The following is a 64,856-nucleotide window of genomic DNA, read 5'->3' on the forward strand; positions in this document are numbered from 1 at the left end:
CATTTCCTATTGTTAATTATCCATTTGTAGATGGTGACGTTCCATTGTCATCATCTTATGGTGTTTATATATCTCAACTTGTACGATTCTCTCGTGTATGTAACAACGTATTAGATTTTAGCGAGAGAACTTTATGTATTACTAAAAAATTATTACACCAGGGTTTTCGATATCACAAACTGGTCAAAACATTTACTAAATTTTATCATCGGTATAAGGTAATAATTCGTAAATATAACTCAACATGCAGACATCTTATACGTTCAGGTTTTTCACATCCAATTTTTTTATGTAAGTATTCTATATAAAGAACAAAAATGTCAGTATTCTCCTCAGAAACTAACAAAACCTTTAAATAGACTTATTAAAAAGGGATATAGTTACGATACCGTTGTCAGGTCATTAAAGATTGCATATTTTGGCTTTAATATTGATTCACTGATAGAGTCTTTGAATCGGAACTAAACACATCTATTTCTAAAAAACAGTTGTTGGCATGACACGGGTTATGTTCTTCTCATATATTTTATGATAGTATGATACTAAACCCCTAACGGGAGGGATTGTGCCTGATATTCATATGATGAACATATAATTTTTCAATCAGTTTAATTGAGGTCTGGAGCTGGCATGTAAGTTAACTGCTAGTAGTCTGTTATTATTTATGTACTATTGTCATTTTATTTATTTTCTTTTGTTACATCTTTTGACATCGGACTCGGACTTCTCTTGAACTGAATTATAATGTGCGTATTGTTATGCTTTTACTTTTCTACACTGGCTAGATGTATAGGGGGAGGGTTGAGATCTCATAAACATGTTTAACCCCGCTGCAATTTTGCGCATGTCCCAAGTCAGGAGCCTCTGGCCTTTGTTAGGCTTGTATGATTTTAAATTTTAGTTTCTTGTGTATAATTCGGAGTTTAGTATGATAGGCTTGTATGATTTTAAATTTTAGTTTCTTGTGTATAATTCGGAGTTTAGTATGACGTCCATTATCACTGAACTATAATGCATATTTTTAGGGGCCAGCTGAAGGACACCTACAGCTGCGGGAATTCTCGCTACATTGGAGACCCATTGGTTGCCTTCGGCTGTTGTCTGCTCTATGGTCGGATGGTTGTCGCTTTGACATATTCAACATTTCCTTTCTCAATTTTAATAACTATGTTTCTGATCTAATTTTGTATTCTATAAACGGCATCTATATATTTACACTACAAATCTACAACTCTCAGTCTATGGCTACACGTTCTGATTTTATCTATATTCATGCATAATATTCATTAGCTGTGTATGAGTATCAAAATCGTATCATACGCGATGATGACCAGCCAGTACACACTGTAAGGATTTTATTCACCAGTATTTAAAAAGAGAAACATTGCAGTACGAACAGTAATCTATTTTTTTTCCATTTGACATTACTTTGAAAGTAGCGTAGTTACAAGCACAGGTTATATAGTATATAACTGCTTTTTTAAAATGTTAATTGTCTTAATCAATTTTATTTGAGAGATGTTGGATATTTTCAAGGAAAAACCTCACATCTCCAGTGAACTTTTGTACATGGTCAGATAACCTTAGGTCATCTCTAAATTACTGTGTATTTCCTGTATCTCAGATCATATCTGTGATTGCTCACATGGTGAGGTTACCTCAGGTCACCTCTGTATGATTGAACATTGTTAGGTTACCTAATATTACCTCTGTATTGCTGTACATGGTGAGGTTACTCTGTATTACTGCACATACTCGTACTACCACACTTTGTATAAACTTTACAAAACACTATTTTTTAGTTTTCCTCAGGGCACTTCTGCATTTCTATACATGGCCAAGTGCACATGTTAACTAATGTCATTTCTTAACTACTGTATATAAATATGTAACCTCAGAATACCTCTGTATGTTAGAATATGGTGAGGTTACATAAGGTCACAACTTCATGGTCATTGTACCAGCTGCATGTTACCACAGATAAACTTTGCAAAACGCTAATTTTCTACAAACCTCAGGTTACCACAATTGAATGTGCATAACTCCCTTCGTCAGCTTAGTCAGTCCAGATTACATCTATGTTCTTTTTTTCACGGACAGTTTACCTCAGGTCATCTGTAAATTACTGTACATGACCAAGTTACCTCAGGTCATCTGTAAATTACTGTACATGACAAGGTTACCTCAGGTCATATGTAAATTACTATATATGACCAGGTTACCTTAGGGAACGACTGTACTACTGTGCATGGTAAGGTTACCTCAGGGAACCATGGTACTATTGTGCATAATCGGGTTACTTCAAGGAACCATTGTTCTACTGTGCATGGTCTGGTTACCTCAGGGATCCATTGTACTACTGTGCATGGTCATGTTACCGAGGGAACCATTGCACTACTGTGTATAGTCAGGTTACCTCAGGGAACCATTGTACTACTGTGCATTGTCATGTTCCCTCAGGGAACCTTTGTACTGCTGTGCATGGTCAGGTTTCCCCAGGGAACCATTGTACTATTGACATGGTCAGGTTACTTCAGGGAACCATTGTACTACTGTGCATTGTCATGTCTCCTCAGGGAACCACTCTACTGCTGTGCATTGTCAGGTTACTCAGGGAACCATTATACTAATCTGCAGGGAACAATTGTATTGTGTATGGTCAGGTTTCTTCAGGGAACCATTCTACTACTGTGCATTGCCAGGTTACCTCTTGGAACCATTGCACTACTGTGCATGGTAAGTTTATCTCAGGGAACCATTGTACTACTGTGCATGGTCAGGTTACCTCAGGGAACCATTTTACTACTGTGCATTGTCAGGTTACCTCAGGGAATCATTGTACTTCTGTGTATGGCCATGTTACCTTAGGAAATCATTGTACTACTGTGCATGGTCATGTTACTACAAGGAACCAATGTACTACTGTGCATGGTCATGTTACCTCAGGGAACCACTGGGCATGGTCAGATAACGTCAGGAAAGTATTGTACTACTGTACAGGGAACCTTTGTACTATTGTGCATGGTCAGGTAACCCCAGGGAACCATTATACTAATCTGCAGGGAACAATTGTATTGTGTATGGTCAGGTTTCTTCAGGGATCCATTCTACTACTGTGCATGGTAGGTAACCTCAGGGAATCATTGTACTACTCTGCATGGTCAGGTTACTTCAGGGAACAATTGTACTACTGTGCATGGTAAGTAATTAGGGAATCATTGCACTACCGTGCATGGTCAGGTTACTTTAGAGAACCATTGCACTACTGTGCATCATCAGGTTACTTCAGGGAACCATTGAACTACTGTACATGGTCATGTTACCTCAGGGAACCATTGTAATACTGTGCATGGTCAGTTTAGCTCAGGGAACCATTGTACTAATGTGCATGGTCAGGTTACCGATGGAACCATTGTGCTTCTGTGCATGCTCAGGTTACCTCAGTGAACCATTGTGCTTCTGTGCATTGTCAGGTTTCCTCAGGGAACAATTGTACTACTGTGCATGGTCAGGTTACCTCAGGAAACCATTGTACTACTGTGCATTGTCATGTTACCTCAGGTGACCATTGTAATACTGTGCATTGTCATGTTACCTCAGGTGACCATTGTAATACTGTGCACGGTCAGGTTTCCTAAGGGAATCATTGTACTACTGTACATGGTCAGGTTACTGCAGGGAACCACAGTACTACTGTGCATGGTCAGGTTACCTCAGGGAACCATTGTACTACTGTGCATTGTCATGTTACCTCAGGTGACCATTGTAATACTGTACATGGTCAGGTTTCCTAAGGGAATCATTGTACTACTGTACATGGTCAGGTTACTGCAGGGAACCATTGTACTTCTGTGCATTGTGAGGTTACCTCAGGGAACCATTGTACAACTGTGCATGGTAAGTTTATCTCCGGGAACCATTGTACTACTGTGCCTGGTCAGGTTGCCTCAGGGAACCATTGTACTACTGTGCATTGTCAGGTTTCCTCAGGGAACCATTGCACTACTGTACATGGTCATGTCACCTCAGGGAACCACTGAACTACTGTGCATGGCCAGGTTACCTCAGGGAACCATTGCAATACTGTGTAATGTCATGTTACCTCAGGGAACCATTGTACTACTGTACATGGTCAGGTTTCCCTAGGGAACCATTGTACTACTGTACATGGTCAGATTACTTCAGGGAACCATTGTATTTCTGTGCATGGTCAAGTTTCCTCAGGGAACCATTGTACTTCTGTGCATGGTCAGGTTACCTCAGGGAACAATTGCACTACTGTGCCTGGTCAGATTACTTCAGGAACCATGCATTGCACTACTGTGCATGGTAGGTTTCCTAAGGGAACCATTGTACTAATGTGCATGGTCAGGTTACCTCAGGGAACCACTGTACAACTGTGCATGGTCAGGTAACCCCAGGGAACCATTGTACTCTTGTGCATGGTCAGGTTACCTCAGTGAACCACTGTACAACTGTGCATGGTCAGGTTATTCATAAAGATAGACAAGAATGAGATTTACAGATAATTTAGTAGACTGAATTTTTTTCTGAACTCATTTTTTTTCTGTTTGTTTATAGGTTTATGGTGAATGGAAACATAAATATAGACTTTTTAAAAAATCTTGCATCTTCTGGGAATATCATTCCAGGAAAGTGGAAGGATATCATGTTTACTTGAAGTGGTGAGGTCTAATACAAATAGCAAACAGAAAGTAGAAAAAAATGAGTTGACTTCAGGATTGCGTAACGTTTTATTCTTCGTGGCAAGACCCCCTTTTTTCAATTAAATCACAATTTCACTTTGGAACATCCATGATATGAACATGAATTCAGCTGTTTTGCATGTAAGCCTATGGAGCAGTCAATAACAAGACTGCAACCTTATGTTAATTTGATTTGAATCGATTATATTTGTTGTTATTTTTGGGGTTACCTGAGGTAATCCTGTTATGAAAGAATACTTCGTAGATACTTTGCTGGTATATGCATTTATGCTGTAATTACACAATTTCTTAATTTAAAATGTAGTACTTCATAGATTTGTATTGTTTATGCGATTATATGTAAATGTTACACGAGTTCACGGGAGTTAAATGGGTTGTATTTGGTGTTATAATTGGGGTTACCTTAGGTAACCCTGTCATGAATGAATACTTCGTAGATACTTTGCTAGTCTTTACATTAATTGTAATAAACCAACTTATTTATTTTGAATGTAGGACTTCATTGAAGTTATATTGTTTATGGGATATATATGTGAAGGTGATCTTAAATAACTTCAGTTAAGTGGGTTATATTTGCAATTATATTTGGGGTTACCTCAGGTACCCCTGTTATGAAAGAATGCTTATTAGATAGTTTGCTAGTGTAAACATTTATGTTGTAATCAAACAATTTCTTTATTTTACATGTTGGACTTTACAGATGTAAATTTCTTACGCGATATTTAGAAAATGCGATCTGTCTTAACTCGATTTAAATGGATTAAACTTGTAGCTATTTTATGGGTTACCTGAGGTAACCCTGTCATGACAGAATACTTAGTAGATACTTTGTTAGTATATGTATTTATGGTGTAATAAACCAACTTCTTCATTTTCAATGTAGGAATTCATTGGTTGTAATTGCTGTTATTGCTTGGGTTACCTCAGGTAACCCTGTTATGAAAAAGATATTAGTAGATACTATGCTAGTGTATACATTTGTATTTTAATCACACAATTTCTTAATTTAAAAATGTAGGACTTCATAGATTTGTATTTTTTATTTGATGTTATTGTTATGGTTACCCGACGTTATCCTGTCATGTAAGAATACTTTGTAGATAGTTTTCCAGAATATACATTTAAGTTGTAATAAACGATTTACTTTTTAATAAATTTGAACATTATAGATGTGTATTGTTTATATAATATTTAGGAAAGTCAACTTGAGTTAACTTTATTTGAATTGATTATATTTACTGTTATTTTTGGGGTTACCTGAGGTAACCCTGTCATGAAAGAATACTTCGTAGATACTTTGCTGGTATATGCATTGATGTTGTAATTACTGAATTTCTTAATTTAAAATGTAGGACTTCATAGATTTGTATTGTTTATGCGATGTATAGATATATGTTACCTGAGTAAACTTGAGTTAAAAGGGTTGTCTTTGTTGTTATTATTAGGTTACCTGAGGTAACCCTGTCTCTCAGGTAACCCTGTAATGAATGAATTCTTCGTAGATACTTTGCTAGTGTTTACATTAATTGTAATCAACAAACTTCTTTATTTCAAATGTAGGACTTCATGAAAGTTGTATTGCTTATGTGATGTACATGTAAAAGTGAACTCAGTTAACATAAGTTAAGTGGGTTATATTTGTAATTATGTCTGGGGTTACCTCAGGTACCCATGACATGAAGAATGCTTTTTAGAAAGTTTGCTATTGTGAACATTTATATTTCTTTGTTTTAAATGTAGGACTTCATAAATGTGTATTGTTTGTGTGATATACCGGAAAGGCGACTTAAGTTAACTTGATATGAATGGATAATACTTGTTGCTATTTTATGGGTTACCTGAGGTAACCCTGTCATGACAGAATACTTAGTAGATACTTTGCATTTATGGTGTAATAAACCAACTTCTTCTTTTAAAATGTAGGAATTCATTAAAGTTATATTGTTTATGTGATGTATATGTAAAGGTGATTTGAATTAACTTGAGTTAAATAAGTTTTATGTGTTGTTATTGTATTGGTTACCTCAGGTAACCCTGCTATGAAAGAATTCTTAGTAAATACATTGTAAGTGTATACATTTATTTTTTAATTACACAATTTCTTAATTTAAAAATGTAGGACTTCATAGACTTGTATTGTTTATGTGATGCATATATATTTAAAGGTGATACCTGAGTTAACTTGAGTTATATGGGTTGTATTTGTTGTTATTGTTATGGTTACCTGAGGTAACCCTGTAATGAATGAATTCTTTTTAGATAATTTGCTATTGTTTACATTAATTGTAATAAACAAACTTCTTTATTTCAAATGTAGGACTTCATGAAAGTTTTATTGTTTATGTGATGTATATATATTAAGGTGACCTCAGTTAACTTGAGTTAGATGGGTTATCTTTGTAATTATTGATATGGTTACCTGAGGTAACCCTGTAATGAATGAATCCTTCGTAGACACTTTGCTAGTGTTTTCATTAATTGTTATCAACAAACTTCTTTATTTAAAATGTAGGACTTCATGAAAGTTGTATTGTTTATGTGATGCACATGTAAAGGTGACCTCAGTTAACTTCAGTTATGTGGGTTATATTTGTAATTATGTCTGGGGTTACCTCAGGTACCCATGTTATGAAAAATGCTTTTTAGATAGTTTGCTAGTGTAAACATTTATGTTGTAATCAAACAATTTCTTTATTTTAAATGTAGGACTTCATAGATGGGTATTGTTTATGTGATATATTGGAAAGGCGAGTTAAGTTAACTTGATATGAATGGATAATACTTGTTTCTATTTTATCAGTTACCTGAGGTAACCGTGCATGACAGAATATTTAGTATATGCATTTATGGTGTAATAAACCAACCTCTTAATTTTTAATGTAGGAATTCTTTAAAGTTATATTTTTTATGTGATGTATATGTAAAGGTGATCTGAATTAACTTGAGTTAAATAGCTTGTATTTGCTGTTATTGTTTTGGTTACCTCAGGTAACCCTGCTATGAAAGAATTCTTAGTTGATACTTTGCTAGTGTATACATTCATATTGTTATTCCACAGTTTTTTAATTTGAAATGTAGGACTTCATAGATTTGTATTGTTTATGTGATGTATATATAAAATTACCTCAGTTGACTTGAGTTTAATGCAGGTATTTGTTGTTATAATTGGGGTTACCTCAGGTAACCCTGTCATGAATGAATACTTCAGACATTAATTGAATTTTTATAAAAAAAAAAGTTTATAATTTTACCAGCCATCCCCACCCTACACGTACATACGAAATGAATGATCGGTGAATACAAATAATAAAATCATTTGGGAAGTTTGTTGACATCTTTGGTATTTGGTCACATTAAAATTTGGTATTAAGATCTATCTAAATAAGAACTATATTTTCGTGCGTATTTAATCAATGACGCATTACCACGATTACCTCAGGGCGCCGATTACCTCAGGGCATACAGCAGCGGACCTAACTGCCACCTGCGGGTCGTGTAGAGAGAGTTATCGTTCTTTATTCCAAAACGATGCTTCTACCATAAGTGTCAGCTAAAGCTGGCATATAAATATGAATAAGAAATTACTGATTTTGCAAAATATTTTTTTGTTAACTGGAATGAAACTTGAGAAGTTATCGAATTAAATGTTCTTGTACCACAGGCACACTTTGAAAATGTTTTCTCTTTTAAGCTTAGTAACGGTGTCAAAAATCCAACACAAGTTTTGACATTTTAAATAGTTCCAGTTTTAAAATTCGCTATTTGTCAAGCCTGCAAGTAAAGTGACCAAATCTAGAAATAACAATCCTTCTATGGGGAACGGATTTATATACGTTTTTCTTGTTTCCAAATCCCTACATTTCTATTGTATTATTGCAACATGCATGTGCACTTTTGAAAAATGAAATACTGTTTTTGAACTAAACTATTATCCTTCTCTAGTGTCACAACATTTAGATTTATTCTTCAGTTATTTTCCTATTTAAAACGTCAACATTTTTGTTAAACCTTCACATTATTTATATAACTAACAAACATATCTTCTACACAATTACAGCATGCAGAGAATTTTTTTATTTTTTTTTTCGATATTTTACCGTTATTTTGTCTTGGGTTAAAGTTTCAAATATCAATAACTTTATACAATTTTTTTTAACAGGTACAGAATTTTCCTCATGATTAAAAAAGGCAACTTAAGAAATGAAAAAAAAATGTTTTAATGACCCCGCAACTGAAAGTTGAGAGGGGTCATATTGTTTTACTCCTGGTCCGTAAGTCCTGCTCCCTTCCATCTCACTGTCCGTCTGTCCCTTTATGGGTATATAGCTTTTCCACATAATTTTTATAAATTTGAATGCTAGGAAGTTTTCACTTTACTGGCTGTATGTGCATGAAGATGTTCAAGTGGTCAGGGTTTTGATTTTTGTCGAGCCTGTGGCTTTTGTCGCAGAACGTGATATACGGAGTGATTCTGGTGGCAGCGTAAGTTAACTTCTTAAAAGCTTTACATAATCGAGAGGTCAACTATATTTGTTGTTAGGAATGATTGTGAGGTGTATATATCTGTCTGGCAGCTATCATCTGACCTTGACCTTATTTTTATGGTTCATTGGTCAATTGGTTAAGTTTTCATGGTTAAGTTTTTTTTCTTAGATACATGTACTATAAGCAATAGGTGAACTATATTTAACGCACAGATTGATTGTAAGGTGTGCATGTCTGGTTCATCTGACTTTATTTTCATGATTCAGTTGATAATGTTTAGTTTTCCTGTTTAAGTCTGATTCATAGAAACCATAAGCATTAGGTCAACTATATTTGGTGTATTTAATGAATATAAGCTACATTTATGTATGTGTACATGTATTTTCGGTGTGGTTTGGCTGACCTTGACCTAATTATCTTGGATCATAAATCAATGGTCAGTAAAGAAGTCCAGACATTTATGATTGTGCACTCTTGTTGAAAATAACATAAATGGACTTGAAACAGTATCAACGCATTGTCAAGAACATATTGGACTATATTTACAAATTTTTATCTTATTTTATGCAGATGACACTATCATACTTGCTGAAACAGCAAGTGATATGCAAAATACATTAGATATGTTTGAATTATATTGTACTCAATGGAAACTTTCTGTGAACACAGATAAGACAAAGATTATGATATTTTCAAAAAGAAAAAGCAAAAGAAACCACTTACATGATTTTAAATTATATGGTTCTGATATTGAAATAGTAGATTTTTATCCTTATCTAGGCTTGCTGTTTAATTGTAACGGTAGATTTACAAATGCCAGAAAAAAATTGATAGAACAAGCAGAAAAGGCACTCTATGCTCTCTACAGAAAAATAAGGAATTTAAATATTCCTATTGATTTGCAACTAAAATTGTTTGATTCTTTGGTTGAACCCATACTGATTTACTCTTGTGAAATATGGGGTTTCGAAAACATAGATGCTTTAGAAAGAGTTCATTTAAAATTTTTGAAAAGAATTCTTTCATTAAGAAGCAGTACTCCTAATTATATGGTGTACGGTGAAACTGGCACGTATCCCTTGGAAATTAAAGTACGATTACGAATTTTATCATTCTGGTCAAAATTATTGTTAAACAGCACGAAATTATCAGGATTATTATACCAATTTTTGTATAAGATGCATAATTCTGGAAATATTGTTTCTAAGTGGATTAATTGTATTAGATCTACATTAGACAACACAGGTTTAAGCTATGTATGGAACAATCAATGTATTTTAAGAAATGTTGACATCAAAATATATGTTAAGCAAATTTTACAAGATCAGTTTATTCAAAAGTGGTTTAGTGATGCTGAAAACTCTTCTAGAGGTGGATATTATTTACTGTTTAAACACGCTTTTTGTTTAGAAAATTATTTGGTAAGATTAAAAAAAGAAAATAGAATATATATTACCAAACTTAGATGCTCAAATATCAAAATTCCACTAGAAACTGGTCGATGGCATAATATTCCAAAAGAGGAAAGACTATGTACTTTGTGTAAAAATAATTGTATTGGAAATCAGTTTCATTACTTATTTGTATGTCAAAATGACGAGGTTAAAAAATTAAGACGTGCATATATTCCAAATTACTATATTGTTAACCCCTCAGAATATAAAATGAAAGGTTTGATGTCTTTATGTAATGTAAAAGTGTTAAATAACTTGTCTATTTTTATCAAAAAACTTACGAAATATCTATAATTCTAATATATTATCACTTACATGTAATCGACTGGCGATCTCAGATCCCATTATTATAGCTTTGAATAATTATCACGTGTTATGTATGTGTATACTTGTGTACAGAGAATTAGGTATAATGAACTATGTATGTATATTTCTTTCTATCTTGTTCACCATTGTAAATTATTACTTGTATTACTTGTCTGCCTCTTGTTACAGTGTAAACTGTCTAGAGTGTTAATAAAAGTTGAAGTTGTTATTAGAATTTGCTCTTTTGGGGAATAGTTAAATTTTGTCATTTTTGGAGTATATACTTGCATTAGAGGTGCATTGCGTTCTGGATAACTGCTTCAATAGTGAACCATAGACCTATGTACTCCCATGCTCAGCTTTTTTGTATAAAATTTCAGGTTCATTATAATGAAAATAATAAAATATTCGTAAATATTAAGAGTAGTAATAACTAATATGTTCATACTTTTCAATTTCATTCTTATATTTTATACTTTTTAAACATTATTTAAAATAATATAAAAATAATGTTCACTTATGACAGTCATAAGAGCATCATAGCTATGACTCTCTTAAGACAGCTTTGATTTACATCCTATGACATATCATATATGATAGTCATAAGATGATCATAAAATATGTCCTAAGACATATCTTATGATACTTTCGAAAATCAGGCCCCTGGAACAGATTTCACGCTATAAGTTTCTATACAATAGTGTTCTACAAATTCTGAAATATACACTAATATATTGTTTCTGATTTGATCTATTTGTCTCTATGGTCAGAAGTCTGATAGTAGTCTCAGATTCTAATCTCTACCAGCAGGGAGTCTGATAAGAGGTTGTAATATGTTGAATGGGTTAATTAACATCAAAACATTGTGCAATTTGATATCTCCTAATTTTAGGATGAAATTTGGCGTTTGTCCTATACTGTATACGGATATGGATAGAAAACTACACATTGCTAGAAAACAAAGAAATATCATGTCATCGTCAAATACGTTCATAAAGTAATACAAATAGACAGGAAATACTAAAAAAATTATAAAAAACATTTATTAACAAAATTTTAATCTGCTAACCGAGTCCTAGGATTTATCAGTATACGGATATGGATAGAAAACTACACATTGCTAGAAAACAAAGAAATATCAATGTCATCGTCAACTACGTTAATGTAATACAAATAGACAGGAAATACTAAAAAACATTTATAAAAAACATTGACAAACAAAATTTTAATCTGCTAACCGAGTCCCTGTGCACTCATCATATTATTATACCAGGATTATAATACTCTACGCCAAATCAGTGCGCTTTTCATCTACAAAAAGACTCATCAGTGACGCTAGAATAAAAAAAAAAAAAGTATAATACATGACACATGTTACGAAGTTGCAGAGGATTGGGGACCCAACATTCCAAAGGTATTGGAAAACTAGACCTACTATGACATACTATGTATATTGTATGCACGTCAAAGAAAGCGGTCATCTGGTGACATAGCCTTGGTATTGGCGTTGTCATCAACTAAGCTTTAGTTTTGAATTATATTACATTTGCCGTATATATATATATATATATATATATATGAGTCATGGGCCGGAGTATGCTCATTGTTGTACGTGACCTGCTATTTGCTATAACTTCTACGTCATTTGGTCAGGCTTTGATGGAGACTTGTCTCATTGGCAATTATAGCACATTATTCTCATGTTTACATCCATGCGTTTTACAAGTTACTTTACATGATAGAAACATGGAAAATAAGTGACTGCCATGAAGTAAGGGGATTAAAATTACCTACCGTATTGAAATGCAGCAATCTTAAATTTTCACTTTTTTCTGCTGAAAAATACGGTATCGACAAGCTTCATTCGGAAAATTTACCAAAAACGTTCGCATACATATATAAAAAAAAATGTGGTATGTCAAGTTATAAATGAGACTGATAACTCTCCACAAGAGACCATATGACCGGCACAGAAATTAACAAATATAGGTAATTGTACGACCTTCAACAATGAGTAAAGCCAATACCGCATATCTAGAACTTGAAAATCTGACACATTATAGATTTAAAGAAGGGGTTATCAAAGTAAGTCATCGCCTACTCCAAGTCCGGAGCCCGATTTTCTTTGGTTTTCTTTCTATTAAATCAGGATTTTCATTATTAATCGTTTTGTTATAAATCTGGCCGTTGAGTTTCTCCATTTGAATTGTTTCACATAATGTTATATCTAAACCCCATCCCTGAACTTGTTTGTCATATTTGAGTCTTCATAAAACAGTCTTTAGAACTGAGGGAGTCAGACCCGTGTCAGGCAAGGTTAATATGATGGTGTTTTTTTTACATACATTTATAATTGAACTCTAATGTTCTATTATTCTATATATTGTATTGTATTATTTTGTATTTCATTGTATTGCATTGTATTTCACTTTATTAACCAACTTACTACAATATGTATAGAAATGCCCATGCTTTATAAAGGGAAAATTTCAACATCTGGTCATTATGAACGGAAAAATTGCTACAGCCAGTCATTATGAAATCTCAGTCATGCATTACGAAATATCAGTCATGCATTACGAAATCACACCCGTGCATTACGAAATCACAGTCATGCATTATGAACAGATGAAACGGGACATCGATTAAATCAAAATGTCGTTTATTTCTTTAAATAAGTGTGACATTTTTTTATTTTTTTTAAAACTTAATATCATAAAAACAAGTTTAAATGATGTTCATTCACATTGTTTTGTAACGAGATGAAACGGAAATATTTCACAGCCTTTTTCGAGTACGACTTTCGATTATTATCACTGTTTCATTTCCGTTGTTCAATCCTCAGATTGCAGACTAAAGAATAGTTAAACTGTCTGTCTGATTTATTCTTCCCAGCTACTTTTTATTTGCTAGATGAAATGAATTTTAATAGCATAAAATTAAGTACTTGGATGAGAAATCAGAAATTACATCTGACAGTCACAATGTTGACCAAAATTCCATGCGAAATTGAATGCGAAAAGACAAGTAGAAGTTCAGCTATGAAAAAAATTTCCTGTATCTTCTTCACGGTAAGTTTCCTACTCTTTGTTTAATCGAAGAATTAAAACAATTTAATAAAAATGTTATGAAACGGGCTTTTCTGTATTGGTCCTGTTGTAGTTTGTGGATATCTGTATATTTTGGATCCGAGACTCGAAGACTGTTCTTGAATGAAGATGCCTTTATAGTTGGTTAATAAAAGTATCAATATATGGACTTTTTCATATTGGCCCTGTAACATACCCTTGATATTAATAATGGCCTCGGACAGTTGCAATGGCCCTCGGCGTTGCCTCAGGGCCATTACAACCATCCTTGGCCATTATTAACACCTCGGGCATGTTACAGGGCCAATATGAAAAAGTCCATACATTAATACTATAGTATTGCATTGTATAGTATAAAATTATTGTTTGATTGTATTGCTTGACCCTCATGGGTGTAATTTTGCAATAAAGATTATTATATAATAATTTCTTATTGTTGGTGAGTCTTACATTTGCTTACATACATGTCAATTAAAATAGTTATACAAATGTATATATCTCAATTGAAATCATACACCATCTCTTTATTTGTATAATATACAAAGTTGTATTCGAGCTTCCACCGTTGCAATCGTACCACTATAAAGGATGGATTTAAGCGAGCTATGACTTCTAGTATCGAAACTCCATATAGTAGCGAGTACGATGAATCAATTATCACAAGAACGAATACAATTCTCGAAAAAGTTAGACTTTCATATCCTTAGTTAACTTAATTTTGAGCATTAAATATTATTGGCAAATTAAGATGGACGAATCCTCCCCGTAGTCAACTGTTATATGATGGTTTCTGTGATCGCGACGAATTTTCAGTTTAAAGGGGCACTAGCGGTCAACTTCATGTTCACCGATTTAAGTCAAATTCCATATTTGATTTATAACAATGTAAAAATTAATCCAAATTATAAAAAAAGTCTAAAATGATTAATTTACAGGGCATGCCGGCCTCGATAATATGTGCATGTAGCTTCCTTTCGGGTGTATTTTAGTCTAGACTCTAGACGTCGAGTTGACCTCCGATTTGTTCATTATAAGCGATATAAACATAAACATATTTTTAATATAAATATATTGCGAACTTGTGCAATTAGATTTTGCTAGTTTAATTTCATATCATAAATTAAAATACATGATTGCATGTTAATTTTTCCAGCAGCAACTACTTCATGCTTATGCATAAATGCAGGACGAAAGGTAAATTTCAATTTGACATGAACTCTGATTTGTACTACGCTAAAGCGATATATGCTAGTAAGCAACCTGCTAACGTTCGAGTTCATAAGTTACAGTCAATACATAATATCCACCTTTGACACATGTTTCTTGTAAAGAATGTTTGTTCTTACTGATGTATGTCGTGCCGTGCTTAGTAAAAAGAATCTTTTTATTTTGAAGGCTTTGTTTTAACTCAGCTTTTTGACCTATCACATTGGACCCCTCTGGCATAATACTTACATCTGAAAATAGTTACATATTATTGTAGTCTTAATAACTATATCTATCGCTAATAATATTATACTGAAGGCCAGGAAATATAAGAATCAGTCTGTACATATTTAAATTTGATATTGAAATTCAAACAAAGGCCATGCTCATAACATTTTTAATTAAGGAGTTTCTACCACACAAGCGACAATTTAAACACATTTAGAAGAAGCATACATATTCTATCGTTTTAATGATAATCGCTGTCACACAGAAAAAAGATCACGAAAAACCCTCAAAATTAAAAAAAAAAAAAAAAACCCGTAGTACTACTTAGAGAACTACGTGTTATATAATAATGATAAGTTTCAGAAATGAAGACAAAAACAACAAAGATTTAAAGACGAAATGAGAATTCTGAAAAAAATGAAACAAATATATAGTTATGCTGTGAATAAAAGACAAAGAAGTATGTAGTCAAAAATAAGTCACCGTAAAGAGGCAATCATACAAAAATAAAAGATTAATAAACCAGAATGATAGACACATTGATATCACTGTCTTTTTTTACTTTGTCTTAATTCAGATCTCAATGATATTATATGAATGACATCAAGACTCTACTCAGACGTATATAAATGGTCACTTGGTCTCGCGATTATACAAATTTTGAGTATGATCATTGTTTTCTCAGACGTGTACATCGTCTAATTAAATTGGATTTGGTGTTTCGAATACAAATTTTATACTTCGAGTACTGAGTAAAGTTTTAGGTTTCTCCAATTCAGCAATCTCCCCTGACAAGACAGTCGCCCGGTTAGACTTCTCCAATTCAGCAATCTGCCCTGACAAGACAGTCGACTGTTTAGGCTTCTCCAATTCAGCAGTCTCCCCTGACAAGACAGTCGCCTCTTTAGGCTTCTCCAATTCAACAGTCTCCCCTGAAAAGACAGTCCCCTGTTCAGGCTTCTCCAATTCAGCAGTCTCCACTGACAAGACAGTCGCCCGTTTAGGCTTTGCGGTATGTATAAACATGCTGGCATGTTCGATTAGAATATATATCTAGGGATACATATGTAGAAGCTAATTTCATTTGAATGTGGAAATTTGGTGAAAAATATTTTAGACACAGTTAACATTATAATTGGTTACATAATTGTTGCATACTATTAACAATTGTATTTATTTGAAAGAGTAATCTGTTAGCTATCCAAAACTACCACTTTTATAAATTTTCAAGCATTATTAAGAAAGTTACAGCATTTTAAAACTTGGGAGTTGGAGTAATAAAATCTTTGTATTGTGCTACCTTAAATCCGTTATATTGTGTATAGCAAAAGTTTCACGCTTTCTTTTTTATCAAGGAAAAATCTTTGGGTTGTCCAGTTGAGTTACTTTCTGCAAGGCAACATCAAGACATTTATGCAGCAAACCATCCTTTCTAGTGAGAGTCAAAATTTTACGCCTTTATCTGTGTAGTCCATATTTCATAGCTATACCTAGAATATATTGTTAATTTGTTCTCGCCCTGAATATGCAAAAAAAAAAAAAAAAAAATGCAACGAAACATTAAGCATGTTAAGCAAGCGACAGTATGGATCGATGAAAACTGCATACAAAAATTGCCGAACTGCTCTTTATGTATATAAACATATTAAGTCTAATCAAGAGTCAGCTGGTTCCCTGGCAGTGCAGATATGAAGAAACTCACCAAAATATGCAAATATTTCTCATTTTATAATTATTCACACATTCAGTCATTATTTAATTATTGCACAGTATGCCTAGTTTCATAGTATAAAAAAGATGCATCATATGGAATGAATAAGGTAGACCATTCACAGGTATAGGTTGCACTTTGTAAATATAGCTGTTTCTCAAACCACACCTCTTTTGGGGAGATTTAGAATATTCATAGAAAACTAATTTTGTTTGCATACTGGTTCCCAGTTATGATCTCTGTGTTCCATCTCATAGAGACATAACTTGGGAATGGTACCAGTAAATATGCATGTGCAATTTGTTTATATTGAAATCTGTGGTAACCTTTTATTCGAGGTAGGGGTAGTTAAGAAAATTAGTGTTAGTTTAATCTGTGAGAAGTTCAGGGCATATAAACGTTGAAAATATGCCGCACAGTCCTATATTTTGACATTTGAAAACAATTGTGGTGCATATAAACTTTCAATTCTAGGATAAGATTTTATTCAAAACTTCATAATAAAAGTGGTTCAGTTTTAGCCGTAAAAGAAGTTCCTATGGGAAATTGCATTGTCAATATTTACAGAAATGCAACCCGTATAGGGTGAAAAAAGAGAACATTCTAAAGGAGTAGGTTCAGTAAGACCCCATTTTGGCCCCAAATTATAGCAGTTTTACAAAATTGTGAACTTGAAATCTTTAAGCTATTTATTGGAAAGTAGAATGCTTCTGCTACATAAATATAGGCTGTTTTTAACAAAACAATGTACATTTATCGGATACTAGCATCATTAAGTCATGCTAAATTACTGAAATCTTCACAATTTTAGCATTTCAGTTAAATTTTAGACGGTTTCCGTCTTAAATGAAAGTGGCCGCATTCGTGTTCATTCATAATATTGAAATGTAAGTTGTATTTGATGATAATACATAACGTATATAAAGGTTGAGGATGAACACGGATGCGGCCACTTTCATTTTTGACAAAACAAAAAAACATCTGAAAAGTGACGTTTTTTGGCATATTTCAAATTGATAGATTTTTCATATTTAAGCTTGAATCGGAGTTTTTTTAATGACTAAATCAGTTAAAATCTTTCACTAAAACTAATCAAATCAATTGAAATAGACACTTTAGACTTTAAAAAGTGTCTAAAATCTTTCGTTAGATGAACTTGAAATTTGAGGCCAAAATCGGCTCTTACCGGACCTACTCCTTTGCTTTTATATCTCACAGATTTTAAAGAAATTAACTCGAATATGAAGTTTTATAAATATTTCATAAAGATTGATAGAATCCTGGGCCTTAAATATGATGAATCAGCATAAATTTACAGTTTACAGTATGCATAGTTTACTTAAAGTCCTGAATACAAAATTAATTCATAATATTTGCATATATGTAAGTTAAATTATTAAGAAGTGTTTATATTTACTCTTCGCAGTCAGTGAAACTCATAGATCCTTCCTGAACATTATTTATGGGGTGTTTGTGTCCTGTCGATAACCCAAAAGTGAGCTGTAACACCTAAATCTGCTTTTTTGTCACCACGGCATAAAAAATACAAGCTAGAAATACAAAAGTATCTCAACAAAACTTACAAAAGTGTGTTCTATCCTGAATATGTACTTAATATTCCTAATTGCTAGAAACAGCAGACTAATTTAGGAAACTTCAGGCCCCAAGGTAAAAAAACCCATAGAAATTATTGCCTACCCCCTGGATCATAAAACAAATAATTTAACTTGTAAATGCTATGATTTTATGATTTTAAAGTTCTTGATATAGAAAACAATAACTATGCTTGAGAGTTATGCAAAAATCAGATTTTTAAAAGCAGTCATATCTATTACATTTTAAGTGATTTTAGATCTCAAACTGGTATCTGAATACATACTGTAATATATATAGGGGGTTGAATCCGCGTTTCCGGAAATACTGTTCAGTCCGTATACGATTTTGTTATATACATGTATGTAATTGTAATCACAGGTACTGTCTGTTTTTCGTTTTGCAAGCGCCATTAAAGGATGTAATTTTATGAGTTCCTAATATTTTGCCTCTCGTATCCCCACACAGGATTATTACATGGCGGAGAACCCTAAATATAATTTCAAAGGACTTTATTTGTGTAAAACTGAACTGAAACCATGTGAACTGACATTTTTTCCCCATAATTTTCACTGAAGTGGGAAAACCACGTGGGTTCTTCAAGTTACCTTATGTGGCCCAAGACCACAATTAATGACGAATATAGTTCCCTTTAATTATAGTGTATTTCTTCTTAAATTTTTTTCTTTCCTTTTCTCAAACATTTCTTAGCTTTTATAAGGTGGAAATGAAAGAAGAGAGGTGAAATAAATTTTTAGATGTTTAATTTTAACTGATTTTGATATGGAAAGAGTGATTAGGTCAGGTGCAAAAAGGTGATATTTACAGTTTTCGGAACATCTCTTGACTTGTCCATAGGGGTATGGATGTGTATTGGCTAAATTTGTAAGTTTTATACGTGCAATTTTTCTGAAACTTGGACATATTTTTGGACTTGTACTGTACATTACACACACAAAAAATTAGACAAAAAGAATAGGCAAATTTTTTTTAATGCGACAAAACGTTATAAAGAAATGATAGAGGAATTAATTGTGGTCTCGGGCCTGTTTAATCACATGAATCCCACTTTTCTGTACGTGAGATTCATCTCATTACAGGCGTATTATTTAACATGCGCATTTAATTTTTTTATCTGTACGTGAGATTAATCTCATTACAGTGTTGTTTTTTTTTGTTTTTTTTTTTTTCGTTGATGTCGGCGCCGAAATATAGCAATTTAAATGATATGAGCGATGGCGAGTCTACTTTAAGTTTACATTCATTAGTTGAAACGGACGACGAATTTACCGACGATTCACTTTTAAGTTCATATTTATTGGCACCGAGTAGGCCTTCTCAAAACCAAGAATTAGATCAAAGTTTACATTTATTAGCCCCGACTAGGCCCTCTCAAACCAACACATTATATCGTTCTATGCCAATTTTAACACCACAAATAAGTTTGGTTAACAGATTGCATCAAAATAATTTGACTTCTAACACAAGTGCATGTTACAGTACAAGTACGCCTAGATTAGAACATACAAGTATACCTAGAATAGTACATACAACTATCATGGAAAAGTTAGCTCCGTGTAGGAAATTCGGGGGATATCCCCATGAAAATGGACTTGTTTTCTTGCGTGAATTTGACTCTTTTGCTACACTACATAATATCATGCCTTATGAAAACCAAAAGCGAATAGCAGCTTTTCACCTCCAGTTAACGGGACCGGCCCTCACGTGGTTTAACTCATTAACATTCAATGACAAAAGCTCCTGGGAAAAACTTATTGAACTGTTTAAGAGAAAATATGTTAATCTCGATTGGCAAAGTCTAACAATCATGCTAGAAAATGAGGTTTTTGAACACATAAAGTTGTCACCGGGTCAAGCACTCGAAGATTTTTACTGCCAGCTTGTAGAAAAAGCTCTATTATTACACAAAGCTGATTATGATATTCTCACTAAATTCATCAAGGGTCTTCCCGAAAAGTTAGCTTTCTTTGTAAGGGCAGGTAACCACAAAGACAGTAATAGTGCACTATCAGCTGCCAAAATGGGCGAAGCATACGGGTACAGGTTACATGATGAGATATCTGTGTCTGCCATCAAACAACAAATTACACCTAAAGCTGTTAATTGTTGCCGAACAAAACCCGTCAGTCGTACATGAACTGAAAAAGTGCAATACAAAAACTTTCAGCTCAATCAGAACAGCCCAGACAGCAACCTCAAAATCGCAGGCAAAATTATCAAAATTTCCGTCAGTCTGATTACCCTAAAGAACAGCGGGATTACAATTTGAACAGGCGGCCCGAAAATAGTCCACCCTTTTATTGTCACGCTTGTAAAGGGCCACAACATTTTAGGCGCGATTGTATGTGGGATGGTGAAGGTCAGGCTAACCCAAGTTCACAATGTCAGCTCTTTAGTCAGTATGGGCATTCAGCATCACACTGTTTACGTTTTTCAAGCCAACAGGGAAACCGTCAGAACCCGGGAGACACTGGGCACGCTCCCTCGGGCGACCACCCTTAAGTGCCAGAAGGCGTAGTCGCTCTCCTAGTAGACAACACAACGTACATGTACAATCTTGTAATTATACTTGTGACAATAATGAATCTGACTCATATGATAGTACTTGTTCTGAAATAGAAGGAGAGGAGTCATCTCGTCCCAAATTTTTATATATGCCAGTTACTATAGACAATATAGAGATAGCCGCACTTATGGATAGTGGCAGTTCCATAAATGTAATATCACAACAACTTTTTAATTCGTTGCCAGAACATTACCGTAATTCTTTTAAAAGTGCAAACGAAAAGATACTTTTGGCAAATAACGCGTCAATAAATATTGTTGGTACAGCACGTATAAAGATCAAAGTTCCGACTGGCAAACATCGGTTACATGTGTACATACTATCTCAAACCTCGAATCCGTTGATTTTAGGTACCAATTATTTATTTACTAACAAGATAGACTAAGTGCTTGATTTTGGTAAATTGTATATAAATACTAAGACTGTGAAGGTTAAGTGTCAAAAACGAATTTCTGTCCCTGCAAATTCAGATTTTTTTATGTGGAGTAAACTTGGAAAGAATGTATTATACGGTACGCAGGGCATATGTACTAGTAGTGACTATATGAACAAAATAGGTTTATTAACAGCTAAGGCTGTAGTGTCAGTTGATCAGAAAAACTCAGTGCCGGTAAAACTAATGAACGTTACTAATGAACCTATCACAATTCAAAGAGGGAAAGTTTTAGCAATTTTTAAAGTATTAGATACTGATTATTCAATCACGTCATTAGAACCGGACAATGGTAAAATGCAAAGTGTGCAAAATGTTCAGTTAAGTCATAGAACGGAGAATGAAAGTGATGATAGCAAATTTTTATCTTACTTTGATATACCAAGTCACTTGTCCGATACTGAAAAATCAAAACTTAGTCAGTGTTTGCAGTCAAATAAATGTTAGTTTGTAACGGATGAAAATCCAAATTTAGGATACACGGACATTGTTCATCATAAAATATGCATGAAATCCGACTTTAAACCTAAAAACCAAAGACCTTATAGACTTCCACCTGATAAAAAAGAGGCCTTACGTGAACACCTTGATGAACTCCTTCGTCAAAATTTAATAGCGCCAGTTAGTGAAACTGAGGACGTTCCAATAATCAGTCCTATTGTTTTGGTTTCAAAACAAGATCGAAACAAGAAACAACAAGAAAATTCACAAAAGAGCAGTGCTAAGTACAGATTTTGTTGCGACTTTCGCTATTTAAACTCCCAAGTTCAAGATTTTTCGTATTTTATTCCTGATCTGACCGAACTAACTGAATCATTTTCTGGGAAAACTCCAAATTATCTGGCTTCACTCGACTTAAGCTCAGGATTTTTCAAAAAGGCCTGTAGATGAAGACACCCAAAAGTACACTGCGTTCAATACATGTTTTGGAACTTTCAAATTTCGTCGACTTCCAATGGGGTTAAGTTCTGCGCCTTCATCATTTCAGTTATTGATGGATAAAATTCTACAGGGATTGACATTTAAAGTGTGCTTATGTTACTTGGGTGATATTCTTATAGCATCAGAAACTTTTGACCAACATATCGATGACTTGAACACTGTTTTCGGCCGCTTGAAAGAAGCCGGTCTTAAACTAGGACCCAAGAAATGTAGCTTTGCACAGCAGTCATGCGTTTTTCTGGGGCATTTAATTTCCAGCAAAGGCATTCAGCCCCCACCGGAAAGGTTGCAAGCGATCAAGGATTATCCTTCTCCAAAATCTGTTAAATAACTACGCCGTGTCGTCGGTCTACTAAATTGGTTTAGAAAATACATTCCAAATTTCAGCTCAGAAATAGAACCAATGACAAAATTACTTAGGAAAAATATGAAATTTCGGTGGTCTGCGGAGCAAGAAAATGCCTTTCAAAAACTGAAAAAATTGCTTTTAAATTCATCAGTTCTTGCATTTCCAAATTACAATATACCATTTCATTTGGCTGTTGATACATCCAGTAAAGGCATAGGATACGTTCTTTACCAGATTCATACTGATGAGCATGAAGAGGACATGATCAGAGTGGTCCGTTTTGGGTCAAAATCATTAAGTCGTTGGCAAAGATCTTATGGCCCCACCAAACTTGAATTACTTGGAATGGTGACTGCAATTCTTGATTGTTCTGTATACTTGCGTGGGCGTAGATTTATCGTTGAATGCGATCACCAGGCTTTAAAGCCTTTGTTTCAAAAACAGCTGAAGGGAGCAATTTATGAGCGCTGGATCGCCATACTCCAACAATATAATTTTGATCTTCGCTATAAACCAGCAAGGGATATGCAGGTTGCCGATGCCCTATCGCGTATTCCGCGGCAGGAGATTTCCGATGGATTTATTAGTCCTGATATTGAAGACCCATATTTCCCGTATAAGGAGGAAATCGTAGGTGATATAAACATTGAAGGTGGATACAAATTTCCATCATTTAGACATTCGGATTCTAGTGAAAACGACCAGATAAACAATATTCGAGTTGATCAAAATTTAACATCAAATTTCAATTTATTAAATCCGGATCATCAACACAAACCCGACTTACAAACGACAGCAGAGTATGATGCCGATACGGAAGATGATGTTCCTTGCAAACAAAACAAACTAAAACGCAAAATTGTTTCAAAGAGAAAATTACTTTCCATTCCAAGTATTAGAATAAATCCGTTCGAAAATAATCCAGTTTCAGTAAACAACACAGATATAGAGATCGTTTCCGACAATGATATGAAACAAAATATTGAAATACAAAATCCGACAAATACCGTAGATACCGATATAAGCGTACCATCAACAGATCGTAGTAGTGATGATCAATCAACTGTTTTAAATGAACATGATTCGGATATTTTCAATCTTACAACGGATTACGGATCAGGATAACCAAATGAGACGTCAAGTTGAAATGATAGATCTGTTCGAGAGATCTGACTTTAGTGTAGAAAGTTTAAGCAATCTACAACGGAAAGATTCAGAATACGGAAAATTTGTTTCGTACTTGGATAAGGGAGAACTGCCGAAATCACAAAAAGAGGCCCGAAAACTACTTTTGCAATCGCCTGATTTTATGTTGATAAACGGATTACTTTTTCATTCTCGAATTGCAAAATCAAAGCGCGCTAAAAATCTAAAAAATTACCAACTAGTTTTACCAGCAGTTGTAGTGAAAACCGTTATTTCTATGTATCATGACTCATCTCTTGGCGGACATGGCGGAATACAACATACAATTGACTTAATAAAGGAAAAATATTTCTTTTCAAAATTGGCGCAGAAAATTTCTGACTATATAAAAAGTTGTCCGGCATGTCAAAGAAGGAAATTGACAAAAATCAACACTAAGGCCGGAATTGTCGCATACCGTTCGCCAGATTCGCCGTTTCAAGTGTGGCAAATCGACATTTTTGGACCAATAAATCCAATATCTCCAACAGGAATTCAATATGTTTGCACGGCGATTGACCTTTTTAGTAAGTTTGTATTTGCCGAGGCTATTCCTACCGCCGATACTATTACAGTGTCTGAAGTTTTATTAAGGATGGTTTCGCAGTTGGGTGTATTTGATACTATAATCAGCGATCAAGGCTCCGAATTCATCAGTAAATGTTTCAAAGAAGTTTGCCGGTTACTAGACATAAATCATGAATACACCCCGAGTTTTGCACATCACTGTCTTGGTGCGTGCGAACGTTCGCATAGAACTTTAGCTGAACGCATGACTCCATACATTGCAGATGGTAAGAACTGGCAAGATTTATTACCTTGTATTCTTTTCTCAATGAACAATACCGTTAACGCCAGTCTAGGATATTCTCCATTTGAGATAGTTTACGGCAGGAGGCCTAATTTTCCATTAACCGGACATTTTAGACAGGATATAAACACGCTTCCAAACGATTGTCATGAATATGTTCAAAATTTGTGCGCAAGATTAGAAATCATTCGATCAGAAGTGAAAGAACATGCATTAACTCTCAAATAAAAATGGTGGAACGTGTAAATGACAGTTTGAACCCTCTACAGTACGCAGAACATGATTATGTTTATCTCAGCAAAAATCCTACAGGACAGGGACAAAAACTGAAATACCGTTATGCTGGGCCATATATCATTCATAAAATTCACAGTCCTCATATGGTAGTTTTGAAGGACCCAGATTCACAAAAATGCCTTCCGAATCCTATTCACATTAATCGGATAAAACCGGCGTACGTGCGTCAACCAAATCCTGCACAATACTTCATGGATCAAGTTGAAACAAAAATACATGTAAATACAACCACGGACCAAAATACTGCATCGGACTTCTCTGAAACAAGTTAATTATCGAATACGACAGTGTCACATTCTGAAATAAATGACAATGATTCAAATGATACAGAGAACGACACAGGAAAAATTTTGATGAATAACAATTCAAACAATGCGACAGACGAACAAACAAAAAAGTGCAAAGGGAAAAGTATTCAGTCCCCAATCCGGAAATCAACCCGATTAAAAAAGAAACCAGCTCGGTTTGAAGATGAAAGTTTCACCGATCCAGGAGACAAAACTGTTTCGAGTGATGAAAATCGTTTTTCTAAAGTTAAACGAATACTTGCTAGGAAAATTATGGACGGAACAATGAGTTATTTAGTTCATTTTATTGGAGAACCGGCTCAAAATGCCCGTTGGCTAAAGGAGTCCGATTTTGACAAGAAAGCCCGTGATTTGATAAAACGCCGACTACCTCCACAAATTCTATGAGTCGTTTTGTGTCCGTGAGGTTTACCTCATGATACACCGTTTTTTTATTGTTTTATTCAGTGTTTAATTTTATGGAATGCTCATATTGTACATATTAAACGAATTTTGTTGTAAAATTCAAGACAATTGCCAATTTGAACAATTTATACTTTAATGCTTGACGAGGATGTTTATTTCGAACCTTTTTGTCCTTGAGTTTGATCTCATGACAAGTTACCCGGATGTTTAAAGTGATGCTTTACTGGAACTTTTTGTCCGTGAGATTTATCTCATGACAATTTATTAATCTGTGTACAGCGATACTTTTCTGGAACTTTTTGTCCGTGAGATTTATCTCATGACAATGCCCTATGATGATGGTACAACGACTTTTTCTGGCGAACTTTTCATGTTTTTGTCCGTGAGATTTATCTCATGACAATCCGTTACTATGATGTCAGATGAAATTCAGTACAGAGCGGAGCCCAATTCCAATGTTATTCAATGAGAACTTTTTTTTTAAATATACGGACATTAGTTTGTTTGCATATATAATATACATGTACATGGGAACTGCTTATTAACTGCTAAAGATTTTTTTTATTTTGCATATGTTGATATTACTTATCTTTTTAAAATACGTGAACAATTCGTATTATGTATGTTTGCTTGATTTTTTCTATTATTCTGATGCAAATAATGAACGATTGTTGATATTGCGTATACAGGACATTATGCTAAACACTTGTGCATTTTTATACATGTAGATTTTTTATTTCAATTTCATTTACATACCATAAGTATCAAGTTTGAATTATCTAGTCATTAATATTTGATTTATTTAATTTTGTAACACAATAGCAGAAAGTTGGTACTGCGTTTTCAGATTTGTAATTCAATAATTATTTTCTATGAAGAATGCCGAATGTTGTATGTTTATATTGAACATCGATCTTTACTATTTTTGAAATATGTTGATGACTGAGATCGTATGAATATGGTTCATTTTGTATTTAGTAGATTTTTAAGGAAACATGATAGTGATATACAGTTTCATTAGCGAGCAAATTAAGGAAAATGTAGAGAGAATGTTTTTTTGTTTTTTTTTTTGTTTTTTTGCATGGTATAAAGACGGAAATCTGTAGTTAACGTCCCTTTTGGAACTTTTATGAGGCGTGTATTTACTAGGATCTATGTTAGTGATATCGAGATAATTTCAAAAATAAACCCCGTGAATTGTATCTTTCTGATATGTTTTATCTGTTAGCAATTTTATATTTTTTATGAGAGTGTGTGTGCGTATATGGGTTTGGTTCTGTGAGAGATATTTGATATATTTTTTTGAAACTTGCAACTTATGAAATGTGATCATTATAGGACATTTTTACAATATTGTAAGAGTTAGGGGCTCTGTTGAATTTATTACTCAATGGTACATGTATCACGAAACAATTTCGGATCTGTAAAAATATATTTAACTACTAACTTTCAAAAGTTGAGATTTCGCAACGTCAGATAATTGAAATTTTTCATGCTGTGTTTTGAGATGGTATATAAGTTGGTGCATATATATTGTAAAGCGAATTCAACCCTGAGAAAAATTTACATTTTTCTTTTGTCGGGGGATGTAATATATATAGGGGGTTGAATCCGCGTTTCCGGAAATACTGTTCAGTCCGTATACGATTTTGCGTATATGTATGTAATTGTAATCACAGGTACTGTCTCTTTTTCGTTTTGCAAGCGCCATTAAAGGATGTAATTTTATGAGTTCCTAATATTTTGCCTCTCGTATACCCACACAGGATTATTACAATACAACTATTGCAAATATGGCTTTGTTTGAACTCTTCTAGTATATAGAATGAAATTCAAAACCGTGTGGCTGTGGCTATTGATTGACACATTAAATTCATCCATTGACTGGGACAGTTTAGGTGAACGTTTTATTTAACGACCACTGCTCACTATGTACTTTTTAAAGACACTTAACTATGGGGTCACTAAAGGTTCTCAACACCTTAATAAAGTAATTCGAAAAACGAATAAAAAATAACACGATGTTTTGATTTATATTAATTATATAAATCAAAACATAAAGGTTATTCCTGATTAATTTTTTGAATTATTTTATAATTAAAGGCGTTAATAAACGTTTGGTGACCCCACAGTTTAAATGTCTATCGTAGGTACGGCGTGAACAGTGGTCGTTACATACAAACGTTCACCTAAATTGTCCCAGTCAATGGATGAATTTAATGTGTCAATCAATGGCCACAGCCACACTGTTTTGAATTTCATTCTATATTAGCTAAAATGTGCCAGATATATGGTTACAGATTATACTGTTGTGACAATAATTCTAAATTTGAGGCAGAAAAAGTGAACTTTAATTGACAAATAGGCATACAGTAAGATGTGGACTGGAGACAGATGCAGGATTGGAGATTTATATAATCTTGAATGTTGTAATGATTGACTGCTAAACATTACATTTATAGTATTCTGATATGCTTTCAATATGTTATCAAAACAGTTTAAAACAGATTCTAGGCATTTTCAGAAAATATGCAAATAAGGTAAACTGGAAACAATTTAAGTCTCGTTTTCAAATTTAAAAAAAAAATGAAACAGGGGAGGGGGTATAAAATGTACAGTAAAAAAAACTTCGAATATACACAGTGATTTTGTTAAGGCTATAATTCTGATTAATGAGTATTTATGTGAGAAAAATTGATTTTATAGAGAGTTTTCTATTTGAATAAATGTTTGTTGCATAAGTTTCCAGAGATAGATTTTTTTATACTACATTTTGTATGCTCTTTTCAGTGTCTTTTTGTCACAGTGCTACGAGTCGTTGAAAATTGTCTAAATTTGCTTCGAATGATTATGCAAAAACATATTGTGTGCATAAAAAAATCTATGAGATAGAATTTTGAAATAAATTGGGAGAAGGAAGGTTTTATATGTTTTCAGAAGATAAAAAGAAAATAATATGTCACCGAACTTGTTTTCTTGCTAAAAGTAAAAATTTCTCCATCCAACCAGTATAATTCGTTACTAAAAGAGTTATTTCCCCTTATATGGCTCAGTTAAAAAAAAAAAGATTCGAAAACACAAATGTTTGGTATTTGGTTGAGAATCATATTCAAAACAGTGTAGCTGTGGCCATTGATTGACAACCTTAAATTATCCCATTGACTGGGGCAGATTAGGTGAACGTGTGTCTGTAACGACAACTGCTAACTACTTACTTATTATAGAATTTAAACTGTGGGGTCACCAAAGGTTCTTAACGCCTTTAATATTAAAATAGTTCGATTAATTAATCAGGAATAACTTTATGTTTTGATTTGTATTATTGATATAAATCAAAACATCGTGTTATTCCTGATTAGTTTTTCTAATTTCTTTATTTGGGTGTTGAGAACCTTTTGTGACCCCACAGTTTAAGTGCCTTTAACAAGTACATAGTGAGCAGCGGTTGTTACAGACAAACGTTCACATAATCTGCCCAAGTCAATGGGACAATTTAAGGTTGTCAATCAATTGCCACACTGTTTTGAATATGATTCTAATATTTTGGATAATGCAATAATTCAGCAAGTTTTCTTCATATAAATAAACAGTCTAACCAAACAAATTGCACATCTGTCTACAAATTAGGTTTGGTCATATTACTAGACTGATTGTGTACTGCGATAGAACAATACAAGATGGCGGTATGTATACCATCAATCTACCTTAAACTAGGAATCAGAAGTCGGTTTCACAAAGAAACTTACGACTAAGATTGGTCTTAAGTCAAGAACAAATCAGTATACTTACGATCAATCTTAGTTGTATTTTTTTTTTGTGAAATCGACTCCAGGTGTTCTATACAGTCCTTAACCATCGATTTGAAAGAGTTCTAATTATTTTCACTGGTCATAAATTTCGTGCTCATTCCGGTTAAGTAGTAACCATACTAACTTTAACTTGTGCATCCTTCCATTTTCCCTGATGATCCATATTAAGAACGTGCAATTTTCCAGATTAAAATGGAAAGAGTCATGTTTAGGGAAAAACATTTATGAAGATACCAAGTGTTTTGCTGATTTCATTTGAACAAAAGGGGATGTGGAATATCGATAAGTGAGATACTATTACAACAACCTATAAGACAACAGATCTTCAGGAGCAGACTTTTTTTTTTAAATCTGTCGAGCTATATTATGTTATATGTGTTTTGGGCATGTTGGCTTGCATGGTTTTGATTGATAAAAGTCAAACACACAAACTATTTCAGGAATTTTTATGAAAATAAAAAAAAAAAAGATTTTAAAGAGATATTTTGAAATATTAATTGAAAAAAACCCAACATATTATGAGGATATTAAGTTTGCTTGATTCAGTCGTTGAACAAGAGTAATTTTGATGATATAACTGTGACGGTGTCAAACTGAATTGAACAAATGTTAAGGTTTTCATTAGGTCTAGAATTAAGGAAAATAAGGGGGGGGGGGGTATCTTTCATTTCTTAATTATATTTTAGGTATTTTTTCTGTATACTGTATTTTGCCAATTATTCTCTGTTCTATATATTTTAGCACCCCATTGTTAACTATTCTTTATGTTTAAGCACCCGAATATTTTCTATTCTTTATGTTTTTGCACCCGATTATTTTCTATTCTTTATGTTTTAGCACCCAATTATTCTCGCTTTTTCTTTATGTATCGTTATTCTATGTTTTTTATTTTTCTCCCTTTCTACCTCTATGACATTTATACTGCACATTTTGACTGTTATTTTCTATGATGTAACCCAAGCAAGACCCTCTTTTATCTATCTATGTGTGTTTGTTTTATCTTCCCGGACGAAGGACGAATTAGCAAATAAGACTCTTTGATACAAAAAAAAATAATAAAGAAAATCAGACATTGTCGATCTTTGGAAATAAAATTATTCCTCTAAATTAAAATATCTACCTCTCATGTTTTCCACTGCTAAAATCTACTTTATTTTTGATTTTTTGTTGTTGCTGTTTTATTGACGTCATCCACATCTATTGTTCATTTATACTCTAACTGTAAGTAATATAATTATCAAGATATCATATATACACATAAGTCTACAGTCGTGTATTTAATTTAGCAGAAAATGAGAACGCGCTGATTCGCGAAATAATAATCTTTATATACCTTAAATTACAAACCATACTTTCATAGGAAACATGATATACCGGTATTAAAAAATAATAAAAGACAGGTAAAATCGATCGATTTTAATCAGAGATAGTAGACAATATATACCATATGTAAAATTTTACAGCCACAATTATATCTCTATATCTCTGAAGAGAGTAAGGGTGGGAGAGAAACAACCTTGGTTCCTTATCAAGTTTTGTACATGACATGGCGAACGTTAAGGAAGAAACAGGTAGTTTGGAAAAAATCCCTGATGAGGATGAAACTATTAGTCCAGAAAATGCACCTTCTACGGACGAAACTGTCAATGCCGAAACTGTACCCGATGCAGATGCCGAAAATGACTCGCCATCTAACGAGTGTAAACTTTTGGAAAATGAAAATAGAACTGACGAAAAAACACATGAAGAAAACGATTCAGCATTGAACGGATTAGAAAAGTCGGAAGATCCGGAAAAGTCGGAAGATCCGGATAAGTCAGAAGATCCGGAATCTACGGATACAGTCGTAGAAGTCAGAAAAATACGAAAGGTAAGATTTTTGTTCTTGATAGCGATATATGCAATCCCGATAAATATTGGAAGTATCATGAGGCGGATTTAGGGCCCGCTTTTGTTGGAAAAATAGGTTGATTATACATGGAATCACTGAAGCATGACTTGGGCGGCCCCCTCTGAGGCAACCAGTGGGCCTCACGAATGAACAATACTGGCGCCTCTGGTATAATGTATTCAGCCCCACACATTGTTGGTAATGGCTGTGTATACAAATGTAGAAAAAAAACCAAGTGATTATTCAAGTTTCTGTTTCACTAGAGTATTGTTATTCGAATTTTGGATAGTACTTTTCATGTACACTTTTCTGTTTTGTGTTTTCTCAATTGCCTTCAACTTCCAAAATGGATATGTTGTTAAATTGTAATAAAAATAACATTAACGATAATACGACAATCATGATGAAATGTATAATTATTTTATTGGATTTTTTTCTATATCAACGTTACAAATATTGCAGTTTTATCTTCAATCTAAGCTGACTTTGCTTATTGTTGAAGGCCGTACGGTGACTTACAGTTGTTCGTGTCTGTGTCATTTGGTCTCTTGTGAAGAGTTGTCTCATTGATAATCATACCACATCTATTTTTTTGAAACATACAACTTCGCGATAACCAATGGATCATTTTGACTTAATTCACGACAACTACAGTGCAATTATGACATAATTTGCTACAAAAATGATTAACTTGTGACAAATCATGGACGTACTTCAGCGCGGTCAATATTTAATTAAATAACTTTGCAATAAACGGACTACTAGTACTTGATCGACCTCAACAAACGTTATATTTCTTGCAAGAGGTTCTCGTCAACCAATGTATATAGGAAATTGAAAAGAAACAAAATTATTATTATTTTTGAATATTCAAGAATGATACTGTCAGTATATATCAGAAACACATAACATTCCAATTCGGGGCATAATTATGGAATCACAATGAATATACAAAAAGGCAACAATGCAAATGATGTAATTGAAATATCTGGTATAACTGCACACCAATTTTCAAACAAGTGTCGATGCCTCCATACTCCATTTTGTTTCCGATTAACACCGGACTTGCGCGGGCATCTCCAGTGTATCTTTACATTTTAAATATGGTGGAAATACATCTCGAAGTTATTGTAATGCATATAAGATGGCTGCTTTACTTCCATGGGGGAAAAATGCATATTCAGGATGAGAATTTATTGTTAATGTTAAAGGAATATACCGTATTCTAGACCGATACGCTGAGCTGGATTTTAACCGTGCTAGTAAACAGGACAGCAGTCCACAGACAGACATGTTACCCTTTACGGACACATTGTTCTGATTCCGAGCTGACCAGTCTTTGCTCTTAATCGTAATAACACGTGATAAACAGAGACGCAGCCCAATGTCTCTATCACTCGAAACAAACACCCTACCACGAGACCAACGAGGCGGTTCAGACATATAGATGTAGATCATAATCATTCTTGGCTAACGGGTTCATTAATCGGTTAATCTCAAGCGTACATAAAACAGAAAAGATTGGTCATTATTAATGATGATATCCAATATGTCGTGAATATACGATCTGAACATTACACCCTCATTAACTCTCATGTTAACTCTAATAAATCGATTTTCTTTGTTATATATTCAAGGTAAAGGTAAACCGTAAAGCCTACACCAAAATAATTGCATTTTATTTCTAGAATACTATTATAGCACAATGTGTCGTGAATTTATACTATCTGACAAATCACACCCTTGTTATATAACGTTCATGTTGACTCTAATAATTCTATTCTCTTTATTATATAAGATAAAGCCAATCTCCCAAGCTAGACAAAATAATTGCATTTTATTTCTACAATACTATTACAGTGTAAGGTTGTGAAAACCAATCTAAGCATATTATAACCTTGTTATTGATCAGCACGTGCAAAACTTGAACAAGGGCGGTTATTTATAAAATAATCAGTCTTAGCATAGCTTTGCTTTTAATCGAGTATACCAAAAAATAAATAAATTTTGTGTTTTTACTGTCTTCTGATTGGTTAAAATTATTAGTTTTATTTTCAATGTTGTCAATTTTGATGGCGACACGCCCACTTTGACGCTGTGTATAGTCATACGCCAACATGACAGTGTGTACGTTGTTATTGTTAATATAAATAATATAAAAAGTTCTTTGAGCCTTAGTTTTGATAGAAATTTATTTATAATGAATGGCAATAATTTATTTTGATTTTATTGAACCATAAAACTAATTTTTGACTCTTCACATTTTACATAATCTGCTTCGCGGATTATTCAAAGTGAAGAGTCAAAAATTAGTTTTATGGTTCAATAAATTCAAAATAGATAATAGCCATTCATTAATTGAAACCATTTAATAAAGGAATACGACTGAGTAAATTTTGTATTTTTTTTTTTATTAATATTGCAAAATTTGTTGCTCATATAGACACCAAGAAAATACCCTTGTTCCCATGAGAATTCCGTCAAGTGATTGATGTTCCTATGAAAATGCCGTCAATAGTCCGGTCAAACTAAGTTTTAACCTCAAACTAATTGCAACAGGACATGTTTTAATTCGTATCTATAGGAACAAGTTAAAAAATATTTCTTGCATGGCCTCATTCTGCCACCGTACAAGATATTATCTTGTGGGTACAAGATATTATCTTGTGGGAACAAGATAATTATTATCTTGTGGGTACAAGATATTATCTTGTGGGAACAATACATTATCTTGTGTGAGCAATATACTATCTTGTGAGAACAATTTATTATCTTGTGGGACCAACATTTTATCTTGTGGGAACAAGAACACTTTCTTGTGGGCACAAGATATTATCATGTGGGAACTTCCTTGCAACTGCAAGTATACTATTAAACATGTTTTAATTAATTGTATTGACTTTGCTGACATTCGTAAGAAGCATTTCAATGTCAATAATATGTATGATTTATTCAATAATGTTCCATTTACAAATATTGTTGCATTTTTAAAAGAAATTGGAATTTATTATAGAATATAAAAATGTTATTATATTTAAGTCGTTTTTAATTTTTATCACGTTATTTTACTCATATTGATTTTTATTTGTAAATAATCAATTTGCTTTAGTCTAGAATTTTAGTATATTGAAGGACTTTTTGTCTTATTTTAAAAATATGCTTTAAATTGTAAAAATATTCGAATTAGCTCTCGCCGCGATATAGCCTTTTTGTGTTAATGCGGCGTAAAGCAACCAACAATCAATCAATCAATCTTGTGGGAACAAAATATTATGTTGTGGGAACAAGTTAAAAGATATTTCTTGCATGGCCTAATTCTGCCACCGTAATTAAGCCCTTAATATACACAGAAGAAAGTCCCATAAAATTTAACTTGAGGAAAACTCAAAATCTCCATTTTTAATTTCCTATGGAAATTAGCATATGAAAGGGAGATAACATCGCAAAAATGAGTCTTTTTTGTCAGTTTTTGGTTGATTTTCTCAAAATTTATGTTAAGTATGGTACTTTGATGGGGTAATAAGTTCGTATTTGACTTTATTATATAATCTTCTGTTCATGAAATGGACAAAACCAAAGTGTTATGGGTATTTTTATTTTTTTGGTGCACTTTTCTTTAAAGAAATTGGCTTTATGATCATTTTGAAAAAAATATTATGAAAATTTGGTATTGTTTATATCTGTATATTATACTTGTTCAGCATCTACCTTGTGTAAAGAAACTTTAAACCACAAAAAGAAGAATATATGCTTAGTTGTTTTTATTAAATTTGATATTCTTTACCTTGACATGTTGAAAAATTCAATAAATGGTCAACTTATGAATTAAGAAATTTAGATTGTAGCTTGATAAAAGATATGAAAACACCTTTAGAGTTGTTTGTTATACTCTAAAGACGGCTAAGATGTCAGGAATCAGTACATTCTGTTGAATAGAAACCGTAAAGTTATAATTTTGTATAAATATTTAGTGATATTTCTGCCTTTTTGCAGTTTTATCTCCCTTTGTCAATGCAAATTACTTATTCTCCGTAGGAATTTTAAATCGTGATTTTTTAGTCTTCCTAAAGTAAAATTTTTATGGGACTTTTTTCTGTGTATATCTGGGGTTTAATACTAAAGATTAAAACTTTAAAATCTTCTGTTGCAATTACTTTAAGGTTAGGATCTAATTTATCGTAGATTTACTGGACTACAAGTGACTGGTGTTCCCATGGAAATGCCAGCAAGTGACTGGTGTTCCCATGAGAATGCCGTCAAGTGCCTGGAGTTCCCATGAAAAGGCCATCAAGTGACTGGTGTTCCCATGAGTATGCCGTCAAGTGACTGGTGTTCCCATGAGAATGCCGTCAAGTGTCTGGTGTTCCCATGAGAATTCCGACAAGTGCCTGGTGTTCCCATGAAAATTCCATCAAGTGCCTGGTATTCCCATGGAAATGCCGTCAAGTGGCTGGTGTTGCCATGATAATTCCGTCAATTGAAATGGTGTTCCCATGATAATTTCGTAAAGTGACTGGTGTTCCCATGAGAATGCCGTCAAGTGCCTGGAGTTCCCATGAAAAGGCCATCAAGTGACTGGTGTTCCCATGAGTATGCCGTCAAGTGACTGGTGTTCCCATGAGAATGCCGTCAAGTGTCTGGTGTTCCCATGAGAATTCCGACAAGTGCCTGGTGTTCCCATGAAAATTCCATCAAGTGCCTGGTATTCCCATGGAAATGCCGTCAAGTGGCTGGTGTTGCCATGATAATTCCGTCAATTGAAATGGTGTTCCCATGATAATTTCGTAAAGTGACTGGTGTTCCCATGAGAATTCCGTCAAGTGCCTTGTGTTCCAATGATAATGCCGTCAAGTGATTGGTGTTCCCATGATAATTCCATCAAGTGACTGGTGTTCCCATGATAATTCTGTCAAGTGACTTGTGTTCCCATGATAATTCCGTCAAGTGACTGGTGTTCCCATGATAATTCCGTCAAGAAATTGGTGTTTTTACTTACTTATTCTCCTTTAAATGTATATTTTAAAAAAATACATACTTTAACTGATTAGATAATAATGTGTGGCTAAAGTGAATGAAGACCTATTGAAACACTACTTTATTTAAAAGTACATTCAGGCTTAAAAAGGAAGACTGGATCGGGGTCTCACATTTCTTTGCCGTTTTTTTAAATTCTATAATACCATTTTTTGTCCATTGTACTCTATTCTTTGTATTTTAGCACCCCATTATTATCTGTTCTTTTTATTCACATTCATTCTTTACTTTTTAACAATTATTCTCTATTCTGTATGTTTCAGCACCCTATCATTACATATTCTTTATATTTTAGCATCCAATTATTCTCTATATATATTCTATATCTGTTTTCCGTTTATTCTGTCCCTTTTGCCTATAAATCTACACTCTGTAAACCCCACCCAGGTCCTCATTAAGAGAGTGACACATTTTACATACAATTACTTATTGTTGTTGCCGACTGTATTTCGACCCCTATCTGTTTTTGTTTGATTTAAATTGCTGTCTCATTTGATTACATCGTACATCTTCTGTTAATCATGGGTAAATATGAGCAGCTGGCAAAGACATCATACAATATACAATTCATATAATATTTCATCTTTTTCATCTTTTTCATTATGTATCGACAAAATTGATCCCTGAAGAAGTAGATCATTTGTTTTACGCTGTATCAATGATTATTATATAAATTATTGTGATTTGGAAAAAAGACCATGATTGTTCGGTCATCACCCTGCTAAAGATAACATTAAAAAATCAAATTACTGCGGTAATTATTTTTCTTTTATATAACGGAATCTCTAAGTTCATATAATGGCGCCCGGAATCTCTCAGTTCATATAAGGGATCCTGGAGTCTCTTAGTTCATATAATGGCTCCCGGAATCTCTTAGTTCATATAATGGCCCCCGGAGTCTCAGTTCATATAATAGATCCCGGAGTCTCTTACATGTAGTTCATATAATGGCTCCCGGAGTCTCTTAATTCATATAATGGCTCCCGGAGTCTCTTAGTTCATATAATGGCTCCCGGAGTCTCTTAGTTCATATAATGCCTCCCGGAGTCTCTTATCTCATATAATGAATCCCGGAGTCTCTTAGTTCATATAATGGATCACGGAATCTCTTAGTTCATATAATGGATCACGGCATTTTTAGTTTATATAATGGATCCAGAGTCTCTTAGTTCATATAATGGCTCCCGGAGTCTCTTAGTTTATATAATGGATCACGGAATCTCTTAATTCCTATAATGGATCACGGAATCTCTTAGTTTATATAATGGATCCCGGAGTCTCTTACATGTAGTTTATATAATGGCTCCCGGAGTCTCTTAATTCATATAATGGCTCCGGAGTTTCTTAGTTCATATAATGGATCCTGGAGTCTCTTAGTTCATATAATGGATCCCGGAGTCTCTTAGTTCATATAATGGCTCCCGGAGTCTCTTAGTTCATATAATGGCTCCCGGAGTCTCTTAGTTCATATAATGGCTCCCGGAGTCTCTTAGTTCATATAATGGATCCCGGAGTCTCTTAGTTCATATAATGGATCCCGGAGTCTCTTAGTTCATATAATGAATCTCGGAGTCTCTTAGTTCATTAAATGAATCCCGGATCCTCTTAGTTCATATAATGGATCCCGGAGTCTCTTAGTTCATATAATGGACCCCGGAGTCTCTTAGCGCATTGTTTTATTACTTATGATTTATAGTATGGGTTTGTTTATGTTTGAAGTCCGTACTGTAGCTTGCAGTTGTTTACATGGATAGTCGTGTGATTTGAATAGAATACAATAGACTACAGTGACTCAAGGATCAAAACAATTAAAAGGCTTAATAAAGTACAAAGATAAAGGGCATTGAAGGTAAGACTTTATGAAAGGTTTTCGCCTTCAATGTCCTGCATGTTTGAACTTTATTTTACCTTTAAAACTGTTTCCATCCGACAGTCACTGCAGTAATTTGTAAGCAAAACAGCACTGCTGGCGGCCATAGTTATAATCCTGGTATCTTTGACGAATCTGGTTATACCACATCTTCTTTTTTCTAAATTCATTATATAACGCTTCATAAACATATTTTCAGCATAACACATTTTGTTAAACGTTGTAAACGCTACATTTTGCATCGTGTTAGTGTTAAGTGTTGGGAAAACTGGATCGTGTCAGTCACGAGTGATCAACTAATGGGTGATAGTAGTGTGAAATGAGCGGGCACTTGATTATTTTATTGTAGAGGATTGTATTAAAGGTTTACTACATCTTTAAAGTAGGCAGTAGGCGAACCACAAAGTCATGTAGAGCAAAGGCGGATCCAGGGGGGCCCCCCATTTCGATGGAAAATTTCGGTTGATTATATAGGGAATCACTGAAGCTTGACTGGAGCGGCCCCCCTTAGGTCAGTCAGCGCCCCCCCCCCCTTTAGGAAAAGTTCTGGATCCGCCACTGTAGAGTACTAGTAAGCGAACACTTTTATTCAAATGTATTAGAGTGGAGTAGGCAAATGCTTGGTCGTATTTGTTTTTGATAAGAAAATCATAAAATTAATGAGTTATGAATTGCTTTAACAATGTTTTTAATTTGCTGTTTTTACAATAGTTACATTAGATACATATGTTTCATTATAATACGTTATTCTGATTGGCTACACTGCAATCTCGCGTTATTCCTTTATTAACTTCATTACACAATAAAATTTATTATTCATGATGACACGAGGTCCCACAATAAAGTGCACAGATAAATTAAATAAAAACTTGATAAAAATCGTGTTTTCATAATCCTAGCTAAAAAATGTAATTATAAGTATTGAATGCTTTTTTTGTAACTTCATAGGGTTGTAAAAGCGTTGACCTTGCGCACATGTTTTAGAATGAAGCGCTTCCGCACCTCATACAAATGTACTTCGGTCAACGCTTTTACTCCCCAATGAAGTTACAAAAAGAAGCACCCAATTCTTAAGTGTAGTTGAGCGATGAAGTAACACGGTTGTAAGTTTCAAGCTCTTATTTGATAATTTTGTTAATTTCAAGCGATATCAGGAAAACGTTGGTCCGTGTACTCCGTGAGAATTAAGAAATAATTGATGCAAGCTATACTTTATTGTAGTTTTAACATGGGTAGGCATTATATTCGTGATTATTTTTGCCCGAGTGATAATGAGGGCTAAAATAACACGGATATAATGCCTACCCATGTTAAAACTACAATAAAGTATAGCATACATCAATTATTTCGATTCTGATTAGGACAATTAATATAATTTCTATGTCCGATGTGTATCAGGGTAAAGCGATTGTGTGGGCTCTTCCATAAACCTCCCTTCTTTGTTTGTAAAGAAGCAAACGGCTGGCACTGTGATTTTTCAGAGGGAAGAGTTTTTGAACAGCCAGAATGAACGGTTGTCGTATCTAGGTCAAATATGTCAATTTCGGAATGCAACACATTACAGCCACAATGAATGAATTAGTAACAACAAGTGTATCATTTAAGATTTAGGAAGTGTTTTAAGTAGTCAATATACGCATGTGCAGATTTTTTTTATTGGATTTAGAGCATGGGTTTATCATTCATAAAGCGAAAGAAGCACGTCATTTTAGAATACAACATAAACCATGTCATGCCGATCGTATTGCACGATTTTTTGCGTCAACTGCTAATTTATGCAGACGGCCGGTGACTGTCATGAGTTTTAACATTTGTAACAGTCTAAATTAACGAAAGGGACTCGTTAAGTTTATAGTGTAGTTCATGGTCATACGGACTAGTTTTACTCATAAAATGTCGTGTCGGTTACCATAATTCAAAAGTTTTATTATTACATTAGATGTATGTTTCATTATAATACGCTATTCTGATTGGCTTACTGATATCTCGCGTTATTCCTTAATCAGCTTTATTTCAATTGTAACATTCATGTTGACACGTGCTTCTACAATAAAGTGCACAGGTAAATAAAAGGAAAAAAAACTTGATAGTAATCGTGTTTTCACGATCATAGCGAAAAAATGTAATTATAAGTATTGATTCTTCTTTTAGTAATTACATATGGTTGTAATAAAGCGTTGAATGAAGCACTTCCGCGCTTCATACAAAATGTACTTAAGTCAACGATTTTACACGACCCATTGAATATACAAAAAGGAGCATGCAATTCTTAAATACATAGAAACAGGGTGATATATAAAATATTTCAAAGAAACATAACCACGAAAGTGTTGTTATGTAATGTAGTTGGAGATGAATAACACTTCCTCCTTCATTGTCATAGTAATAGATTAATATTTTTTCTGAGTGATTTTATTTACTTGTTCTTTTGATATTTATTTATTTATTTGTTAGTTTTTTTTATTGATACTTTGTTTTACACCAGTATAAGTGAAGTATGGTTTTACATTGCATATAGTTATCAAAGGTACCAGGATTATAATTTAGTACGCCAGACGCGCGTTTCGTCTACACAAGACTCATCAGTGACGCTCATATCAAAATATTTATAAAGCCAAACTAGTACAAAGTTGAAGAGCATTTAGGATCCAAAATTCCAAAAAGTTGTGCCAAATACGGCTAAGATAATATATGCCTGGGATAAGAAAATCCTTAGTTTTTCAACCCATCTGGATACTAATATTTGTATAAAATATTCAATTGTAGAGTCAAACTAGAAAGAACAAAATGAAAGAAAGAAGCAAAAAGAATAAAAAGAATAAAAATAGCAGCATAGAGGAAAAGCAAAACGGAGAAAACAATTTGTCAGAAAACGAGAGTAAGCCAAGTAAACATTTTAGAAGAAGCACTCGTAAATGTAAATCCATCAATGTGAAATTTTACAAGTGGATCTCTGACTAAATGGTTTGGGTTTTTCTTCATTGTTGAAGGTTGTACGGTTGCCAATAGCTGTTTACACCCATTTCCTTTGAACTTTGATGGATATTTGTCTGGTTGGCAATCATACCATATTTCCTTATTATTGTACATTTATTGTTATTTCTCGTTTTATAATTTTTTTTATAAGACTACGAGCTTTAATGGCGATGCCCTCTAAGACATTCAATAAAACACACTTTATTTAGGTGACAAATATTGTGCATGTAAATAATTTCGTATTTTTCTTTTGATTTATCCTTCAGTTATTTTGATTTTTAAAGGTCTTGTGATGAATTTTGGTCCTTAGTGCTAATGTCGATTCAAAATGTTTGTTGATGGGGAAAAAAAATCGAAAACAGACTAGATTTACATGTATCAGCTTAAATGATTTCAAAATACGTCATTTTTAAGGAATATCGTCCTTATAATCTGTTTATCGCTATTTTACCTATGACGACGTTGTCAATTTCATGTCAATTTCAATGACGACACGTGCCCCCTTAGTATCCAGCGATAATCGTTATATCACTCTGAATGATAATTTCCATTCTCAGCGAAGTAGAGTGATATGAACGTCGTCATAAGTAAATTCGGATAAACAGATTATCATTGGTCATCTCAACTCGATTACTTTTATCACTTTCGCCGTAAGTGACGGCTCAAGCTATAAAATCAATCTCGTTGAGATGATCAACGATAATCTAAAATATTCAGTCAGCAAGATAAATGGAAAATTTCGTAAAATATCGATAATTGACATTATTATATAACCCTTGTTATTATTACAGAAAATGACATTGCTGTAGCAGTAGACGCCATAGATAAAATAAACGACGAAGAACAGAAAAAAGAAAAACGAAGTTCCCGACGACCTATACTTATTCTAGGTGTTATAATTGTGCTCGTGATCATTGGAGCTGGTCTATTTCTTTTAGGTAAGGCAAAATCTTATTAGATTAAAATACATATTTTATGTCCTAATTCTGACCACAATTTAACTGTACTTTCTGTTTTGTGAATCATTGTCGCGGGTTATTTAATTTGATATCTACCCATAAAGTTTTGACGTTGTTAATGTCTGTGTCATTTTGGTCTCTTGTGGACAGTTGTCTCATTGGCAATCATACCACATCTTCTTTTTTATAATTATAACTCATCCTGATGATCCTGTAGATATCTTCACCAGAATGTAAAATGAATCATTTTCATATCCTTGTTGCGGTTGACACTAGATCTGAATGACATACAACCACCATATACAGCGAGCAGTTATTGTAATAGTCTTGCTAAAACAAATATTGCGATGCTTTACGAAAAGTGTTGTACGTTACCACTCACCAGTGCATTCGCTTAGTGGATCATACAAACTTCGCTGTCATTTTTGTATATGAATGCTGATAGATATTTACACTACATTAACAAAATTTTATCCTTTCAGATTTTTACTTAGAAATTTTCGGATCAAAATCAGAAGAGATAGCACAAGTAGAAGGTAATCCTGTTTTTTTCCTATTTGAATTTTTTGAATTTTTGTTTTTGTTTATATTTTTTGACGTATCATGGCAGACATCTCATGATTTAGGTAAAGAAACATCTTCTGACATCAGACTCGGACTTCTCTTGAACTGAATTTTAATGTGCGTATTGTTATGCGTTTACTTTCCTACATTGGTTAGAGGTATAGGGGGAGGGTTGAGATCTCACAAACATGTTTAACCCCGCCGCTTTTCGCCTGTCCCAAGTCAGGAGCCTCTGGCCTTTGTTAGTCTTGTATTATTTTAATTTTAGTTTCTTGTGTACAATTTGGAAATTAGTATGGCGTTCATTATTACTGGACTAGCATATATTTGTTTAGTGGCCAGCTGAAGGACGCCTCCGGGTGCGGGAATTTCTCGCTACATTGAAGACCTGTTGGTGACCCTCTGCTGTTGTTTTTTATTTGGTCGGGTTGTTGTCTCTTTGACACATTCCCCATTTCCATTCTCAATTTTATTATGTATCATTCTCGAAAGATATAAGATTGACAAAGTTGTTATGATAGATTTTCTCTTATTTTTTGGAAAAGATATAAAAAATTGAAAAACAACACGTTTAATAATTATATGCATCCGAAGCGCTTTTCTGGATTTACCTTCACCAGGAACGCTCAAAGCCAAACATTATATATGTTGTGTACAAGTTATCATTTTGTACAAATTATAATTTGTACAAAACAATTGTACAAATTATAATTTGTACTTTGACTTTGTACACATTGTAATTTGTACAAAAAGTGCTTGTACAAATTATATATGTTACAGGCATTTTCTAAATTTAGGCATTTTGTAAAATGACTGAAATTTTGATGCGAAATTCCACAAATTGCCTGTTGAGTTTCAGGCAATTTGTAGAAGGAAGATATCATTGAGATGCATATGACAAAGTTGACAAAAACACAATATCTTACAAAGATAATAACTAATGGTTTGGCAGAACTAATTTATTCTCCAAAAACCAGATCGGAAGTTTTTTTTATGCCTTATGATATGTTCTTTTTAGGAACTACGTTAAGTACGTACTCACTCTGTATTTCAGATACCAACAGTGAATTTATGATTATTTTGTCAATGTGGCAAACAGATAAATTGTTTTGTCAATAGAACATAATTTACAATCACATTTTTAGAAAATATAGATTCAAAACAGTAAAGTGAAACATATGAAATAGAGAATTGTTCGTTTTGCTGTTGTTTATTTTTTGCTTTCAGTTGCAAATATGTCATGCATTTTTTAAGATGTGAACAATTTGGTTATAATACGTATGGACTTAGCTAAGTCGTTTAAACAACTAAGCTATCTCGTTTAAACAACTAAGCTAAGTTGTTTAAACGACTTAGCTAACTTGTTATAACGAGTTAGATTAGCTAAGTCGTTATAAAAAGTTAGCTAAGACGTTTAAACAACTTAGCTAATTTCTAATCTACACCATTGTCTTATATTAGCTATATATCAAGTTGAAGTCTTTGATTTGTTGTTTTTACCCGATGACGGCAAAATTACAACACATATAGAAACTATTATGTCATTTCCTTAAACAACTTTTGTTATTTTGAAATCTATCCAACCTGCATTGGTGATTTTTTTTAAAGTAATTTCAGAGGCTGATTGTTATAACAGATATAACAAAGGAATAAACTATGCCGGACATATAAGTAAAATACCATCTGGTCTACCCTGTTTAAAGTGGAGTGAGGTTAATACCCATCCTTACCATAACTACAGAGAGGACCACAACTACTGTCGAAATCCATTGCCGTCAGAAGTTAACATGCCATATTGTTATACAACAAAATATTTTGGCTTTGAAAAATGCGTCATTCCAGTCTGTGGTTAAGTATTACAGTATGGTATAATGTAATGTAATGAGCAAAAGAAACAATGATTGTTCTTAATCTTTAACTAGTTCTTAACAGTATTGACATTTGTTTTATAAATAACGTAACATTGGAGAGATATTTCATAAATCAGAAATTATTTTTTATGATCAAAAGTGCATTAATCTAAAGATTTAAAAAACATATTTTTTTAAAACTTTTATAAAAGTAATATTAAATGTGCAATAATTAATTTTTGTTATTGAGCAAAACAAAGTCCAGTTACCTTGTTTATCTAAGAAATTTAACTTTATAAAATAATGTGGGACAAGCAAAATTCTAAAATTGTAAAAAATGGCACACTCGGGAATAAACCCTTTCTACATAATAACAAGTTTTTTGTTAACTAACAAATTAAATGTGAACGAGAAAGAATTAAGTAATACTTTTTTAATACCCCTTCCAAATTTATGCCTCACATAGCAAGTAGGGGGATGAAATTGCACCGTAAAAAAATAGGTAATGAATTTTAGAGTGAAGTGGTGATTTGACCAGCTGAAAAAGGTTAAAAAGTTGCATTTCGGAAGCTGTCAAAAGATTTCAAGACCCCCTTAACACAAAACTGACCATATTTTGAGTTAAGAGCTGATGAATTGTTCTATAATGTTGATATAATTTGTCCCAAAGTAGTACACCACACTGTACATATATTATTGAGAAAGATGGGATTTTTTAAAATTTGCATTTATTGTCTTAAAGAAATGCAATACGAAATAACTGTGTTCTCGGACCTGAGAATGAATTCACAGGAGTTAAGACGTATTGATACTTACTTCAACAAACAGTTCTTTCGATTTTTGGTAAGCGTTGTCGTATATTTGTGAACCTTCAATCTATCTGATATTTGCAGTTGCAAAATGTCCCGACCTGTCTGGAAACCCCCATTTAAACCCGCTCGATGGTAAGAATACATACCAATATGGAGAATCATTCAATAAAATTACTTATTTTCAAGATTAATTTTGTCAAATTTAAATATGATAGATAAACTGCGTTTCCAGTTTTTTTAATGTATTATTTCGGTTGTGATGTGCAAAACCTGGGTGTTTACCAAGTTTCCTGAAACATTTCTGCAATTTCAATGCCAATTTGTTTTGAAAAAATGAAAACAACACGTTACAAACGTTTATGCGTCCGAAGCGCTGTTTTGGATTATCTTTATCTGTAACGCTCAAAGCCGAATATTTGTCACAAAAACCAGTACTGTTGAGGAGCTATACAACTAAAACGGACACGTAAAATATATCTAAATTTATTTAAGCTCAACTTTGCCTTCTTGATAATTGAGAAAACGAAGAATTTTTGTGTGATCTTTATCAACCAGAAACCAACCCCATAGTACAATTAATTGAAATATCATGTACTTTAAATAATATTGACATTAAAGTAATAATCTAGTTTGGTTTGACAAAATTAGAAGAATCCAAATTTATATATATTCATATGGCAGAATCAAAGATAACAGATTACCCAAAAATATCACATGAAACTGGTTTTCAAAGCTTTCAAATTTTTTTCTTAAGATTTTATTCTTAAAATAATTTCAGGCATTTTATAAAATGCCTTTGAATTTTTCTAGGCATTTTGTAAAATGCCTAGAAAATTTAGTCATTATAGATAATGACTGAATCTTGCAGGCATTTTGGAAAATGCCTAAAGTTTTCAGGCATTTTACAAAATGCCTAAATTTAGAAAATGCCTGTAACATATATATTTATGTACAAATTATAATTTGTACAAAATTTGACCTAAATTCACTTAAAATTTGTACAATAATTTATGGTATGGATCTTGTTATAAAAAAGCATTGATACAGTAACACTAAAGAAATTTTATCCCAAGACAACACAATAATCCCTTGTTTACAAAATACAGAAACAGTTCTGTATCATTGTTTGAGCATGTGAGTGAATTATGGCATCGATAATTGCACAACATATCTTGCTATTTACATTCCTATTTGCCCTCCCCCTTTCCCCTTTTGCATTCACATGAAAGAAAACCATAACCACCAGTTTTTGAAAGCTTTTTATCTGCTTCGTTTAGCGAAAGTCAAAGCGCAGAAGGTCAATTTTTTTTTATTCTATCAGAATTGTCACAGGGGCCAATTTCTATTGGGCTTTAAGAACTAACTGGCATGCGTGTACCAATTACAGTTGCTGTCTCTGGGTATGTTTGCATTTTGTTAATAAGGTTTATTATTGGCTATATAAATGTGTGTATCATTTTTTTATAACACAATCCATACTATAAATTATTGTACAAGTTAAAAGTGAATTTTAGTCAAATTTTGTACAAATTGTCATTTGTATAGGCACTTTTTGTACAAATTACAATTTGTACAAAGTCAAAATACAAATTTTAGTTATTACAATTTTTTTGTACAAATTATAATTTGTACAAAATGATAACTTGTACACAACATATATATAAGTCGACATTGAAAATGATATATAGAATTAAAAAACAGATGACAAAACGGTCGACAACGATGTTTTGTCATTGAAATTCTTGCCTGAGGTTAGAAGTTGTAACGAAAACTATGGAATTGGCACTGTACAAGGAAGATCACCTAATTACTTCCCTGTTGCTTCACATGTTAAATTCCAAAAATTTTAGCAGTCACACATATTTTTTTCTTAAGTTCCACTAGTGTAAATTTACAGTCATCGCATGCCAAAGTAATACCGTATGGTGTTGAACTAAGATAATCAACATACCTTTGATGGCATACAAGACTGAGAACTGGTTCCCAGAGCTTTGGAAGAACAAAATGATCCCCAAAAAAACCCCAGGTAATTCAGAGACAGTCAAAATCAACCCTGTTCTAAACTTAAACCTTTTTTTATTATTCAAAATCTAAATGTGTACTACTTTCCTATATGTTCTTTCAGACGGGGCCCTAATTAGTGGAGTGACAACTGAAGATTACCTGGATATCACAACAACCAAAGCTTCTGATCCTGTTGGTGAGTTGCAAATTAATTTAGTAACGAACGTAAAACAAAAATCAGTTCAGAAAAACAACCAAAAAACATTATTTTTTAATGCTGATATATAAGTTATTCACACACATTACATAATGACAATGTTTTTGCAAGGCTTTTTAATGATGTTAAGATCATAATGATCGTTTATGACTACAATTTGTTCACCTGTGGCAATGCTGCATGGAATCTTTTAAAAGTACATAACACATGGTATGGCGTATAAAGATAAGAACACTTTTCATTAAAAACCTGAAGATGAGAGATTTGAACAAATACATTTCCCATAACAGCAAAGAAGGAAATAAAAGTATGCATTAGGCAACTATCCGGTAGTAAGGCAAATACATTTACCATAGTAAGTTGTAAATTGTAGAATGTGACCGTTATTAATATCAAGCATTATATAACAGACTTCTGGCATGATATTGAGATATCAACTTATCTAATGTGTTTAACATACATGAATGTCCACTTTTGATTGAAAAAAAACGGAGATAGTTATACATGTATCTTCCTATATAACTATTACACGATACGTTTACACCCTATGTATAACTGTTACACGATACGTTTACACCCTATGTATAACTGTTACACGATACGTTTACACCCTATGTATAACTGTTACACGATACGTTTACACCCTATGTATAAAATATATATCCACAAGGGACCATATAATCTACGTGGGTGCAATCAGCTTTAAGAGGTTACCGTACGACTCTCAACAATTAGCAATAACCGTTATTAAAAAGCGAACCAATTCAAACCTGAAAACCAAAGTCCTGATTATGATGAAACAACAAATTAAATTCAAATATAAACTAAATCAGTTACAGATAAAACAAAATGAAAACAACACGTTATCTATACTATTAAACGAGAAGACCTCATTTTGTGTGTCGCTTCTCTTCCTTCCACAATAAATCAATCATCGTGCCTCTGTGTCCTATAGGTAACATGCATAGTCGCATTTGTCATCCATTCTTATGATTACTCAGATTGAGTTATTTTGGGAGAAAAACGACAAAAAAGGAGTCCGGATATGATTCCGTCATCAGACTGACTTTTTGTCATAGACAAGACTTCCGGTTTGAAACATTCTCATACACAACCAATCGTATGATAGATAACAAAAAATGAAAAATAAATAAGCCAATCAAATCGTTCTCCATATCATGGTGTTTAGATCGCAAGAACCACAACTATTATACCTCCTTATAGAGGACAATTATTTTTCGCGTTAATCTACATGTAAACTACGATTATACTACTTTAATATATAGAGACTCTCTGTATTCTGTCTACTGTTTTCTTTCAATTGTTTACTATTTAAGGATTCATGCCAGTTGCATATATATTAAAATAAGTAAAACATGTGACACATTTAATAAATAAATAAGCCATTCAGATGCGTTCTCCATATCATAGTGTTTAGATTGCAAAAATAACAACTATTATACCTCCTTAGAGAGGACAGTTATTTTTCGCGTTTCATTTCATGGTGTAAAGATTGCAAGAACCACAAATATTCGGGGCGTCGGGATCGGGTGTTTTGTAGCTCGGGATTTGGGGATTGATCCTTACGGGATCCGGGAATATATTTTTCGATTTCGGGATTTCGGGATATGAATTTCTTTAAATCAACTGCATCTCGGGATTTCGGAATCAGGACCCCTCCGACCACCCATCAAATTAGCCTTAGTCGGTCTTAGTCATTTATACAAGATTCATATCCTACCATTGGCATGTTAGTAAGGCTCTCAAAAGAAAAAAAAACAGATTGGTTGACATTGAAGCATATTTTATTAGACTAATAATGGTCTATATATAAGCAGTTACATTTATTTGATGTTTGATACGGTGCATATTTTTAATTTGATTTGACTTTTACCAAAAGAAGCATTGTAGCAAAAGAGAAGAATAATTGTGGTCTGAGGCATAGACATTTATACACATGTCTATATATGTCTCTGTCTGAGGCCAGAAACTCGAAAATAATTGAATTTAACAGAAAGGAAACAAAAATCGGACTTTGTAAAAAGGGAGAGGGCTTTTATGAAAATCTCCATACATAAATATCTTTTACAGAAAAATCATCCTACAACAGTTCACAAGCTGTATGTGCCCGCGATTTCGCGGGTGTGTTCTAGTAAATTTTATGTGTCCGAAGCGCTTTTCTGGATTTACAATTTGGAACGTCTTATAGAACGTCGTTCTAACCGCAAATGAAAAGACTACAATATTATTATGTAAATGTTAAATAGCTTTTAATGTTGTATTTAACCACGTTATAATGCTTTTGATTCCATGATCTTTTAACAGTGCCAAGTGTAAGGAGAGCACCGATTACTAGGTTCAGACGTTAACAAGTACAAGGTAAGTATTAATGATTATGAACTCTTTGAATGATATACATGTAGATTGTGTATAAATCTTGTATTTACCAAATTGTGTGCATATTTTCATATTCATACACGAATTTAAGTGTTTATGAGGACTTTGGCTGTCTATATAAAAAAGATGAGGTATGATTGCCAATGAGACAACTCTTCACAAAAGATGTTCTTTTACAGTCGAGTATATATTCTTATGAATAATAGGCAAATATGTAGGTAACTATTATATCAATGCCACATCAACATAAGAATTTGTTCGTTCTATGTCATATTAACTTCTGCGTATTAGCCACTGATCTGTTTAAAAATTTATAGAAAAAATATACATAGTAAAAAATAGTTCTTGTTGCACAGCGTCAATATAGTAACTCACAAATACATGATTTCAGCTTTATTCTCCTGCTGCGAGAAAACAATTCTGATAAGAAGACTGAAATTATGTGTCTGGATACCATATTTATTTATCAACAATTTATGAAATGCAGATTTTTATTTGCTATGTGCAACATGATGGGTGCTTCCATCAAAACAGGGATTACACACACTTCTGAATAATCATCAAAACATAAAGCTTTGAGATATAACATTTTTTTAAAAGACTAAAAGTTAGAAATAATATCTTTCTATAAACCAGTGTCATATTTTTGATCGTAGATGACTGCGAATTTATTTTCAGGTTATTTATATGGCGACTAGTGCAAAATCAAAACTACAGTTCAAGAACTTAATTGATGTTGTCCTGTGTCCTGTATTTAAGAAAATATTTGTGTCTGTATGACACCGGAAATGAACTCATGCGATTGATATATTTAAAAACACCGGAAATGAACTCATGCGATTGATATATTTAAAAATTAGGTGTGTGTATCAGGAGTAGGAATATTTGTCTTCTATACAGACCGACTTTCAAAATAGAATTGAGATTTTATCCTCGGTGTGATGACGAAGAAATATTCCGATTTTTGTGACTCGTTCTAGGTGTACATTATATATCTCGCTACTAGATTTCAAAGTAAAATTGAAACCAGTGCATATGATATTTGAGTCCATGGGAGTTCTTTGGATCATATAATAATCCCGTTAATGTGTATGTGTATTTGATATATATATTTTTTGTCCCCCTTTGTATGTTCATGTTATTTGGAACTCTCAAGACTAGATTTTGGACGTTCGACAGAAGCTTATGTTTTAGCTCTCAACACTAGATAATTGAAGTATCGACCTTAGAAATTTGGGATCTATGCACAATATGTCTGATATCTCGAAAGAAGGCGGATTAACTTTCGAAACAAGACGTATGAACGACATGTATTGACCCTTGATCGATTATGTTCGTTTCTATACTGCGTTTGAAAATACCGCTTAATATTCATTATCTTATGAAAGCTGATCACAATTAGAATCGACCCAAGTATAAGGATGTATTGATAGTTCCTTGTGAATTTCCACTTTCCGGGTGTTGATTAAATATCAAATATCAAAGACACACTGATAAGTTAATGTTAATTTTTGACAAATTGCCATCTTTGTAATAACCACTCTTAGACTAGTAAATAACGTTTGGATTGATATTCAGCCAAAATAACCTTGTAACTCGGTATTTTTTGTTACAATACTTTTTGAATTCGTGACGTCCGTACAACTTAATACGAATCTTAATTTTAAATCATTTAGTAATGTTGACATCTTTGTCCTCAAACCTCACCCCATTTGTAAAATAATAAGTATTACTATCTTAACTTAGAACAATATTGGAAGAGAAAAAACCCATAAAGCTTGAACATTTCTAATGATGTATCAGCAGATAATGAATTTTCGTCTGTATTTTCATACGCAATGTAACGATTACACATTCAATATTTCTGGATAAAACCTTTGGGACCTAATGAATACAAATTGGGCTTAATTTGCTATTTGTGTTTTCATTGTTTGACTGTCTGTTCATGGAATTGAAAAAAATTAAAGGTATTTCTTTAACATAAAATTGAGAATGGAAATGGGGAATGTGTCAAAGAGACAACAACCCGCCCAAATAAAAAACAACAGCAGAGGGTCACCAACAGGTCTTCAATGTATCGAGAAATTCCCGCACCCGGAGGCGTCCTTCAGCTGGCCCCTAAACAAATATATACTAGTCCAGTGATAATGAACGCCATACTAATTTCCAAATTGTACACAAGAAACTAAAATTAAAATAATACAAGACTAACAAAGGCCAGAGGCTCCTGACTTGGGACAGGCGCAAAAATGCGGCGGGGTTAAACATATTTGTGAGATCTCAACCCTCCCCCCATACCTCTAACCAATGTAGTAAAGTAAACGCATAACAATACGCACATTAAAATTCAGTTCAAGAGAAATCCGAGTCTGATGTCAGAAGATGTAACCAAAGAAAATAAACAAAATGACAAAATGTATACCTATTTTATGTTGAATATTTATATTGTGTTATGAATTTTTTACCGTACTGTTCAGTATCTATGCCAATACGCGTGTCACTTGAAAGTCAGAATTTTGTCTATCTGTCGTCAAATATACGTAAGGTAACGTGATAAAATCTTCTTGGAATGTCAAACAAATCATAAATGTTAACCTACGTATGTATATATTAAATAAAATTTGGGGTTTATACATGTCAAACTGTTTATTCTGTATTTGTATGTCCATTTGATAATTGTTTTTTTGTATGTTTAACATAATGTTTTATTGTGAGTGAAAATAAAATATATTCTTCTTCTTGTTGTTCTTCATATCTCTATGATAAACGATAAAAGTTGAAACGCTCGACATTAAATGAACCTTTCAGCTTTGTTTTTTTTTGCGCTTTATATTCACTGGGTTTACTACAACTATATGTAGCCATGCACTTCTGATATTATATTTATATATTAAGTTGTATGATGTGAATGTGTGTTGGACAAGATAAGTTTGTCAGAGATATATTTGTACTGTATAGTTTAAAGTATGAACGTATAATATGAACAATGAACTAGTAAAACCACAAAAATACTGAACTCCAAGGAAAATTCTAAACGGAAAAACGACATCGAACGGATGTGTCCTTAATAATCTTTTGAGAACAGAGTTCGATGATACATTTTTGATAAGTTGTAACATTTTGAAATATTAAACACAAGTGACCAATTCAACCTTTATTAAAGAAAAGGTATTGAAAATTATTAGAACTTTTATAAATAAATGTTTAGAGCTAAGCAAACAATCAAAAGAGTGCAGGAATGGTTTAATGTAACCCGTTAAGAATAATTTCCCCATAATATTTTATATAATCTGTTTTTTTACTGCAGTTTAACACATATGCTTATGACTCCAGTCTGGCGGTGTCCATGTGTCCGAAGATCATAAAATTCTGTCGATAATCTTTATATTTATGCATGATTGTCAAAATCAGTTGTTTCTCTATATCATAATACTCATTTTAATTAATTACTTTGCTCATCATATGCCCTTTTATTGGAATAAAACTCCTTTATCTAATGTATATCTTATAAATTACCCCCGAACTTTAAAATTATCAATGTTTAAAATCAGTAAAACACGTCAGAAATACTCTGGCTGACATCTTGTGTTTTCCTTGTAAGCAGAATGTATATGTATCTAAAATATTGGAAACTATTGTTTTTGAAAATGGATACTTTTCTTCAGGCATTTAATTAGTTTCCTACTCGTATCCATGCTTTTATGAGAAGATTGAAATTACATTCACGTTTCCATTGACAACTATTTATTATATTCTTTAAATATATAGTTTACATGTATGTATCAGTAACATGATAACTTATATAGACAAAATCAATTATAAATGAAGGCAATGAAGTAGTTACAGCCCATATACTTGAGTTTATAAAACAGCTAGATAACATTCCTATTAGATATGATTACTTAAGATTTGTAGTTTTCTTTGGTAGCAGAAATTAAGCGAAATATATAAAGGAACATTCAAAACTCGAGCTGCCAACGAGAACCTGGAAAAACCGAGGAAAAGACAAAAGAGTCGATAAACTTTTTCATAGAAAACTGTAAAGAATGGGCAACACGAACCACTAAAAAGCGTTGAACGATGAACGTTTTGTATGCAGCGAACCAGAGTTATAAAATCGAGAAGAGATAATGGCGTGAATTCGGATAACATTTAAGCTAAATGCATAATATTCATAGTATAAGTTTGCTTTACATTATTCTATATCAATTTAATGTACTTGAGCATTTGATTTTGACATTTGTCTACGAACTTTCCGTTTTGAATATTCCTAGGTGTTCTGTATTTTTGTTACTAGTATTTAAATTTAAATGTAGTGATTTGTATTTGTCTAATGACTAAGGTTATCATCACGTTTCTGAACACTTCCAAACATCATCTGTTACTAATCGCAACATGCCAAAGATACATGTATGAAACCAATTAATTCAGAATTTAAAGGATTAAATTGCTCACAATAAAATAAGATTTATTTCTCATTTCATTATATGTAAACTGCCCATGTCTGTTTTCTAAAAAGAAAAAGAAGGTATAAATTAGTGACATGTCCTTTCAGTGACAATGTTAGTTTACAACATGATATATATTTATTCTTAGGATTTATAATTTCTTATGATAGACAACATACATTATTGAATAGTTTGTTTAGTATTCACGATTATTATATGGAAAAACACTCCCTTAATTTTGCTTCATTCTAGTTATTAGCTAATCAAGCAGGCAAAAATGGGTAATTACAGTGTCAGGTTCATTGTTACATGGAACCACCTCTGAGATGTTATTGTTTGATATTTGCCACCAAACAACAACACCACATACCTGTTATAAATAAAATCAATATGTCAACGTTATAACTGGCTTTGTTTCGTGACAAATTTATAATATGACAACAAATTAGTGCAGTTTTAAATCGTGATTGAGTACATTTTTCAAAGGGTACATATTTAGCTTTTTATGTATTTTTCTAACAAATGGTAAATTTTGGAAAATCTCTTGTTATTTAATTCGTAAATATATGCACCCTAAGAATATGATTAAATGACGTCTACACCAATAAGATCATTAAAAAAATTGAGGTCTCGATAATGCAACAGCCCAGATGCGTCGATTTAGTTTCGAATGCTTGCTTTTACAAAGGATATTCAGAGGCCTGTACCAAGTCAGGGATATGACAGTTGGTTGTATTTGAGCTTTTGATTTTGCCTTTGATTAGAGACGTCTTTTTTAAATCTTCTAAGGAGTTCAGTATTTTTGTGATTTTACTTTTGTTCAATTGCAATTCCAATTATTTTAACTGTTAAATAGAAACAGACGAAACGACTAAGGTGCCAAGAAAAGGGGTCATCTTAACCTTCTTGAACACCGGTAATCCGCCGTGTTGCTCATGGCAAGTAAAAGACAGTCCTGTTATCGCATTCGATGATGTCATGATAAGAGAAAAGAGGACTGGATAGTACCTGCGTTTTATAAGATGCTCAACTGCATATTTCTCACAGTCAAATGACAAACAAATTTTATAATATTTAGACAGCTGATATTATTTATTTTCTAAAACACATACACTTGCGTTGGTTTGTCATACTTACAATCGTATAAACCTATTGGATTGACAGTTATTTTCAAATGATTATTTTAACGGAAAGTCCTTTATCAGAGGAGTAACCTGAGTAATTGAAATTAATTATTTCGGATAATTATAATTTACACCAGTAATGCAGAATTGTACTGACAAAAACAAAAAGTGTCACTTACATTATTCACATAAGTTATTCAGGAATATACTGACAAACACATTTGCCATCAAAACAATGCCTCAAACGATCGGGGCACCACCAGTCCTGAGTATCTAGGCATTCCTGTTTACTGGAGCATTCTACAACAATCAACATTATGTTTATCTATCGGCGTTGCTGTGTATTCCTTCTTTTTTTTTATCAACAGAAAATACAAAATAAAATTCAAAACGCTCAGAGGCAAATAATGCATAAATATCGATTCTTTTAACTATATTTGATGATTACATAGTTTAAGATGAGGTTCGTGTTGCCCAGTCTAAAGTTTTCTATATATGTTGTGTAAACTATTGATTGTTTGTTTGCCTTCTTTTCAGCCATGGTGTTTATTTTTGACGTTGTTGAAATATCTCTCTGATAACTTTGGTATCGCCTTAACAGAAAATTTCAATGATACTAACTTATTTATCCAAATTCAATGTTGCTTTTTCTGATGTAATAAACGTGTCAACCATGGATTAGTTTTAAAACAATAAGTCCATGTAACTCATGACTACTTACGTGAGTCGTTTAATTCACACACACAGATTCCGTTCTGGCTATCGCACTGCAATGTTGATTCACTGTCACAACTGGTGTGAGCACAGTCTGCAATAGTCGTACAACCTTCTCCATTGACGAGGCCTACACAAATATTTAAAATCATTTTTAAATTCAATTTATTGTTATGTTCGGTATACCCTTATTTAAAAAATAAAATTAAAAAAACATAGGATTTTTAAAATTAATCATTCAGTTTTTCGTCGTGAGAAGTAAACTAAAGATCAATAAAAATAATGATTTTGTAAAGGTATAGTCTTATTAGAAAGTATCGGTGGTAGCTATATAGATATTCGTTCGATACTAAAAAAGGAAACTAGAAAAATATAGCATGTTATATATGTAGTCAATAGTATATTATAATGTATATGTAATCATTGTAATGTGATATACATCTCTTTCTATTCATTAATTATACAATTGCAAGAAAAGAACTAAACGGACATGAAAAGAACAATTAGAATCGTGTTAAATTCACTTTGCATGGTAATTTCAACCTTAGTTTTAGATCAAATAATGATTTTATGAACTGGGCTGCGTTCAATATCGTAGCTGCTACGTAGATTTTGACTATTGAACGTGTAGCTACGTATATACTAGTTGTTACATAGATATTGATAGCAGCTACGTAGCCGCTACGTAGCTGCTACGATATTGAACTTAACCCTGGAAAGGTACAAAAAAATGTACCGTGTTAATCATTCCAGTACTGAGGCATTACAACGGGGTTAATATTACCATCGAGGACTAATAGTCTACCGGAAGCGGTACCAACTAAGTTCGGAAGACAAAAAATGTTTAAGTTTTGTGAGCATTTATTAGCAAAACAACATAAAACAGCCAAACTTTACCGAAGCTCAACATATTCTGAAGTAGATAGTTTTTACCCTATGTTCAGGTTGTTTAAACCTCAGTTTGATTTTTTTACAAACAAATGCATAGTTCAAATAATGGCAGTATTAAAAAACTAAATACTCGTTAGATGGTATCCTAATGGACTGATGATTGTCCATCAGCATTTGCAAAAACACAGTGATCGTAATCAAAAGTTCGAAAAGGGGGCCTACATCACTATAAAATGTTTTTGACAATAAAAACTTGAAGTGTTTATAAGAACACATAAATTGGTATTAAAGAGAATATCATATATATATATATATATAAGTACGTCTGAGTCAGTGACAACTCTACAACAGATTTATCCATCGGATCGCCAGCAATGATGGTGATACATGGCTGTGTACATTATGTATATACAATTGTTGTAGAGATTTTAGCTCATCTGTAACAATAACATCTCCATGCCTTATATATCATGTACTGTAGTACGACGCTAGATTAAAACTGACGAGGAAAGGTAACACACGGCTACCGAAAGATCTAACATTGTTGGGTTGATGTTTAGACGAGTTGTATATACATAATGTACACAGCCATGTATCACCAGTTGTCACTGACTCAGACGTACTTATAAATATAATTATTTTCTGTGACTGTATCTTGCATTAATTTGTAGGATCCTTTACTATAGATATTTAGCTGATCTGTAACAATAACATCTCCATGCCTTATATATCATGTATTGTAGTACGACGCTAGATTAAAACTGACGATGAAAGGTAACACACGGCCACCGAACGCTTTATTATTGTGAAGCCCAGGTGGTCGTGTGATCAAGCGGGACGGCTACAGTGCAGGTGATTTGGTGTCACAATATCTCAGTAGCATGGGTTCGATTCCCGGCGAGGGAAGAACAAAAAATTTGCGAAAGCAAATTGACAGATCTTACATTGTTGGGTTGATGTTTAGACGAGTTGTATATATATATATATATATATGTTTAAATTTTACAAAATGACAAGGATAAGGTCGAACTGTTTTGCTTAGTCTTTAGTTTTCTATGTTGTGTCTTGTGTACTATTGTTTGTCTGTTTGTCTTTTTCTGTTTTTAGCCATACTGTTGTCAGTTCGTTTTCAATCTATGAGTTTAAATGCCATTCTGGTATTTTTCGCCCATATTCTTGAATCCAGTAGAGCCTAACCCTTTGATTTCATAAAAAAATTTCAGTTAAAGTTAAGCCTATACAATTGATAGTCTCATTCTGTGTTTTTAAAAGTCAAGTTATTGTCCAAAATACTATAATAAAAGAAATTCATGCTTAGGTGTATACTATTCAAATAAGTTATTTATTAGTAAATATATTCTTACCAAAAATCAGGACAGCTAGGAGGCAGGCGGTCAGTTTATACATGGCTATTCCTTATGTCGAAATAAACTAGATAAGTGATCTATCTGCTTTTGTCTTCTTAAATCGTGACAACGTTTGAGATTCTTCATATCTAATTTGCCCTCTATAAGGTCAAGATTAAAGGTCAAAATAAAATTCTAAATACTGCTTATTGTGATTGTTGCAGAGGATGTTAGTACATTCTCAGTTCATTGTAGTGAATTTGGTGATTTTTTCTTCGATGTTACTGTTTTAATAATTTACTGGTTCGTACAGAAAAGATAAACAACTGTTCAATACATTTATATTACTGAGATAAAGCTATGAATTACTTATAGACTTGTTTTAATCCTGAAGTCGTCTAGGTCTAGTATGTTATATAAATATGTTAACGTGACAAGTCTATACGACAGGTTACAACACACGAGACAATTACATTAACTGTTCCAGAGAGAGGCCTACAATAGAGATATCGTTCAGATTTAAATCTAAAAGATCATGTTTGACATCAAAATATGATATGAGGATAATCCCAGCTAAAGCCCTGAGATGATCATGTTCAAGAAAGATTTTGAGATAAAATTTTAAGATCTTTCGATTTCAAAAATTGATTGATTGATTGTTTTGTAATTAACGCCACTTTTAACACTATTTTGCTATTTTATGGCGGTTAGCTTTTATCGTTGGCGGAAACCTGGAGTGATCGGAAAGTACCTTCGAACTTCGGTAGAAAAAGTGACATTCCTAGATAATTAAGGTTGCAGTCGAGTTCACCTGTCATGTGCGCTCAAAACTTTGAAAACAAACCATGAAAACTATAACACGAGATCTAAGGAAGTGATATTTAAGTTAATCAATAAAAGAAAATACTTAATAAAAGAACGTTATACTGGAAAATCCAACCGGAGTTCATGAAATGTCATTACTGAAATGCATAGTTATGTGCAGAACGCCATAAAGGTATCTCAAGCTGAAATATGAAATATGTCATTATCCGCTGATTCTTTCAGATTTTTGAAAAAAACAAAAGTGTTTACGCTATCTTTTTAAACGGTATGACATGATTGCCATGAGCACAACGTAGGCCATATTTCATGACTTACATCAACCAGATAAATTGGTAAAACACTTTAAAATGACACTAATAATATTTAACCATCCTCTTTTCCATGCTTACTAACACATTAGGCATACTGTTTGTTTCATGCATGTGCATACGTATGGAAAACATCTTTCCAATGAATTAAAGGGTAACATAATCTCTTTAATGTGTAACTATGGCAACAATCTGTATTTATTTGATATACAATATTACAAAAAAAGGGAGGGGCATTATTTAGTTCAAAGATGTATTTCAAAACCCTTTTATTTCCGAAATCATTGACATTTATCTATCGTGAATTATAATAACAAACATAAACAAAAATTGATGAAATTAATAAAAGCTTCTGACGGTTTCAATTCATCACTTTTTCTAGCGCTGACACTCCTCTTCGGGTAATGTGACTAGTATACAAGTTTGACTGAAATCAACAATAGTATGACGTTAATAATATATCAAATTTAATGTATTCCCGATGTCCACCGCATTCAACAAAATTCATCAGGTACGCACAAGGTCAAAAGTTTTGAAAGGCTAAAACATAAAGTTTCAGAACAAGAAAATTAAAAGACTATCTTAGATCGACAAGACTATCTCAGAAATATAATTTGTCTTAGTGAGCTGCAACGTTAACTTTTGAATGAGAATATTATTTGATGAGGTAAAAATTTACAGAAAAATTATTAATTTTAATATTTTTAGTAAAGAAGCACTAAAGTATTTGCAAATAGTTTTGTTTCAGCAGCATCAGTTTCGTTGAAGTGGTACTACAATAAACCATTCGAATCATGCCGATACTCCTTGAAATGCTGCCTCCGCAAATTAAGATACCAAATACAATGAACTGAATAATAGGATAATCGTGACATTGCCTCGTGTTTCAATGCATTTTATTTAATTCTATAGACAAAGATTGATCATGGTGTATCCTTATACAAGAACACTATACCACATATTTATAATGTTTAAGAACGACAGTTCTAAAATAGAAATATGCAACCTATGTGAAAAAACTCAACATAGATACCAGGACTAACATTTTACACTTACGCCAGACGCGCGTTTCGTCTACAAAAGACTCATCAGTAACGCTCGAATCAAAAAATGTTTAAAAGGCCAAATTAAGTACGAAGTTGAAGAGCATTGACGACCAAACATTCCTAAAAGATTTGCCAAATACAGCTAAGGTAATCTATTCCTGAGGTAGAAAAGCCTTAGTATTTCAAAAATTCAAAGTTTTGTTAACAGTTAATTTATTCTTATGAACATATAAATGATAACTCAAGTCAACACAGAAGTGCTGACTATTGGGCTGGTGATACCCTCGGGGAGTAAATCTCCACCAGCAGTGGCATCGACCCAGTGGTTATAAATAAACTCATCATAGATACCAGGACTAAAAATTTTACACTTACGGCAGACGCGCGTTTCGTCTACAAAAGACTCATCAGTGACGCTCGAATAAAAAATGTTTAAAAGGCCAAATTAAGTACGAAGTTGAAGAGCATTGACCACCAAAAATTCCTAAAAGTTTTGCCAAATACAGCTAAGGTAATCTATTCCTGAGGTAGAAAAGCCTTAGTATTGTAAAAGTTCCTTAAATTCGTATCGGGAAAAACTGGGGATAATCTGAGCGGTTTTTAAGAAACTCATTAAACTAGTCCTTTAGCAATGTTGATAAATTGAGGTTCTCAATGTACCAAGACAGGTAAGTTTCCACTATTGTTAGCATTTTGATATGACGTGCTACTATTTCCGGTTGTTATCGAAAGGGTAGACGTTGCATAATATCTTAGACATATATCTTTTAATTGCATATCCCTTGTACAACCAACCAGGATCCACACAATGAACCATTTTCTACGTACATATATCCCTGTACCAAGTCAGGAAAATGAAGATGTTTTCCATTCATTTGATGCGTTTTAGCTTTTGATTTTGCCATTTGATAAGGAGTTTCCGATTTGAATTTTCCTTCGGGTTCGTTTTTTTGTTTTGTTATTTTACTTTATGAAGCTTATCAATATTTTCGGTATAAGAAGACTTTGAATTATGATTATTATGCCCTGAACTATTTAACTGATGCTCCTGAATTGTGGGTAGGTAGAGGAAAGTTTTATCTCTTATTATGAGAAAAGTTGACTAAGAAAAAATTTCATTTCGCTGCAAAATTATACTTTTTACCCAATTCAAACGGTCTGGTTTGTAGGTATTGAAACACATTATGTGTTTACTAGAAGCTGTTATAGGTACCACTATCGTCAATAATTTGTGTTTCTGAGCCGAATACATTTTAATGATACATTTTGTTTGTGTATCTCAGAATCATTAAAAGTGCAATTGCACTTAACCACAAATAGTAATTATCTCAAACAAAAATGACCATCGACGGATTGTCCCTTACTATATCTTGACATGATTCATCATTTTGTGTTTTAGTCCATTTTGTTTTTACAACATTGTTAGCGACAAAGTATACCATTACATGATGTGCACACATCTCAATTTATATTTTATTCTCATTTGCTGTTAGATTTCGATTGCCATAATAGACAAATTCCTTCATAATTCAGCCGTTTTCAACTTGTAATACTGCCCGCTATATTTCAAACTCTCAACTTATTATTAACATGTTTTCGCAATCTAAGACCTTTTTAAAATTAAATATAGTCGTCTGATCGCTACATTTCCCGATTGTGTCTTTTTGTTTGTTTTTTGTTTGTGAGATTTTGACTGATTGATCCATGAATAGCAAATGATAATACCTTCAACTAGGCTAGGGTTGCTCCTGTTAGAGTTAATTTGACACCCTTGGGCTATATTTTACCTTATTTGGTATCTATTTCGTGTATTTAAGAGATTCATAAACTGCTTTTGTCTCTAATTTCAACGTTGTGTGATTTTATTATATTTATGCTTTGAACGTACTTAATAATAAAATTAACGGTACCAATTTTCTTGCACCAGATGCGCATTTCGACAATACATGTCTCTTCAGTGATGCTCGTGGCCAAAATATTTGAAATCCAAAGCTTATATAAAAGATGAAGAGCTATAATCCAAAAGGTCCAAAAAGTATAGCCAAATCCGTAAAAGGAATCAGAGCTTTGCATGAGGGAGATACACTCCTTAATTTAAAATAATTTCTAATATTTTGAAACAGCAAATTTTAATAACACAAAAAAATCCGTATTTTCATGCCAGTACCGAAGTACTGGCTACTGGGCTGGTGATACCCTCGGGGACTAATAGTCCACCAGCAGAGGCATCGACCCAGTGGTAGTAGGGGTTATATCTTGTCATGCAACGACATCATGCTTTTTTTTCTTCTTTTAGGTCGGTTCCAAAGCTGGTGTACTATTAGTCCTTGAGAGTCAAATCAGCTGTGTAATCAATACTTAATTGTTTTGTTTTTTATAGATACATAAGTTTCTATATTCATAAAAAATGTAATCAATACCCAACTACAATTCCATGCGTACGAACTGTTTTCTTGATTTTATTTTTTAACGATTTATGAATGTCCTCTTTGGTATTTTTCTCCTCTTTTGTTATGTTTCCCATTATACAGAGAGTGTTCATACACATTACTGCATTTACGTTTATAATATGTCTACTGTAGGCATTTGTTCCGTTTACATGTTAATTATTACCTTTTTTTTTAACAAAACAAGGAATTCGATCAGTGTCAATTAGTTTATGAACATTTATTTGATATTGGTGCATTTACACGTCGCATGGGTCAAAAGAAAGACCCCTAACACGTTTCTACTATCACTTCAATGTTTCCAGTTCTGCTATTCGGAAACATAATCTAAATCAAACATATCTCAATATTTTAAAATGACTCTAAACAATGGTTGTTAGAAAATCACTTAATTTAACAAAGACGGAACTAAATTTCTTAAGTGGATGCTACAGTATACCTACTTAACCAACGTTATGCCATATTCTATTTTTATTCTGGTCAAAGGACGATAATCCATATGTTTTAAGAGTCTGCTTTTCTCTTACCAGTGTGTTTTTTCGTCGATTCAGTACCAAAAAAAATAAAAACATAAATAAATGGAAATAAATGATGAGGTTATTTGGCAATTAATGAGGAGCATTATATGAATCAAAACTAAAATATGTGAATGGTATTAGTGTTAACAGTACCAATTCCTTCCCTCAATGAATATTTCAAAAATTATACGGTACAGTAATATAATTAATGTCTCCTCAAAAGTGTAGAAAACCAATTCCAATTTTATAATTATATCATTTGTCCATTTATGAAAATTATGCAATTTTTCTGGAAGACTTAGTGAAAACTACTTGATTATTTATCTACTGAGGTGACACTTCAAAAGATAAAAGTCACTGTCAAGATTTGGTTGACCGATCTGAAGTGTCTCTAAATCTTGACCCCCGAGAGACTAATGGTTCTGGTCCTGGATCTTAGATCACCAGAATAGTCTGACCTGTGCATTAACCGAGTATGTCATAAATTCGAATCAATTTGTCTTAATCGCACAACGGGTAATGTATGCATAACAGAAGATGTTACCGATCATATAATTCCCCTATATGTTCTATCTTGATTTGTGAATCAATATTTAAAATCGTGTCACTTGATCAGTGTAAATCACGAAAACGGGTAAAGTATGCCACGAGATACAATTTCCCTATATTTTCTATCCTGATTTGTATATG

At 33.1% G+C, this 64,856-nt stretch overlaps 2 protein-coding genes and 1 long non-coding RNA gene across 3 annotated transcripts; 2 read left to right on the forward strand and 1 right to left on the reverse strand.

Moving 5' to 3' along the window:
* Positions 1-22,326: 22,326 nt before the first annotated feature.
* Positions 22,327-22,710, forward strand: LOC139497664 (uncharacterized). The gene has a single exon (XM_071285895.1). It carries the CDS (start codon positions 22,327-22,329, stop codon positions 22,708-22,710), a length of 384 nt encoding a protein of 127 aa, XP_071141996.1.
* Positions 22,711-31,392: 8,682 nt separating this feature from the next.
* Positions 31,393-53,237, forward strand: LOC139498705 (nucleolar protein 58-like). The gene is made up of 7 exons (XM_071287227.1): positions 31,393-31,795; positions 41,487-41,598; positions 42,488-42,634; positions 43,138-43,191; positions 48,007-48,081; positions 50,428-50,481; positions 51,178-53,237. The coding sequence occupies exons 1-6, from the start codon at positions 31,472-31,474 to the stop codon at positions 50,469-50,471; spliced, it is 756 nt and encodes a 251-aa protein (XP_071143328.1). The 5' UTR covers positions 31,393-31,471; the 3' UTR covers positions 50,472-50,481; positions 51,178-53,237.
* Positions 53,238-54,950: 1,713 nt separating this feature from the next.
* LOC139498706 (uncharacterized) lies at positions 54,951-59,164 on the reverse strand. The gene is made up of 4 exons (XR_011657991.1): positions 59,041-59,164; positions 56,793-56,915; positions 56,251-56,371; positions 54,951-55,010 (listed from the first exon to the last, which is right to left on the reverse strand). It is a non-coding gene; the product is annotated as an uncharacterized lncRNA (long non-coding RNA).
* Positions 59,165-64,856: the final 5,692 nt, after the last annotated feature.

This window comes from Mytilus edulis, chromosome 12 (assembly GCF_963676685.1).
Source record: "Mytilus edulis chromosome 12, xbMytEdul2.2, whole genome shotgun sequence".
Lineage (NCBI taxonomy): Eukaryota > Metazoa > Mollusca > Bivalvia > Mytilida > Mytilidae > Mytilus > Mytilus edulis.

What these genes read in the sequence shown, in the direction of transcription:
- LOC139498705 (XM_071287227.1), top strand. Translation starts at nt 31,472, where the DNA reads ATGGCGAACGTTAAGGAAGAAACAGGTAGTTTGGAAAAAATCCCTGAT. An exon ending in CAATTTGTCAGAAAACGAGA is followed by an intron (nt 41,599 to 42,487) that starts GTAAGCCAAGTA and finishes TTATTATTACAG; the next exon opens with AAAATGACATTGCTGTAGCA. An exon ending in AGCTGGTCTATTTCTTTTAG is followed by an intron (nt 42,635 to 43,137) that starts GTAAGGCAAAAT and finishes TTATCCTTTCAG; the next exon opens with ATTTTTACTTAGAAATTTTC.
- LOC139497664 (XM_071285895.1), top strand. Translation starts at nt 22,327, where the DNA reads ATGAAATCCGACTTTAAACCTAAAAACCAAAGACCTTATAGACTTCCA.